This window comes from Amblyomma americanum, chromosome 7 (assembly GCF_052857255.1).
Source record: "Amblyomma americanum isolate KBUSLIRL-KWMA chromosome 7, ASM5285725v1, whole genome shotgun sequence".
NCBI classification, from domain to species: Eukaryota; Metazoa; Arthropoda; class Arachnida; order Ixodida; family Ixodidae; genus Amblyomma; species Amblyomma americanum.
Window position 1 is genome coordinate 167,167,177 of NC_135503.1, and position 60,948 is coordinate 167,228,124.

Genomic DNA, 60,948 nt, shown 5'->3' on the forward strand with positions numbered 1-60,948 from the left:
TCTGGAATTTAGTAGCGTACAGCAAGTGTCGCAAAAACCACACCAACAAACAGCAGCAGGATTTTTTTCTTTGTACACAAATTCTGCAAGGTTCTTTCACAACGAAGCGAAGAACTTTCCTCGAGAGAGATTTATGCGCAAGTGAAACTTTTCACTTTCAGATTGATGTTGCCAGCCCAGTTTGTCAGCAGTGGTCGCATCAGCTTGCTCAGGAATACTTTGCGAGGTCCTTGGTGTGGCTGTGGTCTTCCCGTGGTCTTCCCTCTCACAGATCAGGTCTCGTGAAGCTTGCTGCTTCGTCTGACCTCCAGGCACTAATGACCTTACCAAAAAAGGTGCATGCGAGCTTCAGTTGGATTCACTACCTGGAGCAGGGTCTTACACGAATCACAAGGCAAGCAGAAATGGTTTTAAACCCCCCCTACCTCCCCCCCCCCCCCCCTAAAAAAAAAGTAGCAATTCTTTTCTCGCCCAAAAGAGGGAGAATGACTCCACTACTCTACGCTTGAACCATACTACCAATAAAACAAGAGCATAAATTTCTGGGCATAACAATCGATAAAAAAAGCATGTTCTTACCACACATGAACACATGACCAGACGTACTTCCTAAAGATGAACTGTAGTCTCGTGAATTCACTTTCTGCAAAACAAGGGTCCCATGCAGCACATAAAATACGTTGTGTCATTTCTAATTGATCAATAGGTATTTGATTTCAGAGGAAGAGAAGCAAATAATAATTTAATCTCACGAGGCTGTTCCTGACATTTCTACAAGCATAATCTCATAGTTCTTTCTATGATAAAGCAGGGCTAGGAGTTGTATTTTGTTTATAGACTATTCAATACAGGTCTACGAATTCTGCAATTTTCAACGCAAGGCTAATCTTGCCTTCCGCTTAACAACACCGCCACTACCATCACAACATCTACATGTCCTTGACAAGAAGTGATATGTTCATTTATGTTACTCTCTTAAAGGAAGTTTCAGAAATGTTTTCCTTCTAAAAAAATTACATTGCTTGAGTCATCAATTACCCTAACAGATAAAACTGTAAGCCAAGTTAGTAATTTCCAGGCACCGGCCTAGAAATTTGAGCATGCGCCTTGCAAGTGCACAGTACTGGGTTCAATACCCCGTGCTGCTGGGTAGGCACCAGCTTTGCACAGGCTTTGTTTCCAGATTTTTTGGCACCAAACGCTTTGGAAAAGAGTCTGACCAGAAAATATCTTCAACAGGCCGGTGATTCATTCCACTGTGCAAAAACTTAAATCTGCTTTGTACGATAAAGCCCAATTATGGCCTTTTTTCAATGTTTTCAGACAGGAAAACTACTGTTCTGTTGCCTTGGGAAGCACTATTCAGGCTGACCTACCCAAAATCAAATTTGCATGCTGCAGTAGAAAGCTGTACGTTACATAGCAAATGTTGGTTTACTTTACACATTGCAGAGCGATCAAAGATAAAAAAAACAAATTTTCTCACCGTGACCACATATCTTTCAACAGTCGCCCCACAAGTGAACCTCGGCACTATATATAAAATTTTAAAACAAGTATATTGGTAACTTCGCTTCAATTTTACAGAACTTGGCTTACAAATGATACATCATGCAGTTCCATGATTAATGAAGAAACTAACTTCAGTAGATTTTTCAGTACAAAAATCTAGTCTATGAACATTATAAGAACATTTTCTGTAAGCGTCTATGTATTTCCCCAGTGTTAACATGTAATGTGTGCATGTGTCCTTTGGTAGCGAAACATACTGTGTGTTTTAATGAACATCCGTGAACGTTTAGCATAGGTGGCTGCATCTGACACTTTTGTTTCTCTCTTCTGCTTCGTGCTCTGTGTGTAATTTTTTCTTTTACTAGCCCTTGCTGTATGACATTCCCATATCATTGCAATGTAACTAAATTTAACTCGGCTTAACAGCCCTACCGTAACTCAACATGCCTGATACAGATGGCTCAGTAGTCTTATAAACTAATACAGCACATGCTGCCGATACTGGCTTGCATCAGACCCATACATAGGTCTAGTATGATTCATATGAAATTATGTAGCATTCTGACATGCTGACGAAACAACGTAAAAAATTGAGAATTGTTTATAAGCGTAGCATTCACATTGTGTTTACACTCGGAATTGTGCTTGATATATATGTAGTCTTAAAGGGTGACTGCACCACTTTTTGAGACTTCCGCGCTATTCAAGGACTCAGATTTATTTTGGCTGTTGGTAATTAGCATACCAAGAGTTTTGGCGCTAGCATTTAAAATAGGAATTTTTCGACGATTAAATTTTAGACTTCTCCTGACAACACCAAAAGAGTGCAGAGAAGCTTGGTGTGAGGTGACGGAAGGTAAGGTTTCAAATTTCCGCTGTTGTCGACCACACCCTGCTGTGCCTCGTTGGATGCCGCCAAACAACGGTCGGCGGTATTTGCTATTGCTGGAATTGGATTTTTTTCATTGAAAGCAAGCGTTTATGCGTTGTAAATGTACCAGTACCTTCGATGACGTCATGATGCACCCCCGTCTTGGTGCTATGCGATACGGAAAAGCTTGAAGACCGTCAGGATTTTTGACAGCAGTTGCGTCAGCATTTCAAATGCTAGCCCGAAAGGTCTTTGCATACTTTACCTTCAAGCTTCATACATTCGACCTCTTTAAGCTCGTTGACTTCTAGAGCCTATACAGTTGCCCTTTAAATGTCAAATTTGGCTAGTTTATGAAACATAGTTGTGCCATTAAAATGCTGATGCTTGCAATCATCTGCTTCCCAGAGTCTCCCTTACTAACAAGTTAAGCTAGCTCAAAGGAGCATGTCTTTTCTAGGCATAGAACTTTCATCCTTGGAAGCATCTGAAGTCAGATCATTAGCCGAACTCCATCCATTGCAAGATGAAGACCTTTCCAATATCCCTCCTGTTAACCATGTCCTCCTGCTCTTGATGTGGCCGCACTGCAATCTCCCTGATCTTATCCACCCACCCGACTCTCCGATATGCCTATCTTGTCTTGGAATACATTCCTTGAGTGTAGTGGATCATCAGTTATCTGTTCTCCACATTATATGTTGTGCAGATTTCCTCATTTCCAGCTAGCATATCCTTAAATCCTATTTGATGAAAGTTGAAAGTTTATTGAAAAAGATGCATAGGTAAGATGTACATAAATTGATTATTACAGAAGGAGGTCCCTAACTAATTAGGATCTCTTCATACCCTTTACCGTTACCCCGCCGTTTTGCTTTCCATACTTCACTGCATTGTCCTCAATTCAAATTCCACTAATTTTTTCACCATCAAAGCTTCTGCCTCGTCAGCGAGTGCAAGCAAGATGGTATGCCTTTTTGAGGAGTACTGGCTACCTGGTTTTCATGGTATAATTGAGAATAACTGCCCAGCACCGTATTCTTATTCTCTCTCTTAGCATTAAAGGCATACTACCAAGCGTCCCAATAAAATTGACACTTCCCTATGCACCTTATTATTCCAGACATTTGAACACACGTTTTAATGACTGTGTCATGTGCCTGTGAATGCTGAGGAAAATTAATCATTTTCTCTCAATTTCAATGTCATTCTTTTCCCACACTAAACAGAAACAATAACCTGGATCGTCTTCGTCACAGTTCACACGCTATAAGTTGGAAATGATCGAGGCTAGAGGGTGCTGTTGACGCCCAGAACTGCCAAAATTGCTACAGTTGACACAAACTTGGCCGCAGGGGCGGGGCTATACAGGTGTGGGGGGCAACACTTTCTCAAGCAGGAAATTTTACATAGGAAAACCATGCTGAACCCTATCATTTAGAGAAAAGGGCCCGAATAATACGCAGTCAAAATGAGATTTCCCCTAAAATCACCGCTCCATGGAAAGGGTGCCCTTTTGCCTACCCCTGCCCGTCACATGCCATATCTCTAAAAACTTATACCAATGAGGTGCATAGCTCTTTTCATGCCATATGCGACTGTTTTAGGAAAAAACATGGAACAAAACTTAGAAATCACAATTTTATTTTTGTGACAAGTAACACATGATTGTTTGCACAGCAATTACAAAATGGTATTCAGATGTGACATTTTATTTTATAGACATCAGCACTTTTTCAGCATAAAAATCTTCTCCGTCTTCACAGACTAGTGGGATGCAGATGTTTCATTGAAGGCATTTAGTTTTCGGAGGTTTGGGCTGAGCCTGACAAAAAAAGATTGCTTGCGTAGCTAAATTGTTCCTAATTGAAATTTGGTGCTGCAGGCATACTCAAGTGACTGAAAGAACTGCAAAGTTAGTCGTATCAGCAAGTGTACTTTGGGCTCTGGGATACAGCAGAAGTGGCTTAGAGCTCAGATGTGTAAGGCATTTTCTTTGGTGTGCTCTATCCTTTGAAAGGATAATAAGGAGGAATTTAATGTTCCTGTGCAATTTTGTGTTCTACCTATGGCACCAGTCACCCATCATACATAGCAATTAAACGTGTGTAAATGTCTCCCTATTCGCTTATGGGGAGAATGAAGGTAAACTTATTCACACAAGGCTAATTTCAGCTCCCTAAAAATTAGGAAAAAATTAATTTTAAATTCTGTGGTTTAATTTCCCTCAGCGACACATGAGCTATAAGGGATGCCGTAGTGGAGGGCACCGGAGCAATATTTACCACCTGGGGTTCTTCAGCATGCACGTGCAATGCACAGCAAATGGGCATTTCTGAATTTATCCTCCACTGAAGTCCTGCCGCCATGACCGGGAGCAGAACGGCAAGGCTGCTAGTGCGACGCGGCAGTTCAAATTAGAAAAGTGGTTAGAACAGCAACAGAAAAATTAAATGTCGAGAAAAGGATTCAAAGAAGAGAAAACTGCGAAGACACAGATAGGAAAATGTGGTACATAGCCTTTTGTCGTTAATATCCTAGAAAACCCGCTTGATCATTTCGGAAAGCAGAACCGAAAGCTACATTAACCCAGTCCAAGCATTTCACCAGTGCATTCATCCTTCTCTGTGCAACCAAGACATGCATTTGGCTCAACGCACCATTTCCAACTGCGGCTGTCACTTTATCAGATAAGAAACAATGATCAAATTGCTACACAAGTAGACAAAAACAGTTCATAATCGAGGATGTGCAATGGATTTGTCGGAGCCTGCCTTCGTTTGAGAAATAAGTCGGAGATAGACGAGAGCCTGTGGCTTTTATTGCAGGCCGCACTGCCGGAGAACTTATTTTCAAAAACATGCGCAGATATGCAGCTCGCTTTATGTGACGGTAACCAATGAAAGCCGGATAAACGACTGGCTTAAGAACACTTCAGGTCTTTCGTGTCTGTAGGCATCCCATAATCTTCATAACCTCCAAGGAAAACAATTCGAGAGGCACGCACAAGGAACTTTTAATTTATTTTGACAAGCTTGAAGTGTCATAGTGACATCAAGCACTAGTGTGCCACCTAAGCCCTGTGTGCCGTTACAAATCACACTCTATGAAATTGTTAGGTGCGCCCGAATCTTCCGAGATGCTATGAAAAGAAATTTTTTCCGCCCGTGGTACAATGGAGAGCTGACCCAGCTGAGATAGTCCGCTAGTTCTACTAGCCGTTCGCGGCAAAAAATGATGATGGTGATGACTAAGGCCTTGCGCTTTCGATGAGGTGGCTGTCGTCGGTACGGTGCCCAACCACGGTACGCAAAACACAAGCACTGAACACACACGACTAATCACTCCCTACGCCGAATGCATATACACACACATGAACGCATACACACTAATATGCACAACTGGAACATAAATGACAGCAGTACATCACAAGCTCAGCGGCCACTCCAGTGGATGCCGCCATGTTACACCCCCAACAAGTGTTTTCAGTTGCTCCTAGAATCATCCGCGCACAGCACCCCACCGCTCAACAAGGCGATTCTTGATGGCCTCCACTGGGGCTCGGATATCGTGTTTGCTGCAGTGAGTGCGATCCAATTCCCCTGGCTGGGTGGGCAAGAAGACCAAGTGGCTCTAGCATGTGACATTCATGCTGGACTAGTGTTGCCTTGGCAGCAGAGCGCCAAGCGTCCGTGGTTTCGTCTTTTCCACCACACTTTCAGCATAGCGTACTCTGTCCACTGTCTGATGAAATCAGTGCCAGTACTGTAGGGTCTGCAGACCCCCCCTTGCTTAAAACAGGAGGCTGCTGCAACGAGGGCCGGACTAAGAAAAATGGGGGCCGTGGGCTAATGCGCATGCAGGCTCCCTTTCCCTATACTGCTCCCCCTCCCCTGTCGCCAGCTACGCTACTGGAAATATGCCATGTTTCATTTTAATTCCGCCAAGTTAAAAAGAACGAAGTGCGATCAACGGGATGATTATTATTGTTATTATAATAAGGAAAACAACAAAACTTGTGTGAAACGCGTGCTGTTGTAAACACCAACACATATGTTCACTTTGTGATTAATCTGCATTCTGTTTTCAGCAAAAGCTATGCTTTAAGGAAAAGTTAGTGCCTTCAAGACGAACAAGAACATAAAAGAGACAACACTGCTCAGATGTCGATCCTTTTGAAGATAGGCTTTGTTTGCATCACTAAGCTTAAGTAAGGAGACGCATGGTTGTATCCGAAACATTGCTTATTAAAATTTGAGCATCAGACTGCAGTAATCGTTATACACGTTACACTATAAATATGCAATAGATATATACAATACTTAAGGCAATACAAGCACCATAAAAATGCACTAGAATACAGATGAAAATTACCAAATGCAATTGCAAAACATTATTTGAAAATATTTTCGATTAAGGTAAGACAACAAAGGACGACACCAAATAAACGTGGCACTATAAAAAAATACAGTTCTTTATAAGCACGCTAAATATCACAAGAACAAACAAGAGATGAACAACGAAGATTTGCATATCCTGAATTACACTGCTCAGCGTTTCATTGGCAACGTGGAGGCTGCGAGGCGACACAACAAACTTAATGGAACTATTCATGTATAGCGCAAACAGTACGCTTTTAAAATGGCATCTTTCGCGCCTTTCCTTTGGCGAAATCAGGTATAGTCTGTTCGAAGGATAGATCGCGGAGGAGGCACTTTCAATGGGCAGGATAGCGAGTTTACCTTGTCGTCACCGGGGCTCGAACGATCGCGATTTTTTTTATCAGCGACAACTTAGAAAACCATCGTTCGGTCTCACAGTTTACCACGGGTATCCTTAAGTACATTCGCAAAGCAATCGAAAATGTTCGAAAACACATCAATAAGCTTTATTTCGTGCAGAAACTTCATTATTCCTAGGGGACTTGTGTCCTGGCACACACAGTTGTGCAGAAAGTTCGCAAACTGGACGATTTCAGCGGGAAATGCTGGCTCAAAATCATTTTTGTAGGTTTTCACCAGCTTCTCAGGCTGCTATGCTAGAGAGGCCTCGCTCTCAACTTCTGTTGGTAATTTTAAGAATACGAACCTTTCACAGAGTTTAGTGTAGGCAGCCTTTAGCACTCGCAAAGCAGAGCCTAGACTGTCAAGTACAACATTGTAGGTCTCTACGATAAACTTTTTTCTACCTTATAGCGCACTATCGCTTTTTCCGTCCGAGTGCTTACTCAAAACGACGCGTTTGCTTTCATCCTGATAACATTGAACGGTACTAAGCGTGCGTGCTCTCTCTTCGAAGGCATCAAAGAGAGAAGGCATCAAAGAGAGGTCGCAAAGAATTAACAAAGCCTTCTAGGGAGCTCAGCAGGTCTACAACAGTTGAAATGTTTAGGCCTGGTCTCTGAAGTGCTACGCTCGTTTTGTCAAAGCGCTCCAAGATTTCACTCAAGAAAATCGCCATGAATGCTGTCTCAAGTTTTGTCATTTCCTTGAAGAGAGAGCGCGCTTCGTTCCTAGTGTCACCTTTTTTCTCCTCGTTCTTTGATATAGCTTCAAGGCAACACAAGACTGCATTGAACTTTTTCAGACTGGCCTTACATGATTCCGTGTGTCTTGACCACCTGGTCTCAGAGAGAGTTTTCAAAACAAGCTGCTGGCCAGTTCCGCCCAAGCTGTCCAAAAGATACCTCCATCGCTTAGGTGAGGCAGCAAAGAACACATACAGTCTCTGAATTAGCGAAAAATTTATTTCAGGGCAACTTTCAACACTACACGCGCCAACTAATTTCAGTGAATGACCAGCACACGGGACGTAGACTGCCAATTCGTTCAGGAGTTTGATTTAAGCTTGCAGTCCTTTGTATTTTCCTGACATATTACTCGCATTATCATAAGCTTGTCCCCTACAATCAACAATTGAGATGTCATTGGTCGTCAAGAGGGACATCACGGTATGCCGGTATACGATTCGATTGGAACAAATCCAAGAAAGCGTTCGTACACTTTGCGATTTAAATAGTATCGTAAAACAACTGACAGCCGATCAACGTGAGTAAGGTCTGGAGTCGAATCAACAATTAAACTGAAGTATTTTGCGCGTTTCACTTCATCAACGAGACATTCCTTGACAGCCTTTGCCATATGCTCGATAAATTCATCACAACTGGTTTTGACAGATACGGCGGGTGACCTTTTCCTTCTTTCCCGTAGTGTTTGATGTGCTCCTCTAGAAAGGGATCAAAATTGGCAATGGCCTCAAGCACTCCGATATAATTGCCATTTCTCAGTGAACCAAAAATCTCCTCACTGCCCCTAAACGCTAGGTTGCGCTCAGCTAGAAGCTCAACTACAACGACTACGCGCTTCAACACCTCTGTCCAGTAAGTGGTCTCAGTGACAAGATGCTTATACCAGCTCCTTGTCAATTGTGCTCCTCGAGTTAGAGCGGGAGAGCCTGCTGCCACGCATTTCCGGTGCTCGACGCTCTTTTCACGTGCGCAAACCTTTTCTTCTGTTCTTTTCCAATCAGAAAAGCCATGCGTGGTGAAAGCACTGGGGTTGCTCTAAGTTGAAAATAGTTTGCACATGAAACAGTAAACGGAACCTTTGGACTCGGAGTACATTACAGTGTCGCTTGTACGCCTCCCCATTTACAGCCTTTCGCACGAAAAGATGAGGCGATATATAGCGTTTCTGAGTTTTGTACTTCCTTTCGGCAGATGGAAAATGTTCTGCCCGATTTTGAAAATACAATAGGCCTTTCTCATGGCATACACTCCGAAAGCTGTCAGTAATAACGTCCGGCCACTCAGCAGGGTCACTTCGGAGAATCTCGAAACCTACCTCTTGCTGCGGGGGTGTCTGTACTTCTTTGTTGCCGCAACGAGAAGCCGTCTCATTCGTCCTCTCGAGGCTCACTTTCTGGGTCGGAACGTGATTATTTGAAGCGAAACTAACAGGAAACCCGTGAGTCGGTTCTAGGAGTGTTGTTTTCTGGCACTCGTCAGTAGAAGGAGGCTCATCGAGGAGGTTTGGCACCTGTTGATCAGCAGTAGTAGAAATCGGGCGTGGAGGACCGGACACCTGGAGTTCTCTGGCAGGAGCCCGTCCGAATAGCATAGACGTTGCCTACTCAGGAACAGGACAGGGCTCGGTCAGCGTCGTTTGCTCAGAAATATGGAAGACCGAGGTTGGCACCGTTTTCACAGGATCCAGACAACCAAGATGAGCCAAACCTTGCTTCTTGCCAGGAAACCGTGGTGATGGAGTTGGCAAGTCTTCCACAGAAGCACAGTCGGTATTATTGGGAGTTTGACACGGAGTCTGGGTTGAGCGATCATACTGCTTCGCGGAAGCTGCGTTCAGTAGGTAGTTTGCCGTCTTTGGTAGCCTTTTTTCACGCTCTTCTCTTTCTAACTTCGCCTTTCGTTTAGACGCACCACTTTGATGCTTCCGACCGAGCATTTTCGCATGAGTGGATGCTAATTGTTCACCGCACTGAGCACTTCGTCAGTCCGACGCGACCACAGGTGTCCAACGGTGGCCGTTCCGATGACTGGCGCACGCCGCCTGGATGGTCCGTGGCTGGCCGAGAGTGGTGCGTCCCTTGCGAGCTCCTCAGCGGGTGGGCTTATGCAAGCTTAACCGGCGGCTCGGGGGCTGAATCGCAGCCCGCGATCAACTTCCTTTCATAGACGCGCGCCGCGTCTGTCTGTTACTAGCGCCAAAGCAGGCGTTCACATACGCATAGAGTTCCTTGTACAAATTCCCTCTTTCTCTGTACGAACTCACCGCCGTATTCACAAACAACCCTCCACTCGACGCTGCGCCTGCACTCTTGGGAGTGGAGGAGAGCGCTCATCCTCGGCCCGAGGAGCAGTCGCGCTTCTTGAACACACCTCGAACATTCCTCCATCGAGGAGCTGGCCGAGTAGCCCTCCTCCACTCCAGTGCTTTCGAGGAGAAGAAAGAAACTGCCGATGACGAGAGTATTGTAAATTTATGCAAATAAAACACCACCTATTTGGTAATATAGAAGTCATTTGTCTATTTTAGCGGTAAACTCCAAGGTAAACTCCAAGGACGCGTTGGGCGTTCGCATGTGGACGGACGCACTCCACATCGGCTCCGTGTCTTTTCGAAGATTCCGACCCAATTTTCACGTGGGCCACCAAAAATTTTCGGCTACATCGACGGATAACGTCACCTGGACCACGGCGACACCACTCCTGAGCCGGTAGGCCCATTTTTTGGACTTTTATCGGACTTTCGAGTGGCCACCTGCGGCCGGGAGCGCTGAGCCTAGCGTAGGCCTAGCGCGCTCCCGGGGCGGCCCCGTGCGGTGCTTGCGTGTCTAGACATCGGCCAGCATGGAACCCCGGGACGCTGACGACCCTATCATGAATGAACCTACCCGGACCTCGGCCCAAGGTTCGGCGAATATTGAAAGTACGGACGAATCTCCTGCCGCGCCGCCGGTCAATGCGAGCCCCGGACTTGGGGACGCAGTGACCGAGGCCATGGAGACCTCGCCACCGCAGCGGGACGACGGGGCCGACATCGACCCACTGCAAGACAAAGACATGGATCGTTGGCAGCTTGTTCCTTACAAACGGCGCCTAAAAAGGAAAGGCTCGAAGAAAGGCTCGAAGGGGCCAGGCGATCCCCGGGAAGAAGCAAGCAACAAGATAGCGCCGACAGCCGCAGCTGGCGGAGCAGAGACGCGAGCGAGTGGCGTGCCGCGCTTTGCATTAAAACCACATCTGGTGGGAGCGCAGCGGCAGATCAGGCCACGTCCGCCGCCGCTACCGAAGGATGATATCAAAATCATTTATCGCCCCAAGGGAGGCCTAAAAATCAGCGAAATCCGTGTCGACCAGGCAACGCAAGCCCTCGTCGCGGCCAGCGGAGGAACGATCAAGGAAGAAGACTTCATCATGAGACTCCGGCCCGGATCGAACATCATGATTGCGAGCACGCCCGACCTGGACATCCGCGACGTGCTCAGGAAGATCGAAAAGCTCACGATCAATGACCAGACCTATGCAACCAACACCTATCCAGCCCTACCGGACGACCTGAAGCGTGCGGTAATTCACGGCGTCATGCCGGGGCAATCACCGGCCCTACTGAAATCGAGGCTGCGGCTTCGATCACAAGGAGTGAAGATCCTGGAAGCGAGAATGCTGGGCAAGTCGGAAACGGCGCTCATCACGTTCGACGGCCCGTATATCCCGCAGTGGGTCATCTACCGATCCGGAGAATTCAAGACCTACCCATATCGTCCTACGAGACAGATCTGCTACGTGTGCGGAGAGCAAGGCCATCGTTCGGACGTCTGTCCAACGCCGAACACCAAGCTCTGCAGGACGTGCGGCACACACGACCCACCAGAAGGCCACCCGTGCAAGGCCAAATGCATGGTGTGCGAAGGCGACCACGTCACCACGGAGTGCCGTCGACGCCTCAAGACTACTGAGGAGCTCCGGGGCAGCACGACCGGCGGCCGGCAGTCCCGGAAACAACAATGGCAGCAGCAACAGCAGCAGCACCAACTGCCGCAGCAGCAACAACCGCAGCAGCAGCAGCAGAACCCGCACCTGAGTCGAGAGCGCCGACCCAGGTGGCTTAGCTCGGAGCGGGACCATGGCCGCTCCTCGAGCCGATGCCGTAGCACCGTGCGAGATCACAGCCAGAGCCGATCTAGGGATGACTCTCCCGCCGCTAAACCGGTCAACGGCCAAGCCGAAGCAGCAGCAGCAGCAGCCGCCGCAGAAACAACAGAAGAAGGGCGGCGTCAAGGTGAGCTGGGGAGCGGGCTCTCCAAACCCACTGATTCCGCACTCGGATCAAGATAATATTACGCGTAACTCGAAGGAAATTAAAGCTCTAAGAGAGGAGAATGCACATCTCCGAAAAAAAATCGATGACCTCATTAAAGAGATGCAGGCTCAGAGAACAGGGCACGTACCGCGGCCCCCGACTCCGGCGGCCGAAGTGCAACGATCTCCAACCCCCTTAGAAGTGAGCCCCGAAGAATTCAGAACTTTCATGCAGCGCATGGAGGATTTCATGATTCGCACCGAAGGACAGTTCCGACAAACTCATGCAAGATTAGATGCCATGCAGGTCCAACTCAACCTGTCAGAACAGAACATCACATTACTACAGCAAAAAGTTGCGTTGCAGGACCAAAGTTTCCGCAGCCACGTCAAAAGTCAAAATACGCAACGAATAACAAACGAGGCCCGGGACAGGCTCATACACGAGCGCCGTTTCGGAACTGAAGGCTCCAATCAGAACAATGCCCAAAACAATGGCTAAACAAACTCCACTAGAAATCTGGCAATGGAACTGCAGGGGGTACCGCCAAAAGCAGGGACTCCTAATGCAGTTTTTACATACGCAAGGTTCAACACCCGATATAATAGCTTTACAGGAAACTAACACGACACCGTCACTCAGGTGATATACGTGCTACGATAGCGGACGCACGGCAACCTTGGTCAGCAAAAAGTTGGTAGCCATAGCCCATGACCCAATTCCCAACACCAAAATTGAACACTTAGTGACGGAAATTATTCCCAAAAAGAAGCGTAAGGAAAAGAGTGTCTTTCTAGTAAACCTCTATAGCCCGCCTCGCCAGCGGGACGCGAATTTTGATATACTCTTTCTAGGGGCCAGCAAACTTGCGAAAAGCAACTCGTTGCTCATTGTAGGCGACTTCAACGCTCGCGGACAGCAATGGGGATACCCCAGTAATAATCACAAAGGTATACAGGTCGAGGACGCGGCGGAAGCGATCCAATGTACCCTCTTAACAGACCAACTTCATCCCACGCGCCTTGGCACTTCGATCTGCCCGGATACGTGTCCGGACTTAACGTTTGTCAGGGGAGTGAAGCACGCAACGTGGGAGAATCTGCTGGAGAATCTAGGCAGTGACCACTATATCCTGAAGACCACGATAGCAGCCACCAACATCCAAGCGCAAGCTCGGCACGGCCAAGATCACCAACTGGCCGGCTTTCCGCAAGGCTTGCGCGGACCTGGAAGGGGGGATTACTTCCATAGATGATTGGTGTCAACAACTTAAAGACATCCAGAAGCGGTACACTCAGGAAGTGGATCGCACCGAGCAAACACCTGAGGTGGACCCTCGGCTCATCAGGCTGTGGGAGGCACGTCGAGGACTCACCAAGCGCTGGAAGAAGCAGCGCTTTAAAAGGAAGCTCAAGCTCAAGATAGCAGAAGTCACCAAGATAGCGGAGGAGTACGCGACCCAACTGGCCAGGCAGAGCTGGCAGCAGTTCAGTAGCTCGCTGGACGGCACCCTCAGCACGGCCAAAACGTGGCGTATACTCAAGACCCTCCTCGACCCTACCCAAACCAGGGCCGAAAGCGGGAAAGCTATCCGCAGACTCGTCCACACCTTCGAGGGTACGGAAGAGGAACTGCTAGATAAGGCCAAAGAGAAATGCTACGGCACGACCTTGCCGGCGGCATACGCGAAACCATACCTGGGGAAACCGAACACCCACTTAGATAGGCCGATCACCAGGGAAGAAGTGTTCGCTACCATAAAGGCATGCACGCGCAACACTGCGGCGGGAGCAGACAAGATCCAGAACGCACTCATACGCAACCTCTGCGACGAGGCGGTCGACCAACTGACCACCTTCCTCAACGGGCACTGGGCCGCAGGAACGGTTCCTGAAGAGTGGAAGCATGCAGAGGTCGTAATGATCCCCAAACCGGGTAAGAAACTCCAGATCGAAAATCTCCGACCTATCTCACTCACCTCCTGCCTAGGCAAGCTCTACGAGCGAGTCGTTACTCGGAGGCTCCAAAGCTACATGGAAGACGAAGACCTGTACCCCCACAGTATGTTCGGCTTCCGAGCCCACCTCTCCACCCAGGACATCCTCTTACAACTCAAAGAGGAAGTCCTCACCAACGTCCCGAGCGTAGGCGAGAACGTGGTTATGACCCTCGACATCAAAGGAGCCTTTAACAACGTTAGCCACACGGCTGTAATGGAAGGACTCGACAACCTCCACTGCGGCGAGAAAATTCACAGCTACGTGAAGGCCTTTCTCTCCAACCGCACTGCAACGATTGGGCTCGGAGACCTTCGTAGCGCTAAATTTTCGACCCCAAACAAAGGCACACCTCAAGGGTCCGTCATCTCGCCACTACTTTTCAACGTGGCCATGATCGGCCTCGCAAGACAACTCGAGAAGATCGAAGGCATACAGCACGCAATATACGCTGACGACGTCACGGTCTGGGTTACCACTTGGTCGCTCGGCCAGAAAGAAGAACGACTGCAAGCAGCGGCTACCAGCGTGGAAGAATATGCCAGTGCACGAGGCCTCGCCTGCTCCACCGAAAAATCAGAACTCCTGCGAGTCCACAAAGGGAAACACAAGGAAGGGTCCCTCAATGTCTCCCTCGAAGGACAGCTAATTCCCGAACGAGACAAGATACGCGTCTTGGGAATGTGGCTGCAGAGCAACCAGCGATGCGGCCATACGCTCGGCCTTCTCAAGCATTCGACCACTCAGGTCGCCAGAATGATCACGCGCGTGTCGCAGAAGCGGAGCGGCATGCGAGAGGGGGATACCCTGCGCCTGGTTCAGAGCCTGGTGGTTAGTCGCGTGGGTTACGCCCTCCCGTACTTCAACCTCAACAAAGGAGAAGTGGATAGTGCAGACACCATACTCCGCAAAGCTTACAAGACAGCCCTGCATCTACCAATGAACACCTCCAACGAAAAACTATTGGCTCTTGGAATTCACAACACCTTCGAAGAGATCAAAGAAGCCCAACTGGTCACGCAGTTAGCTAGGCTCCAGCAGACTCCTACGGGGCGCTCGCTCCTTAGCCGACTGGGGCTAGGCGGAACTGCGGAATTCGAGAATCGTACTGCGAGCATACCGGACGCAATCCGCCAGACGCTAAAGGTTCGCTCCCTTCCCCGGAACATGGACCCCAACTTGCATGCGGCCCGTAGGGCAGCCCGGGCGAGGTATGTACAACAAAATCTAGCTACAAAATCCACAACGGTATACACGGACGCGGCTCCGTATACAAGAAGCTCATATAACAGCACAGTGGCGGTAGTTATTGATTCGAACTTAAAGGAATTAGCTAGCGCCTCAGTGAGGGATTGCACGGTAACCGAAGGGGAGGAGCTGGCCGTAGCTCTAGCGGCGGTAGCCGGTTATCGAAGCAACATGTCCCTTACCATCCTTACAGATTCGAGAGAAGCGTGCCGTAACTACATGAACGACCGCATAGGTCGCGCCGCGCTCCGGATCCTCCAGAGCGCGACCCCACCAAAAGTCATACATACCATATACTGGGTGCCAGGACACACCGACATAGCGGGGAACGAACGCGCCGACTAGGTAGCTCGAGGGTATACGAGCCGAGCTTCCTCCCAATCGGACGATCTACCCGACCGAGTCAGTCCTACGTACTCCGACATTCTCAACTACTATAAGGGGGTACGGATCCGCTATCCGCCGCCTCATCCTGATCTAAATCAACTAGAGGCAGTGTATTGGCGAAGATTGCAGACAGAAACATTCCCAAACCTGCATATCCTTAGCAAGATTTACCCGACGCAATATCGGGACACTTGCCCGTGGTGTGGCAGCAAACCATCGTTGTACCACATCACGTGGGAATGCAGTAAAAACGACAGCTTTCGCAAAGACCCGAGTGCGGAACAGTGGGAGAGCCGGCTCTCCAGCGGCGATCTGGGTTGCCAACAAGGTCTGATCCAGCACGCCCAACGAGCAGCGAAGCTCAGCGGAGCCCTGGAATAGGGGCACCGACCCTGTGAGAAGAAGGAAGATGGACCTCTTCTTTCTCGTCTGCTACTAGCACCTTTCTAGAGCATTAAAAGTCTTTCCTACCTCCTACCTACCTACCAAGGTAAAAACAATAAAAGTGCATATTTTTTGTTTTTCCATAAAAAAAAACATGTACTTTCAGAAGAAATAACCAGTTTTCTTTATCTGTCTGGCAACCGCAGCAGTCGCAGCTGTCCGGCGCGGCATTTTTGTTACGGTCCCTCTTCCCTTTCTCCGCATGCTCGCCGCGTGTTCTCGTCCGTTTGCTGTGCTCCTGACTCGCTTCTTGCAGCTTTGTTGCAGTGTCTGTGCTTGCGCGTGTTCGACTGTTCGTGTGTGCACGTGTTTTTGTGCCTGCCCTTCTTTTTCTTTTTGGTTGCACAATGTCCGATCTCGACATTTCGGACTTCAGCACGACACCATCGGCATCCGCTTCGGACGCAACCCAGTGCGCCAAGAATCGACCCGCCGGTCCGCGATTCATCTTCACCGTAGATGAACGCCACGTCTTTAGGAACATTATGGCGAAGTATCGCGACGTGATAGAAAACAAACGAACGGACAATACCACTAAAAAGGCAAAGGATGAAGCCTGGTCTCAACTTTGCGAAGATTACAATAGCTTGGCCGGCACACGCACTGTGTGTGTAGCACAGCTACGAAAACTGTGGGATAATATGAAGTCCCGGTGGAAAAAGCAGAAGTCTGAAGAAACGAGGGAAATTTTTCGGACCGGTGAGCGAAACAGTTTTACATTCAAAAACTGTCCCATACATTTTCCTGCATGTTCGCACGTTTCATCTTCTGACATCATTTTAATCCTAACAATTTGGCATTATTTAATAATGCGAAAAAATTATATGGTTACTTCGCATCGGCAAAACGTGTCCGCGAATTCTGTCTGCATGATTATGTCGTTCTGTGGAGATAAATATGCAAAAGTTTGAGTTAGGCAGTGCGCGAGTAGATGTTGAAGTGGGAAAAGTTTGGTTGATGAATTGTAATTAGTTAATTAAATTGAAATATTGAAATAAAAATTGCTGTGTTTGAAGCAGGTTGTGATGACCCCCCATAATGCGCAGGTCCACACGGGACGGAGAGGCAAAGAGACACCGTATGGCTCAGTTGAAACAAACAGATATATTCAATAATTACACATGATTATGATTATACATCAGAGGCTGGGGCGTCCGAGCTTACGTGCCGACGACTTCATGGGGACGATGGAGGGGCTCTGGAGTTGAGCTCGAACGGTTGCTGGCAGAAGCTGCACGCCGTCGGGCTTCGGCGCTGAAGGCCCCCTTGGCGAACGATGTCGTCCTGAGCGTGGCTTCTTCGGTACTCCTTGTCGATTTGTATATCCTCTTATCCCCACACTCCCTAGGGTGAGGACGCCCACGCCGGAGTGGGGGGGGGGGGCTAGGGCTTTCACTTGGGCGCACAAACACACCACCGCACTTATGGTCTCGCCCCCCTCACGTTTTGAGTCCGAGGAAAAGAAGGTGGTCGTCGAGGTAGCGCATAGCGTCGGCTGTGGTAAGGCGCGCTCTGGCCCGCTGACTGTTCCCGCGGGTCACCGGCCTCCGTTCTCCATCAAATGACACTCGCCCCTCAAGGCCGGAACGCGAGGTCACTAAAAGGCCGGGAAAGTGGTCCCTTGTCCTGGGATGTGCTCGGGAGGGTTGATTGATGATGCCCGCCGTCTTGCCACGGGGCCAGGCCCGCCGAAACGAGGCCCTATTGTCCCCTGGATGGCCACGGCAATTGGGGAAGATAACGCCCGTCTCCCCGCGGCGGCGGCGGCGTTCGACTCGTGCCGACACTATGGAAAGGGGGTCCGGTTGTGCTTAAGCCCCTTCGTTCTGGTCGTTCACTCTCAACGAGTAAGGCTCGGTAATTGATGATGCCGCTGTCACCTGGGGCTCCGTCTACGCCGCGCCGTCGAACGCGGACCCTCGTACCACACACAAGGAACGTCACACTCGCTCACCCTCCAGAAGAATGTTCTCCGAACATTTGAGTCCATGCAGCTCCCCTTGTCTTTCTGAATCGCCTCGCACAGTGCGTCCGGCAAAACACTTTTCGCTGCACTCAACACCACTGCACAACACCATATGCCTCCGCTGTCATAACTGGCGTCACCAGGGGCAGCACTGATCTTCTTTTACAGATAAACATGAAACTCGGCACCCAAGCCTCTCCTTTCTAGTCCAAACTGGACCAAATAAATTTACCACAGTTACAAAGGAGCTCCCACTACTAGCACGATCACGGCACAGACAAAAATATAGATAACGAAAGGAAGTAGGGAAGGTTCTGCATGTGCTCCGCATGTTCTCCTGTGAAGGTGTTACTTAATGACAGAAAGGTTTAACTACCAACTCCGATATCTTAACACATAAGCACATAGCAATGTTATTAGCTGCGGCATTACACAATTCTAACCAGTTCACAACTCCGTTTACGCCATTAGTCCGACTTAGCTTTCCGATTTCGCAGCGGATATCGGCCTTCATGAGTCATACCAAGTAAGTATGTGACCCTTTGTCTGCTTTGAGACTCGCGAGGGCTCGTGGCAGGAGCCTCTCCTGGCGTTATCTGCGCGGCAACCTCGCGCGCTTCTTCTTCTAGCAATGCATGAAGTAAATCCGGTGGCATTCCGGCCGTCACCTATGGCGCCTGCCGAACAAATGCAGGAGGGGCGTTTCTTGCAAACTATCTGCGCGCTCCGCTTCACTTCTGTCCCCATCAAAATCCGCGCTTTTCCTTTCCTCATTTCGTGAATACTGAACCGGTGCCGACTTGAGGCGATTTGCGTGTATTCTTATCAAGCGCCGGTTCACGTCTCGGACTCTGAAGTTTACCGGAGAAAGCTTCTCGACAACCTCGCACGGTCCTCTCCACTTCGTATGGAACTTACGAGCTAGCCCAATCTGCCTTTGGCAGTTTTCAATGTACACGCTGTACCCCACATCAAACGGCGCGTCTCTAGCACTGCGATCGTGCACCTCCTTCCTGCGCTTCGCCGCTTTCTTTAAGGCCTCCTTTGCGATGTCCCTCGCCACTTGCAAGCGCGATTTTAGCTGAACCGTATAGTCGTCCAGTGAAGCGTATGGGACACGACGGGGGCCCTCTGGCACTTCACTAGGCTGGTCCGGGTCTCGGCCGTAGAGAAGAAAGAATGGCGATTCGCCCGTGCTCTCGTGTGCTGCGGAATTGTAGGCAAACATTGCATACGGGAGCCACAAGTCCCAGTCCCGCTGGTCGCGCGAAACAAAATGCGACAGGAACCCGGCCACGGTTTGGTTCAGTCGCTCCAGCGCGCCGTTGCAAGCCGGATGGTACGGTGTTGTCTGCTTCTTAGCGATCTTAAGCAGCTCGCAAACTCTCCTCATTAGCTGCGACACGAAGTTCGTTCCCCGATCTGTCAAGAGTTGCCTCGGGGGTCCATGTCGGAGCACGATCTGTTCGACAAATGCTCTTGCAACCGTGTCTGCCTTCTGATCTGGGAGTGCTACCGCTTCCGCGTATTTTGAAAGGTGATCGACAAATACTAAAATGTACTTGTTTCCGGAAGTGGTCGTGGGCAATGGGCCCATTATGTCCATACCTGTCCGCTCGAAGGGAGCCGAAACCTCAGGGAACGGCTGAATTGGAGCTGGTCTTCGTCCCTTGGGTGTTTTTCGTTCGAGACAGGAATGACACTTCGCACAGTAGTCTCTAACATCCTGCCGCATGCCACTCCAAAAGTACAAACGCTCCACACGCCTGCGTGTCTTCGCTACGCCAAAATGACCGGCGCATGGCGCATCGTGAAACGCGCGAAGAACCCTTTCTGTCCACGACCGAGGTATGACGACTCTCTCCCAAGCGGTTTTCTCTGGTCTCCCTTTCCTGGTTGGCCTCGTGCGCCGACACAGGGTGCCGTCTTTGCCAATGATATAACCTAGCTGTTCGGGGTGAGACGGTGCGCCCTCTAAGCTTTCGATTATTCGCTTCAGGTCAGGATCTTTGCACTGCTCTGTGCGTTATTCGGCGGGGTCGACTACGGGGACAAACTCATCTATAGCTGCCACGGCAGCTGTGCGGCTGAGTGCATCAGCATTCAGATGTGTCTTTCCTGACTTGTGCTCAACTTCAAAGCAGTATTCCTGCAGGTGTAGATTCCATCTAGCGAGTCGCGAGCTAGGGTCCCTGACACTCATCACCCATTTCAGAGGATGGCAGTCTGTGACTAGCTTGAATTTGCGGCCGTAAAGGTAGCATCTGAAGTGCTTTACTGCCCAGACAACGGCGAGGCACTCCCTTTCCGTAGCTCCGTACTTTTGCTCTGTGGGGCTCAACTGTCGGCTAGCAAAAGCAACGGGATGTTCTTTGCCCTCGATAACCTGAGATAGCACGGCACCAACTGCGAACTTTGACGCATCTGTGCCCATAACGAAAGGCAAATTAAAATCTGGGTGGCGCAACAACGGTGCACTCATTAGCTTCCTTTTCAGGGCCCCAAAAGCATCCTCCGCGTTTTCGTCCCAGCGAAAGGCGACATTTTTGGCTGTTAAGGCGGTGAGCGGCTTAGCGAGTTTGGCGAACTCCTCTATGTGCCTACGGTAGTAACCGATCAGGCCGAGAAACTGCCGGACCTGGCGGACGCTAGTCGGGGATGGAAAATCCGAGACACACCTTAGTTTCTCAGGGTCCGGTCGCACGCCGTCAGCTGAAACAACGTGCCCGAGGTATTTCACCTCGTTTTTGAGGAATTGGCACTTAGAGGGCTTCAGCTTGAGACCCGCTCCTCTTAGTCGCACCAAAACCTGCTCAATATCGCGCAAATGGTTATCAAAACTGTCACTGTATATGATTATGTCATCCATATACACGAAGCACAGCCTCCCCAGAAGACCTGCCAGGATAACATCAGCGGTTCTCTGCCAGACAGCAGGGCTGTTGGCCAGACCCATCGGCATTCTTTTCCATTCATAGTGCCCTGAGGGCGTGTTGAATGCCGTTTTCTCGGCATCTGCCGGATCCATTGCTATCTGCCAGAATCCCGCCGCCATGTCCACTACCGTGAAGTACCTGGCAGAGCCCAGCTGAGAAAGCGTCTCCTGTATATTGGGGATGGGGTATGGATCGATGCGAGTTACGGCATTTAGTTTGCGGTAGTCCACTACCAATCGATACGAGCCATCTGGCTTTTCCACCGATAGTGCTGGTGCTCCCCAGGGTGACTTTGAGTGTTCGACAATGCCGCGATCAATCAGGTCCTGCACCTGCCGCTCCATCTCCTCACGTTGGGAGTAAGGAATCCTGTACGCACGCTGGTAAACGGGCGATGAAGTGCCGGTTTCTATCCTGTGCTTTATAACGCCACAGCAGCCCAAATCCAGGTTGGACGCGGCAAATACCTCCGAGTAGTCGTTCAGCAAACCAGCCAGAGCCTCCCTCTCCCTGGATTTTACGTGAGAAAGATCGAACGACACCTTTGGAGCAGCCGAAGGACTAGCATGCTCTACAGTTGCGAGTACCGTATCGGTGGGCTCACGTTTCTCTATCGCAGAGGTGAAGAAAGCCAATGTTTTGTTCTTGGGAAGGCTCAGTGGCTGCTGGCTGCAGTTAACCACCCGTAGGGGCACGAGGCACGCGGCTGCCTTCAGGCCATTGCTGAGAGAGTCGACCGGCTCAAGCACTCCCACGGCGCCGCTCTCTACATCTGAAGGCACAAACGCGTACAAAATGTGCTCCGACCAAGGAAGGACGACCGCCTCATCGACCAGCCTGACGGCAACCCGCGAATATACCTTCTCCAATGATCCCACTGTTTGACGGGTGTCAATATCGGTAATGCGAATCTCAGCCCCTCTCCTGTTCAAAAACGGAACTTTTGAGCCGCCCGCATTAACCTCTTCCTCAGAGAATGAGACTACTACCTTCCCTTTTCTCAAAAAATCCTGCCCTAATATACCTGACACTCCGTTTGGCAGAGACACCGTGTCCGGGCATACGTAGCAGGGGTGCTCCAATGCAATTCCAGCGAGAGAGAAGTGTAACCGGTAGAGTCCACTTATGCCAAGAGGATCCCCCGTTATGCCTACAAATTTGGTTGCCATACTACCCGACGCTTCCAACATCTCGCGGTCCCCCTTCCTTCGAAGCGTGTTAAAACTGCTCTCCTTAAGCAATGTCACCTTTGACCCCGTATCTATCAACAATTCCATGCAACAACCATTTGACTTGCAACGCACAACAGGGCATGCCTCGTCGGCCACACAAACTACCGCCACCTCATCATCCACTGCTCCCTCCCCATGCTCCTCAGGATGGGGAGGACTATCTAGTTTTTTGTCTCGGTATCTGGAGCCCCGCTGTAGGCTTGCTTATGGCATGTCTCGCCTGCTTCTCTTTGTGGCTCCCCACGGCGCACGTTTTGGCAGAACCTGGCGATGTGTCCGCGACCCTGGCAAGCGAAGCATATGATTTCTTCAAAATCTCGCATACCGCGCCTGTAGCTTTGTGGCGGTCTCCGGTTTCCCGCGAATGGGCGCTGTTGAGCGCGCGCTTCAACCTGGCGTTCCACCTGCTGAGATAGCAGCTGTTCTAAGCGATCTAACCGCTCTGTCAAGAGAGCAACCTCAGGGTTGAGCACCGCTCTCTCTATGACGCGTACTCTCGCTGCGGCTGTCGTTAACGCCTCATTTCATTCCTCATCCAATGCGGCAGCCACGGCTTGGTCGAAATTGCTCGGCTTGCGCGAGAGCACGAACCGGCGCACGGGGTCTTGCAGACCAGCCACGAACAAAGCGGTCATTTCATCTTTAAGTAGATCCTCCGCGTATTTCTTCCTTAGCTGGTCCCCTTCCTCCTCCCTGCTTAACGTATCGCGTGCTAGGCGCTGAAGCCGCGACGCAAACGTTCGCACGTCCTCCCCTACCATCTGTCCGGCGTCACGGAACCTCTGTACCCGCTCGTGACGTGGTTCAGTGTCGAAATGCTCAAACGCGAGCTTCTTAAATTCCGCAAATGATTTTGTGGATTTTACTTTTTCGTCTCGCCATGCAAAATCATAAGCAGCTCCTGCCATCTTACACCTCGCCATTCTCAGCATTTGAGCATCGGACCATCCCCCCATTTTCCCAATCTCTTCTAGCATGGAAAAGAAATCGCAGATTGGAACCCCTGTCTTATCTCCTGTAAACGTCGGAATGACGCTTCCTAATGCCAGCATGCTTGCTCAGAGCGACGGCTGTGGAGTGGGAGCTCCCTCAGATACAGACTTTTTTTTTCGCTCAAGCCCTCCGGTGCCTCAAGCCTCTCAAATGGAGGTAAAAGTCCCACAATCAGTCCCGTGATTTCCTTTTGATTACAATTTTGAAGTCATGAATGTCGCAGCATTCAGAGGACATTTGCTTTTGAGACCCCACTTCTGACACCAGTGTGATGACCCCCCATAATGCGCAGGTCCACACGGGACGGAGAGGCAAAGAGACACCGTATGGTATATTTAATAATTACACATGATTATGATTATACATCAGAGGCTGGGGCGTCCGAGCTTACGTGCCGACGACTTCATGGGGACGATGGAGGGGCTCCGGAGTTGAGCTCGAACGGTTGCTGGCAGAAGCTGCACGCCGTCGGGCTTCGGCGCTGAAGGCCCCCTTGGCGAACGATGTCGTCCTGAGCGTGGCTTCTTCGGTACTCCTTGTCGATTTTTATATCCTCTTATCCCCACACTCCCTAGGGTGAGGACGCCCACGCCGGAGTGGGGGGGGGGGGGGCTAGGGCTTTCACTTGGGCGCACAAACACACCACCGCACTTATGGTCTCGCCCCCCTCACGTTTTGAGTCCGAGGGAAAGAAGGTGGTCGTCGAGGTAGCGCATAGCGTCGGCTGTGGTAAGGCGCGCTCTGGCCCGCTGACTGTTCCCGCGGGTCACCGGCCTCCGTTCTCCATCAAATGACACTCGCCCCTCAAGGCCGGAACGCGAGGTCACTAAAAGGCCGGGAAAGTGGTCCCTTGTCCTGGGATGTGCTCGGGAGGGTTGATTGATGATGCCCGCCGTCTTGCCACGGGGCCAGGCCCGCCGAAACGAGGCCCTATTGTCCCCTGGATGGCCACGGCAATTGGGGAAGATAACGCCCGTCTCCCCGCGGCGGCGGCGGCGTTCGACTCGTGCCGACACTATGGAAAGGGGGTCCGGTTGTGCTTAAGCCCCTTCGTTCTGGTCGTTCACTCTCAACGAGTAAGGCTCGGTAATTGATGATGCCGCTGACACCTGGGGCTCCGTCTACGCCGCGCCGTCGAACGCGGACCCTCGTACCACACACAAGGAACGTCACAAGGTTTTGTGTGACCGATTCGATGAAAAAAGATGTAAATGCACGACAAGGCTTACGTAGTATAAAAACAAATTAAAAAATGAAAAACAAGCAACTACAAAATAAATAAAATGAAATAAGAAGTTTCCAACTAAAAAATGAACAGAGGGAGCAAGAGAAAAGGGGAAGGCTTTCGCATTTCCGTCCTTAAGCATAAGTGCAATCTTTTTCTTATTGTGAATTTATGTGAAAAATTGTTAAAATCTGCGTACTACTTTTGAGCAAAACATTACTGGTGGTACTCTACTGGTTAGCGATTTTGTTTGTTTTTTCTTTTCAAGCATTGCGCGCTGCGCACAGAATGCACTTCACCTCAGTGTGTTTCACTGCACGGATTGTGCTGTAGGATATGCACAATTAAGAATTTTGGTGCAGGTGGCGGTACCCTTGAATGCCGGCCAATGAGTCCGGCAACAGAACTGGTTGGTGCAGTCGCCGACCATATGGCGACCAGACTGCCAAATCCCTTTGACAGCGACGGGGCCCATGTCAGCGAGGTAGTGCTGTCCCTGCCACCTGTTGCATTATTGGAGGCGATGGTAAATGACAACGAACCAAGCCAAGGCGACTTTTCCAGTAAGTAAGGCTGCCCTCTTTAAATACTAGTTACAACTGTCACGGTTAGTTTTCCTCGTGCATGAAGTCCAAAACCTGCGCCTGGGCTGAGAAAGACGTTGTTGGGGAGGGCTATGGATTAATTTCAACTGCAAGGGATTCTTTAACGCCCGCTTACATGCCGCATTATACGGGCGTTTACACAACTCCTCGCACCTGTCGATATGTGGGCGCAGCATCCCAGATTCAATCCGCAACTGGTGCTCGGCTATCGAGCGGCACTGCAGCAAACACTAGTTATTTTCTGCTCGTTGTATGTGCACGTGCTCAAGCAGGCGGGCCGCATATTTATCAGGACTTCTTGGCGGGCTCGTACTGGGTCCATTTTTCGCCATGTCACATATATGTTGAGAACTTTGTTTTTAGATGTCTACACTAGTCCCGACCATGTAAAGCATTTGTTTTTGGTTCCCTGTTATGGTCTGAATAGCCTCTGTTTATGATCTTATTTGTTCTTTGCATGTCATATCATAGTAGTATGTATGTAAGCATAAGAGCCCACCAATTTTGTCACAGCATTGCAGAGTTCTCATGAAGGTATTGTATGTGTGTGAATGTTTTTGCAGGCGAGGTTCCTGCACCCACATCAATGCAGGCAGCACCGTCACCATGGCTGAACAGCCGACCACTAACATACGAGGCACTTCCTGTTCAGGAAGAGTGCCTCAGTGCAGGCAGACCAACAGTGCTCGTGCCTGTCGTGCCGTCGTGCCAGAGCGTGTCTGAGGACATCGCACCAGCACAAATTGCTCGCACGAGGGCAGGTGGCCCCCGTGTTGCTGCGGTGGAGCGGACACTGGCTCCTGAAGTAGCAGCCAGAATTAAGGCTATTGAAGCTGAGGACCGGCGCAAGAAAGAGTTACACCAACTCGACCTACAACTCCGCAGGAGCCAGCTGGCCGAGCAGCGGCTCAAAAACAAAATGCAGCGCAAGCTGCTTTCTCTGGATTTTGAAATAAAAAAACGGCAGTTAGAAGCACTGAAGCGCTAAATAGAGAAATACTTGGCGATACTTGGAGAGGACGCTGACTGCGTGAGTCCTTGCTTCATCGCGGCGCGACACTTCCACCTGGTTCACCGCGTTTTCCACAGCACACACAAGTTTTTTGGGGTCAAGAGTAGGTCCAGTGTTGAAATTGAGGCCAAGGTTTAAAACAGAAATTTCAGCGCTGCTAGGTTTGTACGAGGAGAAGTTTTTGACGACGGTTGTGGGCGTAGCTTTTTCAGTTTTTGGGCGTTGCGGAAGAAGGCGATGCAATTTGTTTTTGTGTGCAAGTTCAGCACACCGGGACTGTACAGCTGCCTTGTGGTTGGCGTGCAGTTGAATGCTGGCAAATTCTTCAGGGTAGAGTGATTCCAAGCGACGTCGAGTGAAGAATGCCTCGTTTTCTAGAACTCTTAACTTATCTTTGCATTCCAGTATTCTGGTCTGAAGGAGTGATCGTTCGGCTTTGGCGACAACGCTCAGACCAAAGCGTGTGCAGACTGGACGGATCAAACGGAGGGACCGTGGAATAACAGAAAAAGACTTGCATGTCAGGTTGAACTGAATATGGCCTTTGAACAAAGAGATGCGGGTGATCAGGGACACGTACTGGCGGATGCTTGTGACGATGGGTTGGCCGTACGCCCGGCGAAGATTGATGTAGTCGAGAGTTCGACGAAAACTCGTCTGGTCGGGGACAAACATGTTGACGAAGAAGGAGCGCCGACCAAAGAAAACAAAAAAACAAACAGACGTTTCGGCTCCCGTACGGGAGCCTTGTTCACATTGAAATGAAGCAAGCAGCTCAGTGGCATTACATATGCTTGAAAAGAGGGCGCAGGGAGCGTGCGTAGATTGGGTTAAGATTTCCATCGTTGCGGTTGAGGGTGTGACTAGTAGTTTGGATGATTAATGATTCCATGTGCAGGCGAGGGTATAGCTTCTTTTCGGTTGAAAGCACGTGTGCCCGACCCCAGTCGATGTCATGGCCTGTAGATACTCCGTGCTCGGCGATAGCATTTGAATCCACTTTTTTGTTGCGTACATCGTTACTATGTTCTTTTAGCTGCCTCTCGAAATTTCCGGTTTCGCCAATGTATGCGTAGTCACAGTCGGAACAAGGAACCTTGTACACTACGCCTGGATATTTTTCTTTGGGAAGGGGTCTTTGACATTTACCAACGCATGGCGCAGTTTTCTTGTCGGAACGTGGGCGATATGAACACCAAAGGTGCGCATGATGCGTGCTAAAGCCTCGCTTAGTCCGGGAGCATAGGGCACGGCAGCACGTTTCAAGGGTGACAGAGGAGTATCGCTTGCTGGGCGACATAACTGTTTTTCCACGGATTGCACAAATGAGGTCGGGTAGTTGTTGCTTGAAAGTTCTTGTCGTATAGTTTGAAAATAAATGGTCTGGTCTTCAAGGGAGCTGCAGATGCCTTGCGATCGTTTGAACAAGGACATAGCGACTGATTTCTTCTGTGTAGAAGGGTGAACCGAATTAAAGTTAAGGTATAGAAGAAGTTAGCGCAAAACTTAGACGAAGACAGAGAAGAAACACACAAGACGACAGACAGCGCTCGTCTGTCGTCTTGTGTGTTTCTTCTCTGTCTTCGTCTAAGTTTTGCGCTAACTTCTTCTATATCATGCAAAGCCAACTTGCCCGACAACACGCTCTCCTGAAAGTTAAGGTATCTTCCGGTGTGGGTCGGTTTTCTATAAACGCTAAAACTGAGCTTATTGCTGTCCCGCCTTATCAATACATCCAGAAAGGGCAACGCACCATTCGCTTCTTCTTCGGTAGTGACGTCTATTGCTCGTTCTATAGAATTCAAATGGTGCGAGAAGGCGGCTAAGTCAGAAATACGAATCAGGCAAAAGCAGTCGTCAACATATCTCAGGAAAATTCTAGGAGGTGATGCAAACGTTTCAAGGGCACGGCGCTCGACGGATTCCATACAGAGGTTAGCGACGGTCACTGATATAGAGGCACCCATTGGTGTGCCCTGAAGTTGACGGTAAAAGCGTCCTTGAAAGACGAAATAAGTATTATCCAGGCAGAACTGCAGGAGTCTACGGAGATCCAGAACTTCAATGGGGGTTCGTTTAGGTAGAGACTTGTCAGCTTCGAGAGCAGCAGAGCAGACTTGTACGGCCAGGTCGACAGGAACGCATGTGAAAAGCGACTTGACGTCAAACGAGACCACGAGCTCGTCATCGTCCGGTGCTATGTCGCTTACCTTCTTGATGAAATCAGTCGAGTTGTGAACGTGCGTTGAGCCAAGGCCGGCAAGAGGGGAGAGGGTACGATGGAGGTAGCTGGATAGACTGTGAAGAGGGGACCGACTGTAGTCTACGATGGGGCGCATGGGCATACTAGGTTTCAAAGGCCGTATTCAGTTCAACCTGACATGCAAGTCTTTTTCTGTTATTCCACGGTCCCTCCGTTTGATCCGTCCAGTCTGCACACGCTTTGGTCTGAGCGTTGTCGCCAAAGCCGAACGATCACTCCTTCAGGCCAGGATACTGGAATGCAAAGATAAGTTAAGAGTTCTAGAAAACGAGGCATTATTCACTCGACGTCGCTTGGAATCACTCTACCCTGAAGAATTTGCCAGCATTCAACTGCACACCAACCACAAGGCAGCTGTGCAGTCCCGGTGTGCTGAACTTGCACACAAAAACAAATTGCATCGCTTTCTTCCGCAACGCCAAAAAACTGAAAAAGCTACGCCCACAACCGTCGTCAAAAACTTCTCCTCGTACAAACCTAGCAGCGCTGAAATTTCTGTTTTAAACCTTGGCCTCAATTTCAACACTGGACCTACTCTTGACCCCAAAAAACTTGTGTGTGCTTTGGAAAACGCGGTGAACCAGGTGGAAGTGTCGCGCCGCGATGAAGCAAGGACTCGCGCAGTCAGCGTCCTCTCCAAGTATTCCCAGGACAACACCTGTCCCCGCTTACCACAGAACAGCAAAAAGCCGTGAAGAGCCTGCGAGACAACAAAGATCTCGTTATACTCCCCGCTGATAAAGGAAACAGCACAGTTCTCTTGAACCGAACTGACTACATAAGCAGAATGGAAAGCCTCCTGGAAGATGAAAGCACCTACTCCCGTCTTAACAAGGACCCAACCTCGAAAGTTCAGCGCGACTTGCAGAAACTTCTTTCAGACGTCTTTCGTTTCGTTCCCCCGACCTACAAGCCACTCTACTTCACTCTGCTGTGCACCAACGGCTCAGCCCCTGCTCTCTACGGTCTACCGAAGGTGCACAAACCTAGTATGCCCATGCGCCCCATCGTAGACTACAGTCGGTCCCCTCTTCACAGTCTATCCAGCTACCTCCATCGTATCCTCTCCCCTCTTGTCGGCCTTGGCTCAACGCACGTTCACAACTCGACTGATTTCATCAAGAAGGTAAGCGACATAGCACCGGACGATGACGAGCTCATGGTCTCGTTTGACGTCAAGTCGCTTTTCACATGCGTTCCTGTCGACCTGGCCGTACAAGTATGCTCTGCTGCTCTCGAAGCTGACAAGTCTCTACCTAAACGTACCCCCATTGAAGTTCTGGATCTCCGTAGACTCCTGCAGTTCTGCCTGGATAATACTTATTTCGTCTTTCAAGGACGCTTTTACCGTCAACTTCAGGGCACACCAATGGGTGCCTCTATATCAGTGACCGTCGCTAACCTCTGTATGGAATCCGTCGAACGCCGTGCCCTTGAAACGTTTGCATCACCTCCTAGAATTTTCCTGAGATATGTTGACGACTGCTTTTGCCTGATTCGTAATTCTGACTTAGCCGCCTTCTCGCACCATTTGAATTCTATAGAACGAGCAATAGACTTCACTACCGAAGAAGAAGCGAATGGTGCGTTGCCCTTTCTGGATGTATTGATAAGGCGGGACAGCAATAAGCTCAGTTTCAGCGTTTATAGAAAACCGACCCACACCGGAAGATACCTTAACATTAATTCGGTTCACCCTGCTACACAGAAGAAATCAGTCGCTATGTCCTTGTTCAAACGATCGCAACGCATCTGCATCTCCCTTGAAGACCAGACCATTGATTTTCAACCTATACGACAAGAACTTTCAAGCAACAACTACCCGACCTCATTTGTGCAATCCGTGGAAAAACAGTTATGTCTCCCAGCAAGCGATACTCCTCTGTCACCCTTGAAACGTGCTGCCGTGCCCTATGCTCCCGGACTAAGCAAGGCTTTAGCACGCATCATGCGCACCTTTGGTGTTCATATCGGCCACGTTCCGACAAGAAAACTGCGCCATGCGTTGGTAAATGTCAAAGACCCCCTTCCCAAAGAAAAATATCCAGGCGTAGTGTACAAGGTTCCTTGTTCCGACTGTGACTACGCATACACTGGCGAAACCGGAAATTTCGAGAGGCAGCTAAAAGAACATAGTAACGATGTACGCAACAAAAAAGTGGATTCAAATGCTATCGCCGAGCACGCAGTATCTACAGGCCATGACATCGACTGGGGTCGGGCACACGTGCTTTCAACCGAAAAGAAGCTATACCGTCGCCTGCACTTGGAATCATTAATCATCCAAACTACTAGTCACACCCTCAACCGCAACGATGGAAATCTTAACCCAATCTACGCACGCTCCCTGCGCCCTCTTTTCAAGCATATGTAATGCCACTGAGCTGCTTGCTTCATTTCAATGTGAACAAGGCTCCCGTACGGGAGCCGAAACGTCTGTTTATGTTTTTTTTTTGTTTTCTTTGGTCGGCGCTCCTTCTTCTTCGTCAACATGTTTGTCCCCTACCAGACGAGTTTTCGTCGAACTCTCGACTTCACTTGTTAACACTCAGAACGGAACAGCCGACAAGAGGCAGTAAAGCATTAAAGTTGTAAGGCAAACGCACCTATTTAGAGCATAGTGACCACAGATCTGCACCACATGTGTAAACTAACTAGGAGAATAAGAATGATGGTGCAGCACATTTGCCAGGCACTCTCCAGCCATGAATGGCAGTTTACTAGTATTCCTCAACAGCCATATCTTGTGCGGCAAAGCCTATAACATTCATATTTGAACAGCGCAATAAAACAACGGGACACAACGAAGAAAGGACACCACTTTTCAGCGCTTGTGGTGTCCTTTCTTCGTTGTGTCCCGTTGTTTTTTTTTGCGCTGTTCAAATATGAATCAATACCAACTCGCCCAGTTCGCAGCTTTAATGAAGCCTATAACCTATGGGGCAGATATAGTGCAGCGAACTATGGAAAGGAAAATGATAGAAGTAGTGGTTAAAGTGCAGTATGAATGAGGGAATAAACGCGAGTTGGTAATGTCCAAGCTGGAATCAAGAAGAAATGGGCATGGGCAGTGAATGTAATGTGAATTCAAGATAAATGTTGGGCCATTGGTAACGGAATGAATACCAAATGAAGGTATCGCGTACATTTTCGGAGAAGGTAATTGGGACATTTAACGGAACGATCTGGCTATAAGCCCCACCCGAACACGAGAGCCATTCACTGTGTCGGCAGAAAGCTGCGGTGGCACATGAAGCTGCTGTGGTTGTACGCTGGGCTGTGGCTGCTGGATAACGGGGAGGGCCACAGCAGGTGGCTCCGGGTCCTTCCGTAGAACGGCGAGATTGTGAAGGGCGCCGCAAGCAGTTATTATAACTGCTGAGCACTCAGGGCGGTTCTGGAGGCCCATATCTAGGCATGGGAAGCGGCGCTTCCAAATTCCAAAAGCCCTCTCCACACTATTTCTCGTTTTGATGTGGGCCGCCTGATACCTGCAAGAAAGACGAGCAGTTCGAAGTAAAAATTTGTATAGATGTGCTAAATTGAAGAGCACAGCAGTCTGCGCATTACTTTCTCAGTGGCCCCTCTGCAGCTAATAATAAAGCTGTAATTACATTTGCACGCCTCGGAAAGTAGCAAGACAGCTTCAGGGGGCATTGTCCGTCGACTGGTGGCAAATGTATACTAAATCTGAATTTTTAATTCTTGTTGAATTTGAATGAAAAAATGAGAAAAGCATGGAAAAATTATGTGTTTCAGTAACAAATAAAAATGAAGATTCCACTCTTTGATGTAAAGTGTTTACGGAGCAGTACAGCAACAAAAGGAGATGACATTCGTACATTTGTGCTGCCTTCAATCAAAGAAACTATGGTGCTACGTTCTTGTACTTACCTGCCCTCTGGTGTATTTGGCGGGTTGGCATCTGCCAGAGGTGTCATTAAAAATGACATGCAGGGATAACCTGCGTCTCCCAGCAGCAACCCGGGAACTCGTTTTGTCTCGTAGAGGACCCGTGCACGGCTGTTGTCAAAAATCCTGCTGTCATGAACTGATCCAGGCCAGCCGACGACCAAGTCATAAAATTTAAGCCTTGGCCCCGTGATTGCCTGAGGATAAAATATTATGTCTCTTTCGTGAAAACATTCTCAGGAAATGAAAATAAAGTTTTGTACCTACACGTCAGATCACTCTACTCTTCAGCAATTAATATATATTCATAAAGCTTAGGTTCTATGTTTTACAGGAAACAAGAGCCAGAAAAATTAGCACTTTCATTGAAATGGTGCAAGTTGTTAACTTTCAATGCGAGTGAAAATTTGGTGCATCATGTAACAGGAACGCTAGGTAACATTCATAGTATTTATTTATTTTTACCCTCGGAGTCATACAGGGATTTGAAAAGGGTGCAGGAAGAATGAAATGTAAAACAAGCAATGCGAAAAACAAATTATTGCTCCTATATATACAATGTTAGCTAAGAAATAGAGAGTAAATTCATTAGATGTGCTGGTGTTTATACAACGCAAGGCAAATATTGAGGCATAACAAAAATATTGTACAAAAAATACCTGCATCACTGATGAATTGATAGCAGTCGCTTTGGACGTAAAAGGGGTTTGCGTATACGTACACGCAATAATTAAACCGGACCCTCCAATCATGAAAAGTGATGCAGTGCACGTTCAGCACTCCAAGAGATCGATCCTTTTTTTTGGTCAATATATACATGAACATTATTTGAAGAAGACGACAGCTAAGATGGGCAATGTGAAGAAAAGTGGCCCTCAAGTTTGTTCTATATCAACGCGCGTTAGTACAATTTAATGCCACCTAGAACGTGATAAAGTTTTGCAAAAAGAAAAATGGGCTCACCTGCACATTGATCGAAAAGTAGCCTTTCCGGTTGCGGTATACCTCTCCGAGCTGCCCGCCAGGAGACTTGATTCTAATGTGGGTGCAGTCTATGCACCCAGTCACCCCAAATAAACGGCCAAGGCGGTAGAAGTCTCTCGTGTCCGCTTGAAACTCGGCCGCAGTAGCGGGGAACTTCACAGTTCTAGGGAACAGATGTGCCGCGATCAGCGTGGATACTCGTTCCACTGCACGGCACACCGTCGGTTGCGAAACATTTACAAAGTCACCGGTGACGACTTGGAACGTTCCACTTCCATAAAATCGAAGCGCAATGACCAGCTGAAGCATCGGTGGTAGCGGGTGACCGCGATTGCTGACGCTTTCTTCCATGGGCAGGCACTTCAGGAGCTCTCGCACGGTGTCCTTGGAAAACCGGTACCGGAATAGGAATTCCCCATCGCTGAAATGCTCCAGCGGGTTTATTCTGTCCCGCAACGCCCGTCGTGGCACAACTGCAGCTTCGCTATCGTCGGCGCCGTCGTGGAACAGTTCGTCCACACGTAGCACATGTTCGGCGAACTCGGCGAGCGAGCCGGCAGCCATCTTAACACGGTTGAGGGGGGACGCTTCGGCCGAGGAGGCGTTCAAGGTAGCAGCAGCGCCACCTCGAGATTTCGGAGGAAAGCGTGGAGGAGTTCCTCCGTTCGAGGGCCGGTAGGAGTGGAGGAGGGTTTAAGAAGCACGAAACGGGCTTCGAGGAGCAACTCGAGTGAAATTTCAAGTGGAGGTCTGTTTAAGAATACGGGGGTCAGTCCTTCTCCCGTTCCGGTCTCGTCTTCCTATTGGCTAGGAGCAATCGTCTGTTCTTGGAGGTTCTCGATTTTTCTTTCGCCCCGTCGACGCCGAGCGCGAGAACGAAGGGGAGAGGGCGACTCCTAGCGCGGGCGAAGTTACGCGCCCTCCTCCTCCTTCTCCTTAGTAAGCATGGCACATAACGCGCCCTCCGTCGCCCCCGAGTCATCTTTTTCTACTTCTTTCTGGAAAGTTCGGTGGCCAGTCTGACCTACTTTTTCCATCGAGCGTGCGCGAGGGTACGCAGCCACTAGGCGCGAATGGGCCCTGGAGAGAGGCCTTTGCGTCCAGCACTTCCCCCTTCACTCTTCCACAACCCTAGCCCGAACAGTGAACATTCCATGCCCCACGGCACGCGGACAAAAGCACGTGTGACGTCTTTCCTTTTCTGCCTAGATTCTGCCATCAGACTCATCATCATCTGCTATCGGACTCATCCTCCCCCGCCCAAATTACCATCACGGGAAAGAAAAGCCGAATGGGAGGCACTGTTGGGTACTGCAGCGCATCCCTTCTATGAGAAGGATAGCGGCGGAGCTATTTGAGAGGTGGAGGGTGGCGTGGCGGTGACGAGGGGCAAGGTAGATTTAGCTCCTCATCCCATTTTACATGTTTTAGGTGTTTCCCCCTTGCCCCTCCTCTGCAGACAGCACTGGACAGACGGACTGACAGGAAACCACGAAAACTCTTCCAAGCAAACGCACCTCGCTTCGTAAGAAAGAGGGCCCCGCAGGGGTGGTGGGGGAATTCCTGTTTTTGCAGCTCGACAAGCTCTCCCAAAATGATCAGGCTAAACGTATGCTGTTGCATTAGGCGGGAGGCGCCGCCTGCTCGTTCTGATTTTCTCGCTTCATATATGTCGCTCGAAGTTCCGTTGCCCATGGTTGCATATACTAAGCAGGTTAGAATAAATGGGCCCCCTTCTCCTACTGTACAAGGTGAGGCCCTGGGCTGCAGCCCCTTTAGCACCCCCCCCCCCCCCTAGTCCAGCGCTGGTTGCAACACTCATCGTAGACCACATTAAGCTGGGATGCCTATTTATGGAAGCTGATCTAGCCTCGTGAAGGCTGTACACGGATTTTCAGCGCATACCTGCACTCCCAGCCACCAAAATTCTGAACTCGGACAACCACTGTCTTCTTGGAATCGGGCCTCTGGTTCGGACGCGTAGTATCCTTCTGGCAGATGCTTTGCAAACACTGCAAATTCTAGGAGGATTTTACTAGTACTAGATCGTCCGCGAAGGCTAAACCCGGCAGTCAGCGGTTGTCATCCATACCAGCTGCCTAATGTAAGGCCTCAGTAGCCCTCGCTCGGAGCTACGAGTGGCGACGACGGGCACCCTTGGCGCAGACCTTTCTTCTCCCGAAGTGCACGACGACCATGTTTTCCCTACACAGGCCTCCAGTATTGGCCAGCAGCAGCTCCGAAAGCCTCAGCTACGACAGGGAAGTAAAAGCATGGGCCCGACATGGGGTACGTTGTCGTACACTTGCTCGACTTCGTGAAGACAGCAGCACAAACCGACGGTCCAGACGAAATTCATTTGTGCTGCTGTGAGTACTGTAAATGAATTTTTAGCGCGCACCTCCACTCCCAGACACAAAAACACCACCATCTTCTTGGAATTGAGCTTCAGGTTCAGACGCATCATCTCATACTGGCCTTCTACCTTCGAACCGACTGCCCGGACGAACTCCATTTGTGCCGCTGCGGGAAGCCCGCCTCCATTCGCGGCCGCCTCGCCTCAGCTATCCTCAAACCCATAACCTCCTATGCCCATGCGGTTCATAGAAAATTCAGCTAAATAAACAAAATAGTTAATTCTGTTTTACACAAATATTGAAGGTACAATTCAATATTTTAAACCTTTAAGTTGATTTTATGCGTTGTAGAGTCGTCACGTGATTATGACGTATTCCTAGGCGTGTCAGCAGCGATCTAGCCCCCCTAGCTCGCTGGTAACACGCGCGTGCCACTAGGCGCTGCCTTTGTTCTTGCATTATTTTTTGGCCAAAGGTCCTGGTTCTGCAGTCGGTAGCTCTCCTCCCCATGTAGGTGCCTCGATGTGCGCCCGATCTCTGCTGGTGAGGACAACCGCGTCGTCTGCTAGCGCGACCGCTATTTTCATGCATCCGCTGGTCGCGAGGCGCGCGTTTGCTGCTTGACGCGTCTAGATAGAGGTGGCCCCGCTTGGAGTGGGAGCTTGATGATAATGCATTTACTATTTCGAGATGATTAGCGAAAGTATCTTTGTTTTGCGATAGGTAATCGTGGCGGGCAACTGCTCACCGTCGTTGCCGTAGGCTCTGTACCGTCAAGTTTGGTCACGAGCGCTGCGCCACCTATCGCAGATTTCATGAAATTGTGTGTAGGTGGGAGCAGAAGCGGCAGCTCTCTTTCAAGGCATTGCAACGACGGCGAGTATTAGAGAAAATGACCGAAGAAATTCCAGGAAGCAAAATACACAACTGCCGGTTATGCTGCGTACAGAATTATCGCAGATGGCCGGGAAGCTCGACATCAAACTGTGAAAGTTTTCGGGTAGGCTGCACGACCGAGAAGTCGATTGTAGCAGTCCGGACAGTCAAGTCGGCAACCTCTGTCACATTGAACGCCAGTCGTAGTGCCGTGCATTTAAAGATACGCTTTCAAACTACGTACAAGTTACAACTCCTAAGGCGTGCATTGAGAATTTTGTTAGCGCTAGACCTAGTTTATAATTGCGGGCGTCTAACCGCACTTTTGGCGTATGTGCGACTTCCCGCCGCTCTCTAGTTTCTTTGATGTTTGTGATCATCTCAAACACGTATGTAATGTCGGAATCAGAAGTTAATGGAATGCGGGGAAGGGGGTGGGGTGGATTATTTCGCCACTGCTGGTAATATTACCTAGCGACTGGGTTGAGAGGCAGCGCAACTTTTTTTAATCCGAGAACTCGCATCTAGTAAGCTTTGCTGCCAATGTCACGTACTGAAGGCCACAACAGTCTTCTGAGCATGGAGATCACAAAAAAGCTGGATCTTCTCGCCTGCTGGAGGCGCGACCAGGCATTGAGGGGTGGACTATGCAGGCCGCGCAGAAAAGTGCAAAGAACAGGCTCCAGTATGTGGCTGCATGCTTAGGTCGAGTGATGAACAATCAAGCCTGGACTCCATGTACGCGAAAACTCACGCGAACGCGAAGGCGACGGCGGCGGCGACGGCTGGCGTTCGCTCTGTCGCTTGTGGGCAACCTCCATGCAAGCGAAGGCGGCAGGCGACGCGAACCCGCGACGTGCGCAGCGGATTCCGTGCTTTGCGCACTCAAGCTTAGAAACACGCCCGTAACCTGTTCTCTCTCAAAATTTTGTGAGTGTGCCTCATAGTCAGGGCCAAAGGAATATTTCCTCTACGGCAGCGGTGTAGCGGCAGTGGAGATAGCCAAAGGCGTGCTTGCGGAGACGAAGTCACATCACGGGTTCACGGGGGAGGTGTGCTTTCGTTCGGTGCCTGTGCACTCCGGCTTAGTAAAAACACTCCCATGAACTGTCACCGCAACCTGACTGTAAGTGAGCAAACTATAATATACCACTGAGAATGCGCGCCGCGAGTGTTTCTGCACAGTTGGAGCGCAGCGGCACGGTGGATCGAGCGCCGGTACCCGCGGCTCGACACGCATCTCTCCCTGCAGTACGCCCGCTCGCGTAGCCCGCTCCAAATGCTGTTAGCCCTCCGCACCCAACAAGTAGATTGTTTTAATTATTTAAATCGTGCGGGTCTGCCTCTCAGCTACAAAACCAAATATTTTCTCGACGGTGGCGATGACCAAGACGACGGGCTGGTTTCGTGAGATGTGCCCGTGAGAAACCGTGGACAAACCGGAAACGGCTTTGGGGGGCTCTGATTGGCCAGTCGCGTGGGGGACTTCCGGGCGACAAGCGAAATTTTCTGTGGGTGCAGATCCGAGCGACACGGCAAGCGACACATGCATTTTGCTTCGCGCGACGGCGTCGCTCGTCGCTTGCCGCCGTCGCCTTCGCGTTCGCGTGAGTTTTCGCGTACATGGAGTCCAGGCTTCATGTTTATTTTACGATCTCCATGTCCGATAAATTTTTTCGTTTTGCCTGCGCTGCGCAGCGTGCGCGTACCTCGCCGCCGTAGTGCAAATTAGCTGCTGTCAATTTATTTTATTTTATATTCAGAGAGATGGCTGCGAATTTGTGCCGAATTACTCAAGAAGCATCTAAACTAAGCACCTCGCGAACGTATGCAAAAAGCGCAGTTGAAACGAATTACTATAGTTAGCCGAGCCTATGCAACCAAGAGGCCTTTGGGGCTGCCGCAGTGGTTCAGTGGTTACGGCACTCGGCTGCTGACCAGAAAGACGCGGGGTCGATCCTGGCCGCGGCAGTCGAATTTCGATGGAGGCGAAATTCCAGAGGCTTGTGTACTGTACGATGTCTGTGCACGTTAAAGAACGCCAGGTGGCCGAAATTTCCGGAGCCCTTCACTACGGCGTCCCTCACAGCCTGAGTCGCTTTTGGACGTTAAACCCCTACAAACCACAACCACAAGAGGCCTTCAAGAGACGAAAGGTATCTTACTTGTTTCATACACCATAATCATCCCAATACAACCATGATATGCACCACTCATTGGAATCCTGCTTTCCGCTGATGCCAAAGAGCGAATATCCACAATGCAATAAAACGCAACTGAATTAAGCCCTTCAGAGCGGCGAGAACAACGTATTGCTATAAGCCTTTAACAGGCATAGAAACTTAACTCCGCTAAGGATTTTTTCTTCCGTGTGCAGTTGCAGGATCTACTAAAGACTAACCCGCGTAAATATTGGTCATCTGTTTTTCCACGTGATACTACACCTACTGCAATGAGGGTTAACAATGAATCTATAAAGGATCCATTTCATATATCCAATGCATTTAATGAGTACTTCCACTCCGTATTTACTTGTGACAATAACGTCATCCTGCCAATCATCACTACTCGTAGTGCCGTGCCAATCCATGATAATAATATTAGTGAAGGAGCTGTTTTGAACCTAATATTGAAACATGACACGAAGACGTCTGCTAGACCTGATGGCATCCCGAATTTGTTTTTGGTACACTACTAATTATAGACCTGTCGATACTTTGCTGTCATATTTCGCTTGTCTCTAGCTTCCTGTACAGTTCCTCCATCCTGAAAAATGGCTCAATTTGTCCCTTTATTCAAGAGCGGTGACAAGCAAACGATGTCCAATTATAGACCAATCTCTCTAACCTCTCATGCATGTAAAATTTTAGAGCACATCATCTACCAACACATTATGAAATACTTGGAATCACATCATTTATTAACGAATGCTCAGCATGGCTTCAGACGCGGTTTCAGCACTTTGACGCCACTTAATGAATTCACTCATGATATTTGCAATAACCTGGATGCGGGCAATCAAATAGACTCAATATTCATTGATTTTTCGAAGGCGTTCCATACAGTGATGCACTCGAAACTAATGTATGAACTTAACGCCATCCTGAACAACCCCCGCCTTCTCAACTCGATTTCAAATTTGCTTTCTAATCGTTCTCAATTTGTGTCTTTCAACGGAAGTAATTCTAGAATAGCAGACGTGCCTTCAGGAGTTCCACAGGGTTCGGTATTGGGCCCCTTGCTTTCCTTGATATTTATTAACGACTTACCTTGCGACGACACCTCTAACCTACGCCTGCATGCTGATGACTGCGTGTTATATCACAAAATTACATGCCTCGATGACCACTTATACCTTCAGAAATCATTCTCAAAATTTAGCTCTTGGTGCGACACATGACAAATGACGATTAACATCGGCAAAACCGTTGTTTTGACTTTCACTAACAGAACAGCACCTTCCGTATTTACTTGCAAAACAAACAATACCACTATCCAGAGTGTGAATCAATACAAATACCTTCGTCTTCTTTTTATACCGAACATATCATGGTCCAAACATGCAGATTTAATAACCTCAAAGGCACTCAAAAAGTTAGGATACCTACGTCGCGCAATAAAAGCTGCTCCTAGAGATACTAAACTACTAATGTACAAGTCGCTAACCCGTACGCTACTTGAATACTTCTCTCCGGTCTGGAACCCGCATAAACAACGCGAAATTAACCAAATCGAGGAGTCCAGAAAAAAGCCATTTGCTTTATATACCACAGGTTTGATAGGGATTTCTCGCCTTCCACAGCACTTTCATCACTGGGCCTGCAACTGCTCTCAGCTCGACGAAGGGCTGTCTTTAAAATTTCTGCATTGCATTGTTAACTCTTCTTGCCGGACCTCTTCAAATGATTATACCAGCTATACCATTTCCAACTAGACGTCACCACAGCCTAAATATCACTCCTTATTTTGTCCGTACGAACACTTTTAAGTTGTAGGTGTTTGCAGCGCACACGAAACACGGACGGACAGAAAGGGGAACGAAACACAGCGCTGACTTTCAACTGAGCTTTATTGGAAAATAAGCGACTTTTATACAAAAATTTTTATCTTTTTAACATGTGACTCAGAAGATGTCAAAACGTCCTACTACATGTGCCATCTAAAATCACTGATACTCTAGATAAAAACCCTGAAAAAACACGAATGGAAAACACTGAAAGACACGTGCCGCCTAAACCACCTAAAGGGTGTCATGATCCATAACGGTGAAGGAACAACATTCGAAAAAACTACCAAAAAAACTACTATACCAAAATGCAAAAGCAGGGTGAAGCTGTATATGGGCTCCCGTTGTCACAAAAAAATAAAAGATAAAAGAAAATACATTGACAAAAACAGGGCTGAAACGGTATAAAACACATTAACTAAAACAGCATAAGACCCATTATTTAAAGAGTGTTGAAATTTACAGGTGCGCGCCTGCGGCCTGCAAGAATCCAAGTTCTTTATCCAGGAGTACTAAGGACACAGCGCTGACGCACATGTCCCCTTTCTGTTGGATGGCTTTTGCCTCTATAATCTCCCTCGTGGTCCTATCGCTGCTTCTACCTAAAATCGTAGTGTCCTGGAACCGTGGTATGCACTTATTGCATTCGCTGCAGTGTACAGCGAGATTTCCTTCTCGTATGTTTCTCTTGCGCAGATTGTCATAATTATTGTTGTGTTCTCGGAGTCGGTCGTTAAGGCATCGGCCCGATTGTCCTATATAGACTTTCCCGCAGCTTAACGGAATCTGATACACCACACTCTTGGTACAAGGTACAAACGGAGACCGGTGTTTTTTTGGAGCACTGCACACGTGGTGTACCACACGTCTGAGTAAGCTTGCAAAGCTTTGACAGCTTTTCCGGGGCTGAAAACAATACTCTCAACTTCACTTTTTTGCCTATTCGTTTCAAATTGTGGGAGATGCGGTGCAAATAGGGTACTACAACCAGGTTTCGTTTTTGTTGACTCTCAGCCGAAGCTTTCATACTTCCTTTGCTTTTAGTCTTCACTTTCCTATAGATTCTTTCAGCCACCGAGATGATGATCTGCTCCGGATAACCACTTTCTTTCAACCTTGCAGTCAGTTGATAAAAACTGCGCTCCATGGTATGTGGACAGGATTTTTGGAAAGCATTTGTCAAACACAGGTTGATAATGGAACGTTTTACTAGTTTAGAATGTGCCGAGTTGAACGGTAGGACACAGGCCGCAGGCGCGCACCTGTAAATTTCAACACTCTTTAAATAATGGGTCTTATGCTGTTTTAGTTAATGTGTTTTATACCGTTTCAGCCCTGTTTTGTTAATGTATTTTCTTTTATCTTTTATTTTTTTGTGACAACGGGAGCCCATATACAGCTTCACCCTGCTTTTGCATTTTGGTATCATAGTTTTTTTGGTCGTTTTTTCGAATGTTGTTCCTTCACCGTTATTGATCATGACACCCTTTAGGTGGTTTAGGCGGCACGTGTCTTTCAGTGTTTTCCATTCGTGTTTTTTCAGGGTTTTTATCTAGAGTATCAGTGATTTTAGATGGCACATGTAGTAGGACGTTTTGACATCTTCTGAGTCACATGTTAAAAAGATAAAAATTTTTTTATAAAAGTCGCTTATTTTCCAATAAAGCTCAGTTGAAAGTCAGCGCTGTGTTTCGTTCCCTTTTCTGTCCGTCCGTGTTTCGTGTGCGCTGCAAACACCTACAGCATGAAAAACCAACTAGCCCAAGAAAAGACGATTCTCACTTTTAAGTACAGTTTCTTTCCGCGTGTAATCGAATGCTGGAATTCTTTACCTGGTTGTACGCGCTCTCTTCCTTTAAAACTGTTTTTAGAGGCTATTGAATAGTATTGCCTTTTCTTGCATATTCATTTTCATTTCATTTTCATTTATTCATACTGTCAGCCCTGGGCGGGCTATTACAGGAGTGGATATCAAACTTGAAACAGAAAAAGAACGCATTAAACAAACACTGAGATCAACACTAAATTTCATACATAATTGTGTTTGCCACTTGAACAAAACAAAAACATTGTCATAGAAATCAAGCAGAACATAAAACATTGTGCAGTTTATCTAAAAATTCGCTAAGTGATTGTGACGTGACAACGGAGTTTGGTAACATATTCTATTCCTTAATGGCTCTCGGGAAAAAACTAAATTTAAAGCAATCATTTCTGACAGGCGGCATTGGGATGCACAAACTGTGACGATGGCGTGATGTTTCCCCTGTTTTAATTTCAAAGTATTTTGTTTGATCGATTTTCAAGTAGTGGTTAGCGATCTGGAAAAGAAACTTGAGTCTGTCGCATTTGGTTCTAATGTCAAGTGTTTGCAAATCAGCAGATTTACACAAAGAAGTTGGAGAATCAGAATAACGATACCTATTAAATATAAACCTTGCTCCGAGACGCTGGATTCTTTCCAGCTTAGAACAGTTGGAAGCAGTGTACGGGTCCCAGACAACTTTTGCATATTCGAGGATAGGCCTAACTAGGCTTTTGAAAACCAGACTTTTGATTTCAGGAGTTGCACTGCACATATTGCGTCTCAAGCTCCAGAGTGCCTTGGAAGCCTTAGTACTTACATTATCTATGTGTGAATTCCAGCGTAAGTCAGATGTGAGTGTTACTCCAAGGTATTTAAAATTACTTACTCTAGTTAGTAATCTACCATTAATGCTGTAACTGTAATCAAGGACAGTTTTCTTTCTTGTAATGGTCATAAAAACTGTTTTGTTTGAATTTAATACCATCTGCCACACCTTACACCATTCATGGATTTTCTGCAAGTTTTGATTGAGTTCTGCCTGCGCGAGTTCTGGGGCGCGACACCGCTCAAAGAACAATGTTGAACGCCCTTCTCACGTTTCAGGCGCTGTCATGCTGGCTACCTGTCAGCGCATGCCCTTCCCGGAACCTATCAACGCCCGCATGCCTCTTTCCCGCTTCCGAACCGGCGCACCATATTACCCGAACGGCATGCGACTTCTTGCCGTGGCACTGCATTCCCGATCTGGCGCTCGGATCCCACTTCTCCTGGCAACAATCTTCAATTACGTCATCGGTCACGGGACTCGGCAGGCGCTCCCTACTTAAGCCACTCGCCGACATGTGCCAGTTGGGGCGCGACACCGCTCAAAGAACAATGTTGAACGCCCTTCTCACGTTTCAGGCGCTGTCATGCTGGCTACCTGTCAGCGCATGCCCTTCCCGGAACCTATCAACGCCCGCATGCCTCTTTCCCGCTTCCGAACCGGCGCACCATATTCCCCGAACGGCATCCGACTTCTTGCCGTGGCACTGCATTCCCGATCTGGCGCTCGGATCCCACTTCTCCTGGCAACAATCTTCAATTACGTCATCGGTCACGGGACTCGGCAGGCGCTCCCTACTTAAGCCACTCGCCGACATGTGCCAGTTGGGGCGCGACACCGCTCAAAGAACAATGTTGAACGCCCTTCTCACGTTTCAGGCGCTGTCATGCTGGCTACCTGTCAGCGCATGCCCTTCCCGGAACCTATCAACGCCCGCATGCCTCTTTCCCGCTTCCGAACCGGCGCACCATATTCCCCGAACGGCATCCGACTTCTTGCCGTGGCACTGCATTCCCGATCTGGCGCTCGGATCCCACTTCTCCTGGCAACAATCTTCAATTACGTCATCGGTCACGGGACTCGGCAGGCGCTCCCTACTTAAGCCACTCGCCGACATGTGCCAGTTGGGGCGCGACACCGCTCAAAGAACAATGTTGAACGCCCTTCTCACGTTTCAGGTTAGTTATTTAAGCCTCTCTAAAGAATATCGCAGCAGTAATCGTTGCTTGATTTCGGTGTCGTGCCCCGACAGCTTGATGTGGCGAAGGTTGTTTACTCGTGCTTGTTGCGGTGCAGAAATGCTCGCCGCACTCCTTGAATTGGTGCTGTTGATTTCTGGTGATGTCTAGCTTAATCCGGGCCCTCCCAGTTCAGCCGAATTCGAATCTTTGATGGAAACAATAAAACAATTACAAGAAAGTCAGTCAACTATACTGCATGAAATTCAACAGCTTAAAACCGCACAATCCTCCCACAACGAATTACTAGTGTCCGTAACAAACCGCGTTGCGGCACTAGAAGCAACACATTCCCCAACACCTACCTCTGAACATAGCGCTACCGCTCAGATCAAGAAAGATATTGCCGTTCTTAAAGCAGCAAGCACTGATGCAAGCAACAGGCTACGCAGAAATAATCTTATTTTCCTTGGCTTAAATGACACCAAAGACGAGACATGGCAAGATTCAGAACAAGGAATAATAACACTGTGTGCGGACAAACTGAATCTTCATCTTGATTCCAGAACCATTGAGCGTGCGCATCGCATAGGTAAATTCTCGGAATCGAAGCATCGCCCGATAATAGTTAAATTCACTCATTTCAAAACTAAGGAAAACATCCTGGCATGTGGAACTAAACTAAAAGGCACCAAAATTGCAATCAGGGAAGACTTTGCTGCTCCCACGCGGATGGCACGTTCAAAATTATTGCAGTTTATCCGACCACAGAAATGCCCCTTCAAACTTCGATTCGACAAGCTTCACGTTGGTGACAAATGTTACGCTTTCGACTTCATTTCTAACAGCGTGATAGATATCACCCAGATCACTGCAATCACTCCCGAAAGCAGTTCTACTAGCGCTACTTCTCCGCATATCAATAACTGACGATCAGTTCGGCTTACCGTATTCCCATCCCGGCACCAACCACCGTCATGCACAAGTCTTAACATCGGATTCACCAACATACGCAGCATCATACCTAAGCGAAATCAGCTGCTCAGCTTCGTTGAAGATATTGATGCTGACATCCTACTCTTAACAGAAACCTGGCTGAACGACAACATTAGTGACAATGAAGTTTTTTCTTATAACACAAATTACACATTATACCGACGAGATAGGAACTATCGGAGGGGAGGGGGAGTTCTCGTGGCAGTTAAAAATTGTTTATCATCTTCACTCATACGTCATGACGGAAACTTAGAACTTACATGGATACGTATCGGCAATGCGCCTCCCAAGGCGATCTTTGGCATATGTTATCGGCCACCTGACTTCATCCCGTCCTTCTGTGATCTATTAGATCAGGCCCTAACCGATATTGAAAAAACATTTCCTGGCATACCTATCTTTTTATTTGGCGACTTCAATTACCCTAATATCAATTGGTCTCTCATGTCTACCTCAAATGGTTCGTCAGCCGACTCCAGACAATTTATCGACCTAGTGCTAGATCATTACCTCCAGCAAATGGTATCATGGCCTACTAGAGGCGATAACACTCTAGACCTCCTGCTCACGTCATCCCCCGGTAGTGTAACAGGTATAAATCTCCTGCCCGGTATCAGCGATCACAACCTGCTTCACATTACCATTTCATTAGCTATCAAAAAACGATCACCCGCAAGAAAACTAATCACGGATTACAAAAGAGCAAACTTTGAAAGCATTAATCACGGACTTGATGAGTTTTTGGAAACTTTCCACAGTTATTATTTATCTCGCACGGTAAATGCTAATTGGGAGTCGTTTAAGAACACATCAGTCAACTTAAAAAACCAATACATTCCTACAATTCTGGTAAAATCTGACAATAACAACCCCTGGTTTAATAAACGCCTCAAATCACTACTAAACCGAAAAAAAACGACTTTACAGGACTGCAAAGGAGAATAACAATCCTGAAAAATGAAACCAGTACCACTTATGCGTAAAACAGTACCTAAAGGAGCTAACTGAGCTAAGAAGAAATTCCAAACATCTGACTTGCTTTTAATTCTGAGATCCAACCCGAACAAATTCTGGCGTCTTCGATCGAACAAATCCCGTCCTAGCCAAATCGAACTCGCAGATCCCGGTGGCGACACTCTTGACCCTGAGAAATGCGCATCCGCACTAAACGACTACTTTGTTTCTGTTTTCACGCCCGCTAACATCACTCCTGTCAATCACACACCTATCATTCGTTCGCACCCCATGACAGAAATAGAAATTAATGCACAGGGCATATCAAACCTCATTAGCTCACTTCCGCTGTCAGTATCAGGTGGCTGCGACGAAATCAACAGCAAATTGTTAAAAAACACATCATCATTGTCGAGCCGCATACTCTGCCTAATCTTTTCCCAATCACTGGACTCTGGGAACATACCTGACGACTGGAAAAAAGCCCGAATAATACCGGTTTTTAAATCAGGTGACCGTTCAAGCCCATTTAACTATCGCCCAATATCCCTGACTAGTATTCCTTCAAAACTCTTTGAACACATTATAGCATCTAACCTTATGGCACACCTTGAATCAATTAACTTCTTCTATCCTCAACAGCATGGTTTCAGGAAACTATATTCATGCGAAACGCAACTAGCCGAATTTACCCATGATATATTGCAGTACATGGATGACCATTACCAGATCGATTCCATCTTTTTAGATTTTTCGAAGGCGTTTGATCGTGTCCCTCATAATCACTTGTTGCTAAAGTTGTCCGGCCTTGGTTTAACACAAAAACTATTATCATGGTTAGAGCGCTACTTGAAAGGACGTGTTCAGTGCACATGCGCTAACAATGACACATCTCCTCTCTCGAGCGTGACATCCGGTGTTCCTCAGGGTGCCGTGTTGTCCCCATTACTGTTCTTAATTTACATCAATGATCTGCCCCCTAACATCAAATCTAAACTGAGGTTGTTCGCCGATGATTGCATCGTATACCGCGCCATAACTAACCAAGACGACACGTGCACCCTCCAACAAGACCTAAATGCTATCTCACTTTGGTGTGAAACATGGCTCATGCCTTTAAACACGACCATATGTAAAGTCATGACATTTTCCCGCCTTCGCAACCAGATTAAGACACCCTACTACCTCAACTCTACACCCGTTGCCTACACATCATCATACAAATATCTTGGCCTGCACATGACACCATCGCTATCATGGGTTACACATATTGAAACCATTTGCTCCGAAGCCTCACGCGTTCTCGGCTACATGCGGCGTAGTCTCTCCGACTCATCCTCAGACATTAAAAAACTAGCATATCTCACATTCGTCAGACCAAAGCTTGAATACGCATCAGCCATCTGGAACCCGTCACAATCATACCTCGCCGCTAATCTCGAAGCCATTCAAAACCGCGCAGCACGATTTATCACCTCGAACTATTCAAGAAATTCCAGCGTCACCTCAATGAAAAGAGACCTTGACTTGCCGTCCCTCGTATCACGCCGCATCATATCTCGTTTGTGCCTTCTTCACACATTCTATTATCACCCACGGTCCAGACATGAGCTACTAACAACACCACTAAGAAGATCTTCCCGTTTAAGCCACAGCCAGTCTCTAGCACGAATTTCCACCCGTACCCTTGCAATGAGTACGCTTTTTGCGCGGTAAGCGATAGCCACCTTGCATCCATTTATTGATACCATATATAACATATACATTGCTTTCATTTTGCCGACCGCAAGCCTACAGCTTTAGTCATGAACAAAGTGGAACTTTGGGCTAGTTGGCAGTACTTCTTAGACAGAGACTTGCCGAAGAAACAGAGGACGGAGAAAGAACGATTGGAGAAGTGAAAACACTCAAAGAAGCTTTAATTGCAGAGACATACTCAAGGAGACCAACATGTCGGTGCTCACTGCTGTTGCAGAAAGCCTGTTTCAGAAATTGTGCAGAGAATATAGATGACCCACTGTCCTCAGTGCCACAAAGGAACAGCAGAAAAAAATTCAGATTTTGCCCTGCTTCCACCCTATCTCTGTTCTGAAATGGCAGCAGAACAGTTCAACACAGACGTAGTGTTCGTTGGCTCCCACTCCCCTCACAAGTAGTCAAGCCTTTATACACTTTTCAGCTTAATTATGATGAAGAAACTGGTTTGAAATAGGAAGTATGCCACAAAGCTTGTTGAATGTGCAGCAGCTGTGGTTTGCAAGATAGCTGTAGGTCTGTTTATATAGGCAGACTGGTCGTTTACTAAACAACTGACCAAGAGAATATGGTGCTTAACTTAATAAAATAATGCTCAATATCTGCATGTACACTGTAAACCCTGTAGTTTTTATCTGCTGTACAGAAGCACAGAAGTCTTAGGACAATTAAAAGACAAGTTAGCTGGGGGGATTCTTGAGGCACCTCTCATTGATAGGTTGGGAAGGGACGCATGTCAATGATAGATCTGGTGTTGATTTTCTTCAAAGAGCACTTAGGTTGCTTAATTCTAGATAATATAGTTTTTTTTGTCATAAGGTGAGTCTTTATTTTTGTTTTTAATTTCGCTACAGGTATGAAGCTTTCACCTTCTTTGCTTTTGATAGTTTTTGCTGTGATACAAATTTTTTCCCGTAATCACAAAACTTTCACCATTCCTCTTTAAGTGTTGTGGCTAGACACATTGCTTTCCTTAATGGGGTTATCAAATAGAGCTCATCCCGTTCTTTCTTCATCATCCTGTGTTTCTGAGTAAAGCCTCTCCTTCAAATGTGATCATGAAGTAGGCACACCATGCAAACTTCAAAAATGGGTCGACTAAGACACTTTGTCACATGTAACAAAGTGCACGTAAATGAGTGACAGTGCCTTTTTTCTCTTTATGGCACATAAGCCAAACGTGCTTATGCTGAAGAAACTTGGAAGTGGAGGTACACCTGAAGTAGAAATTAAGAATGGCTTAGTTTTGCTCCTTCCGACTAGCAAACTGCCTGTAACATCCATCATGTACGGAAGCTACAAGTTCTGAAACCTAATGCATTTTATGATTTCTTTTCTCGGATTTATAAAGACAGCTTTAACTAAGCTTCAATGCATGTGTTGCTTGGAACGTATCACGATCTGTAATTACTGTGCTAGCAAACTAGTTTCAGTTGCAGCGCCAATCATCACAATGGCAGTGAGGTAAACCGAATGCCCCTGCTGTTGCGCCCTTGGGTTAAGTGGAGTAATCACTGACTAAAGAATAAAGAGTAGTAATAGTGGAAGCAGCTGCATTTCTTTCATACATTAAATTTTGATGGCACTGCAGAGGATGAAGCTTTCAAAAAGCCCATGGGATCAGCAGATACAGTTTGAGCTATGAAATTGTCTGCCTTGTCATAAACAAACTACTCTGCATTACTCTGCAGCTGAATGGCACCGACAGAGACATATTCAGCCAACGGAGGTCCTCATCTGTCACCACTGGGAAGGCACAGCATTACACAAGAAAGGAACCCTCTTACAACTCACAACAGCGGGCGCTGGTGACTGGTGCCAGGACCTTCCCCGCAAGCCTTGTTTCTTAGAAAATATGCCGGTGAGCCAGTTCCTCTTCATCCGCATGTTCCAAGCAAACACTCATTCCAAAAGTATACATCACTGACCTCACCTCTAGAAGCAAACAAGTTTGCTTCACCTACGGAACACACTGGAGGCTAACACCACCAGTGTAAATAAACAAAGTAGAAGCACTGCAAACAGCACACGCAAGACTAGAAACACATATCACCCCTGCAGTCATCTTGAACAGCAAGTGGAGTTTGCTGTACAACATAACAATAACAGCTACCTAGTACTGAAAACACAATTTAAAAGTACCAACACTCAAACAGCAACACCCTTGGTGCATACGAACAAAAATAAAATTTTGTACATATGACAATGAAACTGCAAGAGCATGAACACCAGAAAACACCGATTGCACAGTACCTCCTCAAAACCACAGCAAAGTCTGATTTCATCCTTCTGCAGAATACAGAAAATAGTTTTTGAAGCTACAAAGCCTTACATACAAGCCATAATAAGCAGAGTGAGCCAGTACTCTCATCCTAAGCACGGACCAGAACAGCTTCTCAAATACACTTAACATTTTGCCAAGATGACAGTATATAAAGCATCATCTACCACACAAATATGAATGTGTGCTTACAACCCACCTAAACAATGCAATCCAAGAACATTTCAAATGCATCAAACTGCTTGAATAAATTTTAAAAATTCTATGCTATGCGTACAGCTTCTATACAAAAAAAATAACAGCAACAATGAACAGCACTAACTGGGTTCAGCTCACAAAACTCCTGCAGGCATTTTTTCCCACATAGTGCAGCAAATTAAGCATTAGGGGAATGGCTAACAAAGACTAGACACAGAGGCACAGTCATTCAATATCTGTGCCTTCCGACTCCCTTAACAAAGACTTGGTCAGGTTAAAAAAAAAAAACCAGAACCAGCTTGCAGTGATGAGCCACGAGTCAGAAATAAATAAATAAATGTTGCAAACTGGAATAATTTCTTCTTTGCCTGACCCTGGAGGCTGAACTCAGCATGGAACATCATATGTGACCAAATTCAAAACATATTTCACACCAAACACACATGGCCATTGTTGTTAGAGGACTATAAACACCTAACTTTATTGCGTGTTTTCTTCTGTCAAACGATGCGTTAGACATTAGAATACATGGGTTAGTGGGTGGTATTTGCCTACAACTGCTAAATAATTTATAATTGAATTTCTTCTGTCATGTTGTTTTGGTTTCATTGACCAATTACGCCTGTCATTTCAAGTTAATGTTTTGGTCACGTGATCCATTAAAAATAATATAATCGCTGATGTGTAGTTTCAATTCACTACAACATTTAATCCAGCCTCTTTCAAGACCTGCAATGACAAAAAATGACCTGTCAGGAATTTTTCTGTCAGGAGTTTTTCTAGTGGATCAAGTGACCATCAACTTGACGTCACAGTCGTCGTTTGGTGAAACTGGAACAGCATCAAGAAGAAATTCAATTATAAATTATTTAGCATTTGTACACGAATACCACAGGCTGCTCCATGTATACGAATGTCTAACGCATCGTTTGAAACAAGAAAACATGCAAGCAAAGATGTGGTGTCTATAGACCTTTAAGGGTACTAAAGGCAGTGACAAGCCCATATTACAAAAACACGTCATCCTTTTCAGCCTGAGACATACAAAACGTAGAATAATGATACCCCGCTGTCGATTCTTAGCACAGTGCCACAACGTACTTGTTGTGTATCAGACGGACGCCAGGCTGGAACTGAACAAACGTTTATTGAGACAGTGCCTTTTTATAGGCCGATGAACATGTGATCTGCCGACGACTGCTTGCGTGGCTGATAAGCGATACATGAAAATGCAGTTTAAAACATGCGCTATCAGTATACCACACTCCTTTCTCCTAAGATTTGCACAATCCAAAACGGACTAGCTAGCCATTAATGCCATAACGCAGGACAGGCCGTCGAACACGCGTTGATCTTCGCGGCTCGACCGGTACTTGGGTGGCTTGGCCTGGACTCGCCCCAGGGGTTGCTTCTGGGCTAGCAGACAGCGGCTGTGGCTGCCTGGCTGTAGGAGGAAGCCTGACGTGGTAGTCCTCACTTGTGACTGGGTCAACTACGAGCCGCGTCCAGGCGCTCCTCAACTGGTTGCGGTGCCTGTGATGACGCTCGCCGTTGTTTAGCTGTACCACGTACGACACCGGACCTCTGACTGCCACAACACTGGCAGCCTTCCACCTTGGACCTGGGCAAAAGCTTTTAGCGTAGACTGCGTCACCGACACGAAACCTCTTAGTCTCCGGTCGTTGTAACTCAGGCGCGTGTTGCCGGTCCGGATGGAGTCTGTCTAACGCTGACCTCAGTCTTCGTCCGAACATTAACTCTGCTGGCGATTTTCCCGTGACCGAATGTGGCGTCGTGTGTTGCTTAAACAGAAACCGGGAAATCTTGCACTGTGTCGAACCTTCCTGCTGCTTCTTCAATGCTTCTTTAACTTCTCTTACCATCCTCTCCGCCCTACCATTGCTGGCTGGATGATAAGGTGCAGTGAAAATTGCACGCACGCCATTACACTTCAAAAACATTTGCAACTCTGTGCTAGTGAAAGCTGTGCCGTTATCTGAAACGATAACGTCCGGTACACCATGTGTCGCAAACATCTTCCTTAAGCTGTTGACGACAGCCGTAGCTTTCATGGATGGCATGATTTCGACTTCAGCCCAATTGCTGTACGCGTCTACCACGACTAAGAAAACGTCTCCTTTGACTGGGCCAGCGAAATCAATGTGCAGTCGACTCCAAGGCTGATCTGGCTTGATCCAAAAATGCACTGGAGCCTTGGCATCACTTTGCCGGTTATTCTGGCACGGATGACAGTGCCGAACAAACTCCTCAATTTCGTGGTCCATCTTCGGCCACCACATGAGCCCTCTAGCTGATGCTTTCATGGCACTCATCCCTGGATGATTTGCATGCAGGAGTTGCAGCACATTTTCTCTTGCTGCGGTTGGAATTATGACGCGATTCCCCCACAGTATGCAATCACGATGCAATGACAACTCCGACCGTCTCACCTCATAAGGCGCAAACTTGCTGTCCACTTGTGTTGACGGCCAGCCACTGAGTAGCCATTCCTTTTTGATCAGCGCAGCAATGTCCGCCGCTTGCAGCGGTGCGCAGTCGACCGCTTCCAACAAGAGCACGTCCCCAGGCGGTCTTGGCTCGTCCTCGTCTCCCGGGGCTGGTAGACGACTGAGTGCATCGGCGTTGGAGTTGTCTTGGCCTCGTCTGTACTCAAGGTGGTAGTTATACGCAGACAACAGTAAAATCCAACGCAGCATTCTGGGCGACACAACTTCGGGCACTCGCTTGTCCGTGTTAAACAGGCCGAGTAACGGCTTGTGGTCTGTTATCACTGTAAATTCTCGCCCAGCTAGGTACTGGTGGAACTTTTTTACGCCAAAGACCACAGCCAAACCCTCTCTATCAATCTGAGCATAGTTGCGTTCACTGACGCCAAGAGTGCGAGAAGCATAAGCTATGGGCTGTTCCTTCCCGTCATCCGCACGATGGGCTAGCACTGCCCCCACCCCCACAGGCGATGCGTCGCAGCACAAAATTAAAGGACGCTTGCAATCGTAGGGCACAAGTACGGCGTCTGAGCTGAGTAAATTTTTCAGTCTCTCAAAAGCCCGCTGATGCTCACCTGTCCACTTCCATTCGTGGTCACGGTCTAGCAGTCGATAAAGCGGTTCGGCCGCTTCCGTCCTGCCCTTGAGGAAACTGCTGTAGAAATTCAGCAATCCCAAAAAGGCTTGCAGCTCCTTTTTGCTTGCGGGCGCAGGCGCTTGCTGGATGGCGTCCGTCTTGCTTCGGCTGGGATGTACTCCTGAGTCATCAATCCTGTGTCCCAAGAATTCGATGCTCGTCTGGTTAAATTCACACTTGTCCTTGTTTACTCGTAGCTGTGCCTTCTGCAGACGCGATAGCACAGTCTCTAATCTCTCGGCGTGCTCTTCGGCGTTACATCCAGAAATTAATATGTCATCCAGATAAGCTTTCACTCCGGGAACGCCCGCTAACAGCGTGTCGATGACTCGTTGAAAAACCCAAGGTGCGACCGAAATGCCAAACGGCAGCCGCTTAACCTTGTACAGTCCCTTTATCGTGTTAACTGTGAGCACCTCAGCCGTCTCGTCGTCTAGCGTAAGCTGCTGATAAGCTTGGGCTAGATCCAACTTGGTAAAAAACTTGCTTGAACTTAGAGCTGTGAGCATTTCCGCTGTAGTGGGCAAGGGGTATCCACTGCTCTTAATAGCTTTGTTTACGGTACTGCGATAGTCGCCGCAAAGACGTAAAGTTCCATCTTTTTTTCTTACCACTACCAGTGGTGTTGCCCAGTTGGAGTAGCTGACGGGCTCCCATACACCTTGTTGCACCAAGCGGTCCACTTCGTTGGCCACGTCGTCCTTGAGGGCCAATGGAACTGGTCGACTTTTGAGGAACACCGGTTGGGCGTCATCTTTCAGTTCGATGTGAACTGGCGGTCCGTTGAAGCCAGGAAGGTCTCTGCGAAACACCTCGGGAAATCGCGAAGGCACGTCCTCCACGTTTACTTGCTGTATACCCCGCAAGCCAATACCTAACGGGTTAAACCAGTTTCTCCCAATCAGGCTGTTGCCTTGCTTCTGTACTACGAGCAAAGGTAGCTTTGCCTTCCTGCCTTTGAATTCCACCAAGACACTTGCTTGACCCAGCACGGGTAACGCCTCCTTTGACCAGGTTACGATAGTTGTTCCAGAATCTTGCAGTGGTATTTTACCGTGATTCCTTTCAACAACCCTGAACGTATCTTCACTCACAATTGAGCACGATGCGCCAGAATCAACCTCCATCGGAACTTCTTGCCCTTCAATCGTTACTTGAACCATGAACTTCTGTTCTTGCTCATTCACTTCGCACAGGGAAAACAACGCACTCATTTCGTACACGCCCTTGCTCTTATCTCCTTTCTTCTTTTGCTCATACGCTGTCTTCCGAGCATTGAAGGAGTGTACGATGGGGGGCTAGTTGGTAATCCATGAACTAAGAACGAAAACCACGCAAAGGACGATACACAGGGAAGAAGTAGACAGGACGAGCGCGGACTTGCAAGTCCGCGCTCGTCCTGTCTACTTCTTCCCTGTGTATCGTCCTTTGCGTGGTTTTCGTTCTTAGTCTTCCGAGCAGTTCTACTGTCGTCTTTCGACCGACAAGCCTTAGCTATATGTCCAACCCTTTTGCAGTTGAAGCATGTCGCCTTTCTAAAACGGCACAAATGTGGAGCGTGCTTACCGTTGCACCGGTAACAGCTGGACCCCTCCGCTGGGGTGTCTTGCTTCGCACGGGTTGCTTGTACCATTTCCTGGCAGTCCGTCTCGTATTGACCGTGTTTGCGTATGTCTCGCTGTTGCTTAGCGGTTGCTTCTGCAGTTGTGGCTAAGTCATACGCAACCTTAAACGTAAGGCTGTGTTCTGCGAGAAGTCGCTGTTGAACCCCTTCGTTCCGGAGTCCGCATACGAAACGATCCCGCATCATGACGTCCAACGGGAGTTGGGCGCTGCCAAAACCGCAGTCTTCGGCTAGCTTCCGAAGCGCCGTGACGTAGTCCGCAACCGATTCCTCGGCAGCCTGGTTTCGCCTGTAGAACAAAAACCTTGCATACAGCTCCGAAGGCTTTGGATGCAGGTGCTTGCGAACGGCAGTCTTGATTTCTTCGTAGGTTGCTGCTGTCGGTCTTTCTGGCTTCACCAAAGTTACGATGAGCCCGTACACTTCTTCGCCGCAGCTGCTCAACAGGACTGCTCTTTTCTGCTCTTCTTTCGTTATCTGGTTCGCTTCGCAGAACATTTCCAGGCGCTCGACGTATTCGTCCCATGACGCGTTCGTGCCGAGACGATACTCGCCGATCCTGCCGACGGCCATCGCCGTCGCTGCCTCGTCGCCAACTGTTGTGTATCAGACGGACGCCAGGTTGGAACTGAACAAACGTTTATTGAGACAGTGCCTTTTTATAGGCCGATGAACATGTGATCTGCCGACGACTGCTTGCGTGGCTGATAAGCGATACATGAAAATGCAGTTTAAAACATGCGCTATCAGTATACCACAGTACTGATATGGACACAGAATTTATGCTTGAAGAGCTAGACCATTCTGAAAGTTACAGCTCACTTTACAGTTGAAACAGCTGCACGCATGCCAACACTTTTTGATCCGCACTTAGAGTTCTGTGCTGCTTTCCTTTGCAGCATTTCATTTTTTGCACGCAGTGCAAAGCGCAGCCTACACAACAAAAATTCACGCACAACTTTGTCTGCAACATTGTGACATACAGGAAAAACAGTGAACGTGGGCTCCACGGCTGCAATGAAGGTTCTGACTTGATCAATGTTGGCTTTTCCCATGACAAGAGACTCTTCATTCTCCCTGAAGTATGTCTCCACACACTCTATGAGGTGCATAACATTTTCAGATGGTGTGCAAAGAGATTGCTTGTCTGGAACGTAGTTCTTGAGTGCCAAAAAACTGTTTTCATTCTTTGCCGGCTGAGCCGATAAAGCTGTGCAGCTCTCACAGAGCTTGTGCTTTTTCATAATGTTGCGTGCTACATAACCAGCGACATACTCTAGAGACTGCTGTTCTTCAGGCTCAAGGTCTCCTACTTCCTCTGGCATATTTATATTCCCTAGTTCTTCAGCCAAGTCAGGTCGGGAGGAAAGAAAATCTGTTAGCTGAACAGAGTCATCAATGTCGTAAGAGCCATGCCTGCTTGGCTTGAAAAATTGTGCCAGGACAATGACTCTCAAAGTATACTTGAATTCCCGTGCCCTGGGCACGGGCGACTTAACTCTTATCGTGCTAAATAGGTTCTCGAGTGCGTCTTGGCAGAGGCGACTCAATAGCAGAAATTTCAAATTCTTGCTTTGCACATACAGTTCACGTAAGTTCAGTGCAGTTGTAGCTGTTATTATTATGCCGGCCTGGATAGGCTTCCATGTTGCATTCGTCTTTGCTTTGTCAATGATGCGGAGGTTCCTGAAGACCTCCATGAAGTCATTCAGGAAGGTCACAGCTTCCTTTCCCTTTTCAGAGCAGAGGTCACTCAACGCCATAGTTGGCGTTCGAGATGTCATGAGGGAAAACCACTTGAACACCTGGTCCACAAACCATGCTGTCGTTAGGGCCTCTTCGTCTATTTTGCCCTGCTCGACCAGAAGCCGTAGGGCAGATGCTACTGCATGGTTAAATACAGCATATGCTGTGCCTACATTCATTTTTTCATAATGACTTGGATTTAAATGTTTTAACTTCAGGCGTGGAGCAAGCTTCAGGCTATGCTTCTCGTCAATCTCGCATAGCTGCTCTAGGTACTTGATGGAGACCTGCAGAAGAAGCAAATGATCATTGTCGATTTACATGTGTAGGCTAATGTAGCATTTTGTATGTTTGCAGGTGCTTGCCTCTCATGTAATGCCCTCACAAAGGGACTCTTGAGTTATCTGAATAAATAAATAAAACTGTAAAATCATATTTGTATTTATTTGAGCTGAATCCTATACATGCATCACACTTCATTGCAGATGCAAAAGTCGCAACATTTTTCAAATAATTAAAATCCATTGTGCACGCTGTGTGGTGAACAGCAATAAAAGATGGTGTGAGACTTATACAGCAACTTACCTCATTGGATGGCAACTTGTTCTTCCGCACCGTGTCGTCGTCTAGAAGGATTTTTTGTTGCCGAACCAGGTGCCCGCGCAAGTTCTTCAGCAGGTGGGGTGCGTCCGCAAGGAAATGGAGGCTTCGGTTGTTTCCACATGGATGGGGGCAGGTGGTCCTTGGACGACCATACTTAGTGGCCATGATTCCACGCAGCCTCCAGATGGCTTGATTTCCTCCACCCATATCTGACGTAATGCAGTCCACCGATAGGCCGATGCTTTCACCGCGCCTGATGATTTCAAATAGCAAGTCCAGTACTTTGGCTGCATCAAAGGATTCAGCTGAAATGAAAATAAAATGCTGAAACCTTTCATTCATTTTTGCACATTTTACTCATAGGGATATGCATACTGATGCTGCATTTATTGCATTATGCTGCTATTAGTGGTGCCTCTCACCCGCTACACACTTGGCTGGCACACAGGCAACATGGCAGGGCACAAGGCCAAGTCGATAACCACTTTCTTGAAGCCTTGCTTCATTTTTTCATGCTATCTTCGTTCACTCATCAGCCACTTAGGAGGTTTAGCAAGCAAGTAAACTAAGTACCAGCGATGACATGTCACCAGTAGTCGTGCCAAGGATGCTGCTTTAGTTGTGCGAGACATCACTTCGTATACCTATGTAACAGTCTATACAGTACGTACAACTCATTTCGGCTTTATTCTGTGGGTTGTCATTGCCTGCGACACTAGGTGGTCTTAACCAACATCAACTGCACTTTCTGTAAACCTGCCCTGTGCATTAACTCGCTACCATCCAAGAAAAAGTAGGCAGTTCAGTAAAGATTCTAGGAGGAACGTTGCCACTCCATGTTACACATCACCGGCATGCAACTCTTTAGGAATTGGCCAAACAGTCCCTGCAGTTATGCACATATGAAAAGTGAAAACATTGTGTTGTTCCCAAATTTACATGAAAATTCACTTAACACTTTAACTTCCAACTGCTACTTACCTGTGAAATGATACGCGACAGTCTGCTTCCATCTTGATGCAATTCCACCAAGCATGAAAACCAATGCATGTGTGGCCAGTACAGGTTCTGCACTTGGGCCCGAGGAAGGAAGAGTGGGGCGGCCTGAAGAATATTTCAAGAATGCTTATTTGGGGCATAGCAGTGCAGAGCTGTCTAGCATACATTATAAAGTAAGCATGCAGTGTGTTTTATTAGCACAGGAAAGCACCAAAAATAGAATCAAAACAAATATTGCTGAGTTGGGTTTAGTAGCACATAAGCATCTATGCCTGTCATGCAGCAAGCTTAAGCAAATTAAGTTGGGCACCACTTTGATAGCTTTGTTTATCAGGTATAACAGGTTTCATCTAAAACTACACAAATATAAGGTATTCCAGGGATGCTTGAACGGCTTTCTGTGTGTACCTATACACACACATTTAGTCCTTAACCCTTAGATATTGAAATTAGTGCAGTAAAAAAATTAATTGCATTTCATTTTTGTTTCCACACTGCTAAATTAAATATCACATGCCAGTGCTCATTACTGCATTGGTTTTAGCTGCAAGAGAACTACACTGCCTGATATGTAAACAACAGGCCGCATTTGTTTTTGATGAAGCCTTACCTATGACGGAGCGTGTTGTAATATCATAGTCCAAACCAGGTGTCAGTTGGATTTCGTCCAGCATTAGAACCGCATAACGCTCTTCATTGTGGAATGTTGCCACTTTTGATGCCAAAGCTGGAAACACATCTTCAAGAATACCTAGAATGGCAAGAAAAGAGCCTTTTATTATGTTTGATAGCTTTAACATTAGTTCAAGGGTATTGTAGAGAGCATAATTACAGTGTATCTTTGCTGAAAAACATGCATGCTGGAATGATCACTGCTAGTTTTCTTTGAAATTCAAAATTACAAGCTTCAGCCCAGTGTTTCAAACAACCTCCCTTGTCACTATCAGAGCATTTATAAAATCTTTTCTAAAAAGATGAGTGCAAGCCTTCTGCTGCCGCCTAATATTTGTAGCTGTACTTGCTATGTGATCATCGGTGAAGTCAATAGCTAGTCCTGAGTTGCACCTGCAATTTGGAAAATGTTATTATAGAGCTGCAAACATTGCTGCATACCTGGGGTAAACTTGATGTCTTCAATATGCTTCTGAAGTGTGCGTTCAGCAGGGAGCGGCCAGCCATTACCTCTCAGGTACTCATAACCTCTTCCCCCACAGGCAAGTCTGGCCTTCAGAGACTCCTGAATTGTCTTCTGAGTCCATGATGACCCTCTCATTGTTCCCTTTTGCAGGACACGGAGCTGGTCTTCTGCAAGAAGTCCATTAAAAGAACTTCTCAGGGCGTCACACTCCATTTCCGCCCTTGCACGCTTTCTTCTTTCCAAGTTAAGTTGGCGTTTCAGTACGTCAACTTCACTGAACATGTTGGGAGGTGCATCCTCTTGAATATCAGAGGTTATGGGCACTTTTGTTTCCACATCAGCAGATTCATCATGATCATGTGGCTCTTTTGAAGACTTGAGTCCATCTGCTATGCTGTCAGCAGCTGCAAAAGTTTTCATAGCAATTTTTTGGTTTCCAACACTTTTTGTACCAACATATCCAACTGCATTACTTGTAGTGAGTAAAGCAGAAATTTGGGCAAGTTGGTACGTAGCGCATGTTTGTCTTTACACCTCAGTTTCCACGTCCCGTCTTTGTTGCGCTGTTTCAAAATGGTTACTTGTAGTGCTACACTTAAAAGGGCAGTGTTAATGAAATAATTGATGTTCCTCTGTTTGGTCACCGTATCAAGCCATGATTCGGATCGTAAAAAAGTTAGAAGATCAATACCAGTTACATTCAAGTACGAAATTGTCCATTTTGCATTACATGTGGCTACATGATAACTGACCGACAAAGCACTGCTGCAGTGTATGTATGAAAAACACATTTTGATTAGGGGGAAAATTACCTATTAGCAAGTTTTCCTCTTCAGGTTCAGCCTGTTCTTCAGCCAAGTTGTTTGCTGGTGAATTAGGAAGGCGGGCGAATGGTGGCTTTCTGATTTTTTTTGGCACACGGTGAGAAAAAATACTTGGCACAGCTTTGTGCTTTAGCCTCTTCTTCCCATCCACTCTAGCCTTCTCAAAGTCTTCTGCACAAAAGTGGTCCTGCAAATGTTGTATGGTTAGAAGTGTGATGCTGGTCACCC

The 60,948-nt window shown here is 47.8% G+C and overlaps 1 protein-coding gene and 1 long non-coding RNA gene across 2 annotated transcripts; both read right to left on the minus strand.

Moving 5' to 3' along the window:
• Positions 1-51,942: 51,942 nt before the first annotated feature.
• LOC144098213 (uncharacterized) lies at positions 51,943-56,023 on the minus strand. Its single transcript, XM_077630712.1, has 3 exons — positions 55,171-56,023; positions 54,398-54,637; positions 51,943-52,086 (listed from the first exon to the last, which is right to left on the minus strand). Exons 1-3 carry the CDS (start codon positions 55,981-55,983, stop codon positions 51,943-51,945), a joined length of 1,197 nt encoding a protein of 398 aa, XP_077486838.1. The 5' UTR covers positions 55,984-56,023.
• Positions 56,024-58,009: 1,986 nt separating this feature from the next.
• Positions 58,010-59,498, minus strand: LOC144097578 (uncharacterized). Its single transcript, XR_013307074.1, has 3 exons — positions 59,369-59,498; positions 58,741-58,863; positions 58,010-58,064 (listed from the first exon to the last, which is right to left on the minus strand). It is a non-coding gene; the product is annotated as an uncharacterized LOC144097578 (long non-coding RNA).
• Positions 59,499-60,948: the final 1,450 nt, after the last annotated feature.

Coding starts and splice junctions, on each gene's coding strand:
- LOC144098213 (XM_077630712.1), bottom strand. CDS start 55,983: ATGGCCGTCGGCAGGATCGGCGAGTATCGTCTCGGCACGAACGCGTCA. Junction 54,638..55,170: donor GACAGGACGAGCGCGGACTT/GCAAGTCCGCGC, acceptor CGGGGTATACAG/CAAGTAAACGTGGAGGACGT. Junction 52,087..54,397: donor GGGCAACACCACTGGTAGTG/GTAAGAAAAAAA, acceptor TTCCTCCTACAG/CCAGGCAGCCACAGCCGCTG.